This window comes from Dromiciops gliroides, chromosome 6 (genome assembly GCF_019393635.1).
Source record: "Dromiciops gliroides isolate mDroGli1 chromosome 6, mDroGli1.pri, whole genome shotgun sequence".
In the NCBI taxonomy this organism is placed as follows: Eukaryota; Metazoa; Chordata; class Mammalia; order Microbiotheria; family Microbiotheriidae; genus Dromiciops; species Dromiciops gliroides.
The window spans coordinates 244,029,566-244,101,654 of record NC_057866.1 but is presented as its reverse complement, the minus strand read 5'-3'; the positions used below and the strand labels follow the sequence as shown (position 1 = coordinate 244,101,654).

At 38.6% G+C, this 72,089-nt stretch overlaps 1 protein-coding gene and 1 pseudogene across 1 annotated transcript; both read left to right on the top strand.

Annotated features, from left to right (window-relative positions):
- The first annotated feature begins 21,104 nt into the window (after positions 1–21,104).
- Positions 21,105–21,429, top strand: LOC122730384 (annotated as a pseudogene).
- Positions 21,430–32,795: 11,366 nt separating this feature from the next.
- LOC122731184 (all-trans-retinol dehydrogenase [NAD(+)] ADH7) lies at positions 32,796–57,409 on the top strand. Its single transcript, XM_043971117.1, has 9 exons — positions 32,796–32,905; positions 37,125–37,226; positions 43,388–43,526; positions 46,706–46,793; positions 46,890–47,106; positions 50,526–50,786; positions 53,006–53,141; positions 54,987–55,125; positions 56,853–57,409. Exons 1-9 carry the CDS (start codon positions 32,888–32,890, stop codon positions 56,875–56,877), a joined length of 1,125 nt encoding a protein of 374 aa, XP_043827052.1. The 5' UTR covers positions 32,796–32,887; the 3' UTR covers positions 56,878–57,409.
- Positions 57,410–72,089: the final 14,680 nt, after the last annotated feature.

Below are 72,089 nucleotides of genomic sequence, written 5' to 3'. Positions count from 1 at the left end.
TTGACTGAAAATTGAAGTGTAAAAACATCAATGGGGGTTCATAAGGTTGTATAATTTTAAGAGTGTGGGCCCATAGAGTACCTTCAACCAGGTTGATATAACCATGTTCCAAGGGACCTGCCCTGCAGGAATAAGGGGGGTGGGGTATTTCTCCTGGAGTGCTACTCATCTAAAAAAAGAACTAAACAGACGAAAAATGGAAAAGAGCTATAGATTTTTATAACAAACTTTTCACTACTAACGTCAGTGGAACTGCCACTTTTGACCTGACATCACAGTCCCTTCCATGTTATAGGAGGAAGCAGAAATAGGAGGAAAAAAAAAAAACAAGGATGTGATGAACAGCAGAGGAAGTCTGTGCTGGAGGCAACTCAATTTCAAGAGCACTGAGGGAGCAATTCTGTAGTATCTAACGGGGAAGAATTTAGTAAAAGCTAGGGGAAAAATCTCAGGATTTATTTCCTTTTTTCTTTTCCTTTTGAAGACATTTTACTGTTACTTTTTGTTTTTATAGCATAGTAATTAACACTTAGCAACTTCCCTTTCTTGAATCATCTTCGTAACAATAGCAGAAACCATTTAAGCAAAGTTCACAACATAGTGACCACATATAATAGCACTTAGAACATACATACTCTTTTTCTACTGTGCGCTCTCTCCTTGTAAACATATGCACACTTCTCTGGATTAAGTTGCATTATTTATGATTCTTCCTTCTCTAGTCCATTCCATTGATTTACTTCTCTATTTTTTAGCCAACAGCAAATGGTTTATATTACTGTGGTTTTATAATATAGTTTGAAATCTGGAAGTGTTAGTCTCCTTTCAGTCCTACCTTTTTCATTATTTCTCTTAATATTCTAGATCTTTTATTCCTCCAAATGAATTTTTTACTGAGTTCTGCAAAGCATCCCTTTGAAAAGTTGATCTATATAGCATTAAAACTGTAAATTAACTTTAGTAGCATTGTAATATTTATATTGACACAGCCCAGTCATGAACAATTATTTTTCTAACTCTTTACATTGTTCATTATTTTTAAAAGAAACACTTGTAATTCAATCTATGCAACTAATTTGATAGATTGACATCTAAATATTTTATAAGTTTTGTAGTTACTTGTAATAGTATTTCCTTTTCTCTTATTGCCTCTAGGGTTCTGTGGTTATTATATATCAATGCTGTTGAATTTTATAGGATAATTTTGTAGCCTGCAACATTGCTGAAGCTATTGTTTTAATTAGTATCTTTGCTGATTCCTTATCATTTTAAAGTATATCATCATGTCATCAGCAAATATTGATTGTTTTAACTTCTTTTTAATTTAATTTAATTCCTTTCTTGTCTTATTGCTATTTCTTATTTCTAGATCTATAACAAATGGCAGGGAAAGTGGAAATCCTGTATTTTGGGGGAAAGTTTCTAGTGTATCTCCATTACATTTGAGGCTCATTTTTGTTTTAGATGCATAATCTTTCTAAGACTATTGTAGAACTTTTTACCATAAATATTACACTTTGTCAGTGTATTTTTGTTTTGTATCTCTTAAGGTAATCATGTAGGTTTTTATATTTTTGTTTTTTGATACGATTGATTATGTTGCCAGGTTCCATAATGCTGAACCTTCCTTGGATCCCTGGTATAAATACAACTTGGTCATAATGGATGACTTTATAGATGAATTTCTATGGCCTGCTGGATAAGTTTTATTTGAAAATGTTTCATCTCTATCATTAATAACATTGGCCTACATTTTTCTTTCTTTGTTTTTAGTATTGATAATTATTCTCTAAAAATTTGACTGAATTTTCCTATAAATTGATTAGTACTGAGGTTTTACCCCCTTCAGTAGTTTTTTGGTGACCAGTTTTATTTCCTTTTTATTTTATTTTATTAAAAAAAATTTTTTTTGAGGCAATTGGGGTTAAGTGACTTGCCCAGGGTCACACAGCTAGTTAAGTGTTAAGTGTCTGAGGCCAGATTTGAACTCAGGTCCTCCTGAATCCAGGGCCGGTGCTCTTTCCACTGTGCCACCTAGCTGCCCCCAGTTTTATTTCCTTTTTTGAGATTAGATTATGAAAATCTCTACTTGGTGTTCTCTTAATTTGACATTTTAAAATTTTGAATGTATTCTTTTTTTTTTTTGCGTTCTCAATTTAGTAGGTTCTGATCATTCTTTTTATTTCTTCTAGCTTTGTTGTTATTTCACCTTATTCATATCTATTTCATTCATTCATTCATCATAGTTTGATTTTTCTGTCATCTTCTTTTTAGTCAGATTGGCTTAAACTTTAGAAAACTAGACTTATTTGTTCTTTTAGGGGAAAACCCCCTATCCTAACCAATGTGGCAGAGGGAAGCCTGGTAAATAGTGATCCAATCACAGATGCCACTTTCTACATCATCTCAATTGTAAAGGCCTTATCCCTCTTTACATTTTCATTTAAAAAAAATTATGATAAGCATTGTAATATACATTCTAATATACACAGAACAGAGGATTGCATCTAAAATAACAAACTTCTGTTATGTAATTTAGTTTAACATGGTAGTAACTAAGTGACAACATGATTACCTATTAAGTCATTCTGACCTCAAAAGAAAATCTCTGTAACAAACAAGTTAAGCAAAACAAATAAAAATATCTGAAAATGTACAACTTATTCAGTGCCTCAAGTCTATCACCTCTCTGCATGCTTCTGCATCAATTTTCTGGAGTCATGGTTAGTCATGATTAGTCATTACATTTATCAGTATTATAAAATACTTCAGTTTTTTTCCTTCACATTACTATGGTCATTGTGTAAATTATTTTTCCGGTCATTCCTATTTTGTTCTGCATCCATTCTTTTTTCTCCCATCACTTTTCTTTTTTAGAAAATATTTTGTTTTAATCAGCTAAGATCTACTTCTTCACCTTCTTATCCCACCCACCCCTACAAGAAAAATGAAATCCATTACAGTCGATCAAAACAAATTTCCACATTGGAAACATCCAAAAAAAAATTGTCTCATTTTGCATTCTGAGTCTCTTCATCTCTCTATCATATGGCACATTTCTCATCATTAGTTAATATGCTGATAAGAGCTCAGCATGATAGTATTCTATCACATTGATATACTATATATAACCTGTTCATCCATTCCCCAATTTATGGGCACCCCTTCAGATTCCCATTCTTTGTGTAATGATCGAAATGATGCCACCTGCTGGATACTTACTGTAGAAAAGCTCCACCATGAGGTGAAGGTCTCTGAAGGCAAGACCATGCGTCTTTTCTTTGGCACCAGGAAGTGACGTTTGCTTGTGGGAGGAAGAAGGAAGATCCTGGCGCTCTGATTGGGGCTTTTTTCCTGAGGACGCTGGTGGAGAAGGGAGCTAGAAATGTGCTCCCCCTTTAATAGATAGGAATCTAGGCCTTTCTCTCTCTCTTTACCAAATTCTTATTCTCCTTAATAAATGCTTAAAAGTCTAACTCTTGCTAAAGCTTATAATTTATTGGCGATCACTCAGATATTTTAGACAGTTTAAATAGAATTTTAGCTTTATCATTTGCCACCTCAAAAAGAGTTAGAAATATTTTTATACATCCTTAGAGTTTCTTTTGCTCAGTATCAATCTCTCCCTTAATCTATCCTTTCTCCAATTCCCTCATCCTTCTTCTCTCTTTCCCCTTCTATTTCCCTGTTGAGTCAAATGAATTTCTGTACCCAACTCTGGGTGTGTGTTCTTCTTTCTTTTGACCAGTTTACATCAGAGAGAGGTTCAGCTGTCAACTACTTCCCTGACCCACTCCTCTTAGTCTAGCTGCCTACTTATACTCTGATTATGTGAGATAATTTTCCCTAATTTTCTTTCCAATTCCCTTCAGTATATTCCCCTTTTTCTTTCTTTCCATTCTTTTCTTAAGATCATCAAGAGAATAGAACCACTCCCAGGCTTTGTTTAATTGGACTCCCTTTATGAATCCTGATAATGATAGCATTCAGAGGGTTCATGTTTCATCCCCATATTTGATGTAAGCATTTTATCCTTTATCATTGTTCATTCATGTTTACATTTTTATCTTTTTCTTCGCTCCTGTGTTTGAACTTAAATTTTCTCAGCAACTCCAGTCTTTTCATCAAGAATACTTGTAAGTCCTCTCTTTCATTAAAAGTCTTTTTTCCTTCCTGTAGCATTATTTATACTCAGTTTTGCTGAGTAAGTTACGATTAGCTATAAGCCATACATATCCTTTGCCTACTAGAATCATATTGTGTGTAATCCTGATGGTGGCTCCTTGGTACTTGGATTCTTTTTTATCTGGTTTCTTGCAACATTTTTTTCTTTAACCTGAAAGCTCTGGATTTTGACTAGGATATTCCTGGGATTTTAATTGTGAGTTTCAGGAAGTGACTGGTAGATTTTTTCCCTCTATTTCTTCTTTACCCTTTGGTTCTAAGATCTAAGAGATCTGGAAAGTTTCCTTTGAAGATTTATTGAAATATGATATCTAGGTTCCTTTTTTCATCATGACTTCCAGATTATCAAATGATTCTTATTTTTTTTCTTCAGGATCTGTTTTCCAGGCCAATTGTTTTTTCTATGAGATAAAATTGTTGCTTTTTTTTTAGCCTTTTGACTTAAAAAATATACTTTTTGTTGCCTCACTGAGTCATTGGCTTCTCTTTGGTCCATTCTAATTTTCAGGGAGCTTATGGATGGGCAAAGATTTGTATCTTTTATGTCAAACTGTTAATTCCCTTTTGGATTCTTTTATCCATAGCTCTGATTTATTTTCGTTTTTTCCCTCAAGAGTTGCATTCTAGGGGGAAGTTAGGTGGTGCATTGGATAAAGCACTGGCGCTGGATTCAGGAGGACCTGAGTTCAAATTTGGCCTCAGATACTTGACACTTACTTGCTGTGTGACCCTGGGCAAGTCACTTAATCTTCATTGCCCTGCCCTCCCCCCCAAAAAAGAGTTGCATTATATATATATACACACACACACACATATATATACATATATGTGTGTGTGTGTGTATATGTATATATATGTATATATATATAGTGTGTGTATATATGTATATATAGTGTGTATGTATATATATGTGTATATATATGTGTGTATATATATATATATAGTGTGTATGCGTGTGTGTATACACACACACACATACCTTTTGTTTTTTGTTTTTTGTTTTTTTGCAGGGCAATGAGGGTTAAGTGACTTGCCCAGGGTCACACAGCTAGTAAGTGTCAAGTGTCTGAGGCCAGATTTGAACTCAGGTACTCCTGAATCCAGGGCCGGTGCTTTACCACTGCACCATCTAGCTGCCCCTACACACACCTTTTAAACTCTTGCTTTATCTATTTATTATAGTTGAGATTGTGCCCAAGCTGTATTTTTCTCTGAGGCAATGCTTATAGGGGCTTGGGAATCATCCTCTTCTGCATTTGTGTTGTCAGTGTCCCTGACAGCATAATAGTTCATTATGTTGAGATTCCTTTTGTTTGCTCATTCTTCCAGCCTACTTCCTGAATTCTGACCTGATGTTAGGTCTGGACTCTACCACACTTCTGGAGGGAATCATCTGGGCTGGTGTTATTACTTCTTTCTTGGAGTTGTGTTATTCTAAGATCTCAGGGACAGGCTGGAGACCTGAAAGCTTTCAGTGCTCTCAAAGTGGTTTGATCATGGGAAAAGTCTGATTGCTTCTCCCCCAGGTCTGAGCTCTGCAAATTACTGACCTAAGTTGGGTCTGTGCAAGAGTAGATTGCTGCTGGTCTCTACTTCACAGCTGGAAAGCTCTGTTGATTCAAAGTGGAAGAACTGTAGGCTCCCATTTGGTCTTGGATTCCTGCCTTGGTTATCCCTCTGCAGGCTGCAGTTGAAGCTGGAAGTGAGGCCTTGTGCAGACTGGGACTGTCAGTACCCATTGCAGAGCCCTGGTATTGGTCTGGGAGTACCCCAGTGTGGGTTTGTGACCTCTTCTCACTCTGGTGTACAACCTCTCCCTATGTCCTGAAGTGTCTCCTTAGGCTGAACTGGGCTGGACAAATGACTGGCTATAACTTTTTCTCGATTTCCCCATAAGGATTCAGGCTGGTTCATTTTATAGATCTCTTGGCTTCACTTCCTCCATTATTCCTCTGCATCTATTCCTGTAAGTCTTCTAAAGTTCCTCTGAAGTCTTCATATTCATAATGTCTTACAGTGCAATAACATTCCATTTTATTCCTAATTATTCCCCAATTGATGAGCACCTATTTTGTTTCCTGTACTTTGTTACCATAAAAAATGCTTCCATATATGTTTTTATGCACATGGATCTTTTCCCTTTGCCTTTCACCTTTTTTGGATTATAGAGCTAGTAGATGTATCACTGGGTCAACAGATATGTAGAGTTGAGTGGCTTTTGGGCTATGTTTCCAATTTTTTTTCCATACTGCTGGACCAGTTCTCAGCTCTACCAACAGTGACTTACATAGCCCCTCCAATATTCATTTGTCATTTTCATTTTATGTCCTCTTTGTGCATCTCATCATTGAGATAATAAAAAAGTTGTCTTCACATTTTACTAGAGTACTTTGGTCTCTTCTTTTTTCTTCTTTATTTCCTACTTTGCATTGTATTTAGTTCATTAGAGGAGGGACTCTTTCATTTGTAATTTAATTTGAACATTTAATCGAAGGGCAAAACACAAAGAACTATATAAATGATGAGTTGGACATTAAAAAATGGAAAAATCAGTCCTCAAATATACTTCTAAAAGATATACAATTTCTTTAATATGACTGCACCTCAAGTGAAGGTGAATCTTACTAGGTACCAATTGCCTTGGGCCCCATGACTCAGGTTATTTGGTGAGATGGAATGTAGCCAGGAAGACTTGACTGGGAGCTGGGAGATTTGAGTCCAAGCTTTGCCACTACTAGTTTCAGTTTGGACAAGTTGATTTATCTCTTTGTCATACAATTTCTATACCTGTAAAACAGGAGTTATATTCATCCCTATCTACCTTAAATGGATGTTAAAGATAATTGGAACTGGCATGTTTGAAAATGCTCAACTGTGTTTTTATAATTGGGGTAATTAGGTACATCCTTGATCTGCTTTTACTAGAGTACATATTTCAATCCAAATGAGTTTTGTTATTATTTATGAAATTCCATAAATTATCCCTTTGATTGAGGCAGCATTAAAGCTGTAAATTAAGTTTCGTAGTATTATTATTTTTATTGTATTCAAGTGTTCCATGTGTTAATATGTTAGTCATCAACCTCCCAGGAGAGTATAATAAGAATTATGAATTATTTTATCATGTCTTTGTCAATATTCACTTTGAATTTTTTTTGTATTTTAAACATTACAATTTGTGTGTGTGTGTGTATATGTATGTGTATGTGTGTGTAGGAAGTAAATAGTTGTCCCATACTTAATCTGTACTATACCTTGAGTATTTTTCTAATTCTTTTTTTAAAAAAATGAAAACTCATCAGCTAAACCTAAACTTTTAAGTGTTATTTTGGAGGCTCTAAGTAGGAGGGAAGGGGGTTTTAAGAGCCAAATAGTATAAAAAAAGAACCTGATCCTTCTTTTTAGAGAATAGGTTCTCCTAAGACTGACCCCAGCTCCACACTTGTGTCCAGTGTTAGGGTCCTTAGTGAGAGACTGTGTTGCCAGCCTCTTGGCTTAGCTGTGATCTATTGCCATTATTTATTTCCTTAGTATTGCTTTTGCTATCTGTGCTAAGTGCATAAACAGATAAATCTGCCACTGATTTCTGACATTTATGGGTTAAAATGCATATTTAGACTATTTATAGATAAGTGTTTAATAATAAGGGGCATAGTGATGGCAAGGAAAACACTGTTTGGTTTTTCCTCTCTTTGCTCCAGGATTTAGCCTTCAAAAAGCCACCCAAAGATCCCAAAGCCTGATGTGTCTATGCATCTGGAATCATTATTTTGAAGTTATTTGTAGGTTTATCATTATAGGTATTTTCTCCTTTATGCCTGATCATAGCTCATCATTTTGCCATTATAGGCATTATCTCCTCCTCTTCTAAGTGATGCTTAGATTCAGAGAATCTTAGATTGGCAAAGAACATCAGATATTATTTAGTCCAACCCCTAGTTCACAATGCCATTCCCACCTTTCTCTCCCACCTGTGTAATCAATTGGTTTGCTGTCATTTCTTTTTCTTTTTTGGGGGTGGTGGTGGTGGTGGTGGTGGTGGTAGAAGCAATCAGGGTTAAGTGACTTGCCCAGAATTACAGAGCTAGTAAGTGTCTGAGGACAGATTTGAACTCATGTCCTCTTGATTCCAGGACCAATGTTCTATCCACTGAACCACCAGCTGCCCCTCCTATCATTTTCAATAGCTATGATTGTTAAGAGAAAGACACTGTGGTATGGTGGAAAGAACCAGCCTCAGCTTCAGGAAGACCTTAGGTCACAGGTCACGGGTCTTTTAACCCAGGCAAATCTCCAAGACCATAATCTCATATTTCTTTGATTTCTTCATATTATCATATTCATAGTGATGCACAACTATACTCATGTATCTCCATCTTTTTCAGTTGTTCTTAAATTGTTGGGCTTATTTGACCCTTTCTGGATCCTTGTCCTTTTCAATATCTCTAAAGAAAATATTGGCCAAGTTACCCTTCCCATGTCCTTTCTATCCTTCTAATTATGTTAGATCATGTTGTGTCATATTACATTATAATACTATATTATGTTATTTTTATTACATGTATATTTTATTCAAGTATATGAATACCAAGATTATGTCAAAATGACTTATGGTTTATGATTGGCCCCAATCTTATATTCTCTGGGCTTGCTCTCCCAACTCCCACAGAGAAAGTTTAGGTTTAGGAGGGGAAAGAAAATGAGTCTCATTTTGCATTGTGAAGGGGATGACTAGCCAAAGACGGCCCATTTCTTAAAGCATTCTAAGATATGCCCTTTCTGATGGTTTATACACAGGAGAGTGCTGAAGTTGTTCACACTGACTCTGAAGAGCCCAGTGTTAAATTTCCATTGTGAGCATTTACACTTTGGAAATTGGCAAATAATGCAGATTAAACTTAGAAGTATGTCATGTACACATTTTGGGGTGTGGAGTGTGGAGATATGGTTGTTAAATATTTACCAACATGTCCCTAGTTTTATGGAATATACTCAGTATTTCCCCTTTGGTTCCTATTCCAAATATAGAGGTTAGGTGAGGCTACTTCTGGCTATGAGTGACTGACTGGGGAAGTGGGGAGGGGCTGGTGCTTTGTACTGACAAGGAATCTTCTGGTTGGCTACTGAGCCAGAACTGAGTTTTAAATTTTTTAAATTTAATTTAATTTAATTTTTATCTATGTGAGTTTTTCACATAAAAAAGGATCAGAATAGCCTCAAGACATCACCCTCCTGGTGTCATTGGTCCTCTTCCAGAATGAAGGACAAACAGCAACAATAGCAACCTTTCCTGGTAGTAAGTGAGGGAAGAATTGCTTTGAACTACCCAGTAAGGGGGGATGGTGGTGGTAGCTTCCCTCTCCCCCAGCCTTGATGTATCCATAAATGGATAGTTTTTCTTTTTCTTTTGTGTTAATTTTTTGCTTGATCATGGTCAAATTGGTATTCCAAGAGGGGAGTGCCTAGGCATCATGGTTTCTTCTGCCAATGAAATCACAGGGCCAAGCTATATCCCCTGTCCTCTAGGTAATATGCTACAATATTAAAGCCTTCCCATGATGCTTCAACCTGAAACAGAAGTAGCCCTGGGTTCACAAAGAGCAAGTCCCATCAAGTTTGAGCAAACAAGAAAGGCTTCACATTTGGGCCTGTGGAGGGATCATATATCTATTGTCCAAGGTGGCCCAGCCTAACTAAGTCTGGAGAGTCTCATAATCACATGAATGAAGGGAGTACCTATGATGATGAAATCACCGATCTCTAAAGCTTTTATGTAATTAGGGTGGCCTGTTCCTTGAAAGCTTGGAAAAATTATCCTGTGACTACACTGGGGACAAATACCTTTAAAGGAGGTCATGTTAAAATGTGCCTTTCAATCCTTTCTGTGGCTATTAGTTTGTTCATACTCTGTTTCCTGTTGTATTAATTTGGGCATTCTGTATTTTTTAAAAAAAAATAAGTGGTTATCCCTTTCTATTTGGTTATCTTTTATTACTGCTTAGTTTCCCCAGTAGAAAAAGGTATTTCTTAGTTGCCACATTTCCTATTGCCACATTTCTCATTTATAATTTCATTAATTTAAAGTTTTGTTTTTTTCTGATTAATTGGGCTTTGTGAATTTTGTTTTAAAAGCTATTAGATTTTCTTTTTTCTTTTTCTGTTTTTTTTTCTTTTACTTTTAGATTTATTCATAGGACTATAGATGCAGACCTGAAAGGGACATCAGGGGAGGTCAGCTAGTCCAACTGCCTCATTTTATAGTCGAGGAAACTGAGGCTCAGGGAGATTCCGTAATTCCCTCAAGGTCAAACAGGTAATAAGTGTCAGCTGAACACAGAGCCAATGCTTTTTCCAGTGGACCATCAATCTTTTCTATTTTTACTTTTCCCTTTGTTCTTTTTTGAAGTTCATTAAGAATAGGCACATTTCGAGGGCGGCTAGGTGGTGCAGTGGATAAAGCACTGGCCCTGGATTCAGGAGGACCTGAGTTCAAATCTGGCCTCAGACACTTGACACTTACCAGCTGTGTGACCCTGGGCAAGTCACTTAACCTCAATTGCCTCACAAAAAAAAAATTACCATAAAAAAAAAAGAATTGGCACATTTCATTATGTTGCTCTTTTCTTCTTACATTTTTTTGGGGGTTAAATAGCATTTTCTCCCCATCCCATATTCCCCAATTAAAGAAAAAAGAAAAGAAAGAAAAACCAAACCCTTGTAAAAATGCAGGATTGTCCATATAATATTGTCCACAAATATATGAGTATCAATTTGGGTTGATAGAATGTGATTTATAAGAGATATTGTTAACTTTCTCTGCAATCTTCTTCATCCTTCTTCAAGGGAGACTGTGATTCCTGCATTGAAGAGGAGCAGAAGGACCATTAAGTTAGACATTCTTTCCTCCATTCTCTGAGAAGGCTATTCCTAAATATTACTTAGCTAGGAATAAGATTTTAAGGTCAATACAAAAACTACATCCCTGGTTACTAGCCCTTAAGAAGGGAAGTTTGCCCCAATCTACCAACTTAAACCCATTTATCTAAGAAGACCACAAAAAGAAATCAGAGAAGTTACAAAGATTAGAATGTAGCAGACAATACTCGAGAGTGAATGAACTCTCTGGATGGGGAATCCCTCAAGTTCTCTAGGGAGGCAAGCTGGAAATCATGGGCATGTTGAAGAGCTATGTGTCTGAAATTCTCAAATACTTTCTCCACAAGTTTGGAGTTGGCTGGAAAAACATCTATGCTCACATACCATGTGTGTCCTGTTTCAGAGGAAGAATGTATTTCTTCCCTAAAGATTTCTCACTGACTCTGCCCCTTATATATCATGTGGTCAGAATTCTCTCCACTAATTCATGTAAATATATAGCACACACGCAAATTTATATTGCATATACACTACAGAAAACTGACCTAGTCTTAGTTGGAAACTTGGGTCACATAAATGTGCACAGTGAAACAAAAAATATTCCCTCACTGACTATGCTTCGTTCTTTATCTTGAGCTCAGCATCTCTCTGTCAGGAGGTGGGTATCAAGTTTCCATACTGGTCCACTAAAATCACAATTGGTCACTGCACTGATCATAGCTCTTACATATTTCAAAGTCATTTATTTGTCTTTACAGCGGTATTGGTTTTCCTAGTTATGTTCACTTCACTGCATATTAGTTAATCCAAATCCTCCCAGGTTTCTCAGAAACTATCTTTTTCATATTTTTTTTTTACAGTACAATGGTATTCCATGATATTTATATGGCATAATTTGTCCATTCCTTCATCAGTTGATGGGTGCTCCCTTTATTACCATTTCTCACATCTAGACTTTCAGCAGTCTTCTTCCTCTTCCTCCTCTTCCTCCTCCTCCTCCTCCTCCTTTTCCTCCTCAACTATCACATTACCACCTTGAGAAATCCCCATCCTAGGGCCCTCCTCTCTTTATTGGTAATTCTGTCTCCCCCTCTCTTGCGCCACCATTTTAAGAAGGACTCCAATGATGCTTCACTTCACTCTAAACTCTCTTGGGAAACTTCTACTTCCTATTTATCTGCCCCAATGCCCCTGTCTGGATATCCTTCATCTCTGCCCTCACTAACCTCACTCCCTCTCCCACTTTTTAACCTTTTTGTATTATCTTTCTTTATTAAAATGTAAGTTCCTTGCGGGTAAGTGCTGTCTTGTTTGCTTGCATTTGTAGGTCCAGAATTAGCAGTGTCTGGCAGAGGAAGTGCTTAATAAATGCTTTATGTTTGTCTATCATCTATGTATCTGTCTGTATGTCTCTTATCTATCTATCATCTATCTGTCTACCATCTACCTACCTACCTACCTATCTATCTATCTATCTATCTATCTATCTATCTATCTATCTATCTATCTATCTATCTATCTATCTATCTATCTCTCAATCTATCATTTTTGCCACTACAAAAAGAGCTGCTATTCAATTTTTTATAAATATGAGTCCTTTTCCTTTTTCTCTAATCTCTTTGGAGTATAGGTCTAGTAGTGTTATATCTGAGTCACAGTATATAGTTAGTTAGTCTCTTTTTACTAAAAGTCATTTGGAGAAATTAGCTGTCCTCTAAGTATTGTCTTAACAATATCCCATTGGTTTTGATAAAGACATATATTTTTAAATTCTTAGGTTCTGATGAAAGCTTATTATTATGTTTTAGAATCTTTAAAAAACATTCATAGAAAGTTTCATTTCTACATGGTTGGATATCTTTTAATTCTACTTTTAAAAATTATTTCTAATTTTACTGCATTATGGTATGAAAGTATAATCTGTAGAATTTCTGCCATTTTTTTTTATTTACTGAGGATGTTTTCATGACTATGTTGATGGATCAGGGAGCAGACAGTGTGTGTGTCTAGTCATCTGAGGGCCACTTTTCCTAAATTTGGAGAAGCTTTGAAGAGATTGACAGCAAGTGGAATAATCTTTCATCTACAATCATTTACAAAGTAATCTACTAAGTCATTAAGGATTCTCAGTTTGCATTGCTGAAGGAAGTAGCCACATTGATGAAATTATGGATCCTTGTTATATTAAAGTACTTGTGACCTGGGATGGGATGAAACACCCAAATACTTGGAAAGGAAACATTTTCTCTTAAGCTATTTCAAATCCATTAATTCTATTTTAAAATATTGTATTATTCAATTATATAATCACACAATTCCAGGCCTGCTTGAACTCTAATATTCTGACGGTCTACTTTTAAGTCTCTAATTACAATATTATTTCTATTTATGCACTATTTTCAGTATTTCTTTTTAAAATTTAGGTACCAGGTTCAACCAATGAAGCAACAAGCATCATTTGTAATGTGTTAGATGCTGGGAACAACAAAACAAAAATTAAAAAATTAAAAATTAATGATTCCTTCCTCTAAAAAGCTTCCATTCTACCAGGGAGCATGAATATGAGATAATTTTGGAAGCAAAGCACCAGTATCCAGAAGGGGAGTGGAATTAAAAAAGCCTCATGCAAAAGGTGATATTTGAGCTGAAGTGTGAAGGAAACTAGGCATTAAAGAAGGACAGATAAGGAATGAGTAAATTCCAGGCATTGGGGGACACGCTGTGCATAGGCACAGAGATGGGGCATAGAATGTCTTGTGGGAAGAACAGCAAGAAGGACAGTTTGGGAATACAAAAGGAGGCAAAAATACCCTCAAAACAAACCCAGACCCTGCCATCAAGGAGCTTACAGTCTAATGGCAGAGACAACAACAAAACAAATACACACAAAACAAGACAAACAGGGAATTCCTAACAGATGGAAGGCACTAGAATCAATAAAGGTTGGGATAGTCTTCTTGTAAAAGATGGAATTTTAATTGGGACTTGAAGGAAGCCAGGGAAATCAGTAGGTAGTTATGAGGAAGGAGAATAGTATTCTAGGAATACACAGCAGCCAGACAAAATGCCTGGAGCCAAGAGATGGAGTGTCTTGTCTGTGGAACAACTAGGAGGCTAGTGTCACTAAATGGAAAAGTATGTGGGGAGGAGCAAGGTGTAAAAGACTGGAAAGGTTGGAGTGGGCTAGGTTCTGAAAGGCTTTGAATGCCAAACAGAACATTTTGTATTTGATCATGGAAGCAATAGGGAACCACTGGAGTTCATTGGGTTAGAGGAAATGGAGTGACATGTTTAGATTTATGCTTTGAGAAAATCACTTGGAGTGGGGGTGGGGCAGCTAGGTGGCACAGTGGATAAAGCACTGGCCTTGGATTCAGGAGGACCTGAGTTCAAATCTGGCCTCAGACAGTTGACACTAGCTGTGTGACCCTGGGCAAGTCACTTAGCCCTCATTGCCCCCCCCCCAAAAAAAAATCACTTGGGAAGATACTTGAGGCAGGCAGACCCACCAACAGGATATTGCAATAATACATATGTGAGGTGATAAGGGTCTGCAGTAAAGTGGTGACAGTGACTGTGGAGAAAGGAAAGAATGCAGAAACCCCAAATATAAGGGACAAGTAGCAGCAAGGGAAGAAGAAATTGCTGATTCATTGTGAGGTAGAAAGCCTTCCTGTGAACCATTAAAAAAAAGTGTGCACAATGGAAGAATCTTTGTTTCTGCTTGCTAAACTTCAGAAACAATGAATAGCCAGGGGGTGGGGAAATTTTCTGAAAGACAAACAACATTCACTAATGAGAGACAAATGAGGTCAAGTCAGGTTAGATGGAGATTCTTGATGTGTCACAATTTAGCCTGGGGTTAACCCAGGCACACCTTTATAGGACAAGCCAGCAGCTTGGAATAGGTAATAGGATGGAAGCACCTTTCAATGCAGGCTTATTCATTTCAGCAATTTCAATTCTGGAATGGAGAAAATTTTGTGGTGTGATTTTTTTAAACCAGACTTTTGATTTATTTCATTAGGGACCTGTCAGTGAGACACCTCCTCTACCAATACAGATTAGTGCCAATACAAATACAGCAATTTACAGTCTCAGAGTTGCTGGGTCACTGAGAGATTAAGTTGCAGGACCAGTGTGAGGGAGAGGCAGGTCTTCCTGGTTACAAGGTCACCTCTCTATCCACTACAATTTACCAGCTAATGGGAACCTGTTATTAAGGTGCTTCTTGCAGGCCCTTAGGATCTAGATTAAAAAATTGATAAGACAAGGCTACATACATTCACCTGACCTTATGATCATATTTAGAAGCATGAACAAATGATGTGGGGCTGAAGTATCTTGGGAGCCTAAAAATGAACTGGAGCTAGTGAAGAAATGTTGAGTCTGTCCATCAAGAAGCATTTATTAAGTGGTTTCTTACGTGTCAGGCAATATGCCAAGTTCCGGGGTTACAAACAAGGGGCAAAAACAAACAAAAAAACAACCCCAGTCCCTGTTCTCAAGTTGTGTACATTCTAATGGGGAGAGGTAATCTAGGTACATGAGATATATGTAGAACACATGAAGATAATTTGAAAGGGGAAGCACTTGCAGCTGGTGGGTTAAGGAAGGAATTTCTGCAGATAGTGAGATTTGAACAGGCTTGAGAAGAGCCAGGGAAAATGAAGAGGTGGAGAGGAGGAAGCAGAGCATTCCAAGGACTGGAGGACAGTCAGTGCAAAGGCACAGGACACAGACACTAGCAAAAATAACATGTCTGACAGGATGGAAAACCTTGGAGTTAGGGACTATGTCTCAGTTTTATCTCATTGTTGCTCTTCTCTAGAGGCAGATAGGTTGCGTGGGAGTTAACTCTTCAAAGTTCTCCTTGAATCAGGAAGATCTGAGTTCAAATGTGACTGCAGACAGTAGCCCTGTTATGCTAGGCAAGTCTTATACCTTAATTTCCTCAACTGTAAATGAGGTCCATAATAACACCTGCCTCACAGGGTTGTTGTGAGGAGCAAATGAGATCTATAATAGAATAGTTAGTGGCAAATAGTAGGTGCTTAATAAATGCCTGTCCCCTTCATTTCCTCTCAACACCTGACTGGGGCTGATATAGTGAAACATTAAATATTTGTTGATTTCCTTAATTGTGAGTGAATTAAACCATCAGTCCTGAAAATAAGCTTGATGCCTGGGGTATAAGACTCTAGCCTTTCTTCAGTGTAACAAATTTTTTAGTATATTTATTTTTTAATAAACAGTTTTATTTAAAGTTTTTAATTCCAAATTCTGTCCTTTCCTTCCCTACCTCCCCTCCCCACTCTCTGAAGTAGTAAGCAATCAGATATATGTTATACATGTGTGATTATGTAAAACATTTCTATATTAGTTATTTTGTAAAAGATTTGAATAAAAGGGAAAAAAATGAAAAAAAAGTGAAAAATAGTGTGCTTCAGTCTGTATTCAATCAATACCGGGGCATTTCTAATTTGGTGATGTATCCTGAAATTCTGCTAGATAGTTCATCCACCCCTCCCAGGTTATGTAACTGTTTCATAACATCTCACCTGCTTTGGCCATTTTCCAGTAGCACCTCCTTCAGTTATTTTGCATGATCTGACATGGAGATTGCCAAATATTCCCCTTTCCAAGATATTTTTCTGCCTTCCTTTTAGGTCAACCTTAGTCTCCCCCCCCCCCCAGTATCCTATATTGGCTCCAGCTGCTCCAGTACCTTGGCTCTAGTCACTCTGGTATCCCTATCCCAGCCCCAAACTGTGCTCCTTGCTTCTCATCCCCAAGTCCTGCTCCTCTCCAGCAACAGCAGCTAGAATAATCAGTCAGTCAGTCATTGAACATTTATTTAGCATGTGTTGGGCAACCTGAATCATGTGGTTTAGTCCAGTTTGATTAGGATTGCTGTTGTAGCTTTATTTCAAAGATAATGAAAGATCTTGCCTTATTATTAGACTGCTGCCAATATGGAAGATTCTTGAAAACTCAGCCAATGGAGCACAGTGACATCTTTAGGGACAGAGATTAAGAGCTACTTATCTATCCCTAACTAATCTCCTAAGCTTCAGTCTCAAAACTCACACCATCTTGTCAGTCTCCTCTAGATATCTTAAATGTAACATAACCAAAATCGAACTCATTATCTCCACCCTCCCCCAAGTTTTTCCTCTTCCTAACTTCCCTTTTGTCAAGGGCACCACCATCCTCCCAGTCATGGAAGCTCACAACCTAAGCGACATCCTCAGCTCTGCAATCTCATTCTTCTCCTCCATATCCCGTTGTTGCCAGGTGGTGAATTTCCCTTCATAACATCTCTTTCATATGCATCCTTCTTCCCTCTGACACCTCCACCAGCCTGGTACAATCCTTCATCTCCTCATGCTTAAATTATCACAGTAACCTGCCGGTTAGTCTCCCCACAACAAATCTCTCTCCAAACGTTCCTCCACAGAGCTACCAAAGCAATCTTCCTAAAGCTTAATTCTGACCATGTAACTCCTTATCCCCTTCACAATAAACCCCAGTGGCTCTCTTTCCCCTCTAGGATCAAATATTAAATCCTCTATTTGATGTTCAAAGCCTTACACCTAACGCACAGTCCTCCATACTATGTTATCCTGAGACATTGTATATTGTTGCTTCTTGAATAAAATACTCTTTCCCTTAACTCTTGGAATTTTTACTGACTTTCCTCCATGAATGGAATTCTCTCCCTTCTAAGCTTTGCCTCCAGGTTTCCCTCAATTCCTTCAAGTCCCAGGCTCTGGAAGAAAAAGTGAGGTTGGTGACCTTGCACAGCTCTCCCTCACTTAAATCCAATTCACTGCAAGTCATGAGATCACCTGGGTGTCATGGTCCTCTTCAAAAACAAAGGACAGGGACAGCTAGGTGGTGCAGTGGATAGAGCACCAGCCTTGGAGTCAGGAGTACCTGAGTTCAAATCCAGCCTCAGACACTTAACACTAGCTGTGTGACCCTGGGCAAATCACTTAACCCCAATTGCCTCACTAAAAACAAAACAAAACAAAAACAAACAAACAAAAAACCCATGAAGGACAAACAACAACAATACTCTGATAAATTATTTGGAGCTAAGATATTAACAACTGATAATATCATACTGTATTATCCTTCCTAAATTACATTTACATGTTGCAACAGCTTTCAGTGAATTACCCTAAAGGAATAAGTAATGAAAGGAGTTTTAGATCCACGAAGAACATGTGGATTCACATAGAACACAATATTTTAAATTAAGAACAAACAACTGCACAGGTACAGGATAGAAGAGACAAGTTTAGGAAACAGTTTCAAAGATTTGGGGGCTTTTGATGACTTCAAGTTTAATATGAATCAACAATGTGACATGAAAGCACAAAAATCAATGCAATCTTGTACTGAATGAAGAAAAATTTGTTTTGGTTTTGTATCAGCAGCACCCAGCATGATGTCTTTTTTTTTTTTTTTGGTGAGGTAATGGGGGTTAAGTGACTTGCCCAAGGTCACACAGCTAGTAAATGTCAAGTGTATGAGACTGGATTTGAACTCAGGTTGTCCCGAATCCAGGGCCGGTGCTTTATCCACTGTGCCACCTAGCTGTCCCATGATGTCTTACATATACTAGGTGCTTAATAAATCAGACTAGGAGGTGATATATCATTGTACAGTTATCCCTTCCACAATATGGGTGGGTCAGGATGGTAGGGGGGTACATTAGAGGTTCAGTGTCCCCACAATCTGGAAAATCCATATACATTTTTTGGCCCTCCTTTTGTAGCAGAGTAGCCTGAATTTTTCCTTTTTCTTTAATGGGGTGTTGATATTATATAATATGATATTATATATATTATGCATTTTTGAGTTTCTAAATTTTTTTTCTGTATCACCTTCTGTCCTTCATGTGTCATTTGCAGCTTCTGCAAAACTCCCCCAAAATTCCCACCTGCAATATATCAAAACCATTATGGGGAAAGCACTGGACAGCCTGCACCTGGAATTTCTATTCAGTTCTGGGCACCACATTTTAGGAGGGCTATGTAACAGTTGGAGCACATTAGAGAAGGACAATGTTGACCATGATGGCACTTGAAGGTGTTATATGAATCTTTGTTGAAAAAAAAATGAGAATATTTAGCCTGGAGAAAAGAATATGGAGGGAACTAAATCATAACTATCTTCATCAGGCACATGAAAGAGGGATTAGGTCATTCTGCTTGAAACCTGAAGAGAAAATTAGGAAGTCATATGGAGACATTTTGGATCAATAAAAGGAATTTCCAGATGATAAATGGAATGAATGATTTTTTTTTTTTTTGTGGAGCAATGAGGGTTAAGTGACTTGCCTGGGGTCAAACAGCTAGTAAATATCAAGTGTCTGAGGTGAATCCAAGACTGGTGCTTTATCAACTGTGCCACCTAGCTGCCCCATGAATGATCTTTTGCGATAGAGTTCCTCATTAGGGCAAGTGTTAAGAAAGAAGCTGGGGATGGGGGGCAGCTAGGTGGCATAGTGGATAAAGCACCAGCCCTGGATTCAGGAGGAGCTGAGTTCAAATATGGCCTCAGACACTTGATACTTACTAGCTGTGTGACCCTGGGCAAGTCACTTAACCCTCATTGCCCTGCAAAAAAAGAGGCTGGACAAAAGATAGAGAAGTTCCATTTAAAATAACTGTAGATACTTGGGTGTCTACCTGCCAAGACAAATTATATGAGCACAACTAAAGAACACTTCTCACATGAATAAAATCAGGTCTAAACAATTGGAAAAATATTAATTGCTCGTGGTTAGGCTGAGCCAATATAATAAAAATGACAAACCTATCTAAATTAATCTATTTGTTCAGTGCCATACCAATAAAACTATCAAACAATTATTTTATAGATCTAGAAAAATAATAGCAAAATACATCTGGAAGAACAAAAGTTCAAGGATATCAAGAGAATCAATGAAAAACATTATTTGACAAAACCTGCTGGGAAAACTAGAAAGCAATATGGGAGAAACTAGGTATAGAGCAACATCTCATACCATATCTTAAGTAAGGTCAAAATTGGTATGTGATTTATACATAAAGGGTGATACCATAAGCTAATTAAGAGACCATGGAATAGTTTACCTCTCAGATTTATGGACAGGGGAAGAACTTAAAAGCAAAGAAGATATAGAGAGCATTACAGAATGTAAAATAGATAATTTTTATTATATAAATTTTTTGGGGGGAGGGGTGAGGCAATTGGGGTTAAGTAACTTGCCCAGGGTCACACAGCTAGTAAGTGTTAAGTGTCTGAGGCCGGATTTGAACTCAGGTCCTCCTGAATCCAGAGCCGGTATTCTATCCACTGTGCCACCTAGCTGCCCCTATTATATAAAATTAAAAAGCTTTTGTACAAACAAAACCAATGCAACCAAACATAAGGAAAGCAGAAAACCAGGAAAGAATTTTTGCAACAAGTGTCTCTGATAAAGGTCTCATTTCTCAAATATATAGAGAACTGAATCAAATTTATAAAAATACAAATCATTCCCCAACCGATAAATGGTCAAAGAATATGAACAGGTAGTTTTCACACAAAAATCAAAGCTATCCATATGAAAAAATGCCCTAAATCACTATTGATCAGAATGCAAATTGAAACAACTCTGAGGTATCACCTCACACCTATCAGAGTGGCAAATATGACAAAAAAGGAAAATATTGGATGTTGGAGGGGATGTGGGAAAACTGGGATACTAATTCACTGTTGTTGGAGTTGTGAACTGATTCAACCATTCTGGAAAGCAATTTGGAATTATGCCCAAAGGGCTATAAAACTGTGCATACCCTTTGATCCGGCAATACCACTGCTAGATTTATATCTCAAAGACATCCAAAAAAAGAGGAAAGGACCTATTTGTATAAAAATATATATAGCATCCTTTCCCGGCCTTGATGCCACTGTGGTTGGACTCGCCACGGGCCGCCGCTCCTGCAGCTCCCGCAGCGCCAGGCCGTGACCTCCAGACCGGACCGAGTAGAGCCTAGACTGCAGACATGCGCTATGTGGCCGCCTACCTCCTGGCCGTCCTCGGAGGCAACGACTCTCCCAACTCCAAGGACTTGAAGAAGGTCCTGGACAGCGTGGGCATCAAAACAGACGAAGAGCGCATGAAGAAGGTCATCCACGAGCTGAGCGGCCAGAACATCGAAGATGTGATCGCAGGGGAGCAGTAAACTGGCCTCCATGTCCTCCGGTGGTGCCGTCACTGTTGCTGCCAGTGCTGGTTCTGCTGCCCCAGCTGCTGCAGAGGAGAAGAAGGAAGAAAAGAAGGAGTTGGAAGAGTCTGATGATGACATGGGCTTTGGTCTCTTTGACTGAGCAACCACCCTGATCCTGGAGTGAATAAACCTTTGATGTAAGAAAAAAGAAATATATGTGTGTGTGTGTGTGTGTGTGTGTGTGTATATATATATATATAGAGAGAGAGAGAGAGAGAGAGAGAGAGAGAGAGAGAGAGAGCAGCTCTTTTTGTGGTAGTAAAAAATTGGAAATCTAAGGAATGCCCATCAACTGAGGAATGGCTAAATTAGCTGTGGTATATGATTGTAATGGAATATTATTGTGGTACAAGAAACAACAAACAGGATGATTTCAGAAAGGTCTGGGAAAGACTTGTATGAACTTATGTACAATCAAGTGAACAGAACCAGGAGAACATTGTACACAAAAGCAGCAATATTGTTTGAAGAAGAACTGTGAATGACAACTATTCTCAGCAATACAATGATCCAAGGCAATCGTAAAGTTCTAATGATGCAACATACTATCCACCTCCAGAGAAAAAACTGATATTGATTGAACACAGACTGAAGCATGCTAAAAAAAAAAAGAGAGGCTGGAATACTGTCATAGATGAAATTAGGAACTGACGACTTTATCACCTCCAAGCTTACTTCCGATTCAAGGATTCCATGACCTCATTATTCTAGGGTGGACTTTCCCTAGTTAGTCAATTAACCAAGCTTTTATTATTCGCCTACTATATACCTACCATATGTGGTATATGCTGGTAATCAGGATAGAAATGTGACATGGTCTCCATTCTTCAGGAAAGGGCTTTCCATCAGAGGAGGGATCTCTCACATGTCCCTGCATCCTATCTCCAGCTCTGTCACAAATTCACTGGGTGACACTGGGCAGAACACAAAATCCTTCAGTGAACCTCAGATTCCTACTGTGAAATAAGGAGACTGAGCAATATGCCTTCTAAGGATTTATAAGGGACCTTAGACACCATCATTTTATACATGAGGAAGGTGGGTCAAAGGATAGTTAAGTGACTTGCCCAGGGTCACTGATATCGCAGGTGTCTGAGGTAGGATTTGAATCCAGATTTTCCTGACACCAAGTGTAAAACTTTATCCAGGGCTGTGCTAAGGCCAGCTCATAAGGAGCCTAATGTTAAATTTCTAGTGTGGGCACAGCTAGGTGGCACAGTGGATTAAACACTGGCCCTGGATTCAGGAGGACCTGAGTTCAAATCTGGCCTCAGATACTTGACACTTGCTAGCTTTGTGACTCTGAGTGGGATGGGAAGTACAACCACTGACCCCTGTAATAGAGACTCGAGGAGAAAGGAGTCCAAAGCACTGATTTTATTTCTTTCAAAAGAAAGGTGTACCACACTCACTGGGACAACCAGGAGGTGTGACACACCGAGATTAGGAAACCAAGCAGTTTTTATACTCTTTACAGATATCTAATTTGAACAAAATGCGGTAATTGGGTTAATACTATATGTTCAGCAATAAATCTTTCTCCTGGGATATTCAGCGATAAGTCTCTCTTCCTTGGGTTGTTCAGCGATAAGTCTCTCTCCTGGGTCAGAGTGCCCCAAACTCAGGGGTTCAGCTGTAGGTTATTTTGCAAAATTTCCTGTTTCAGCAACAATCTATCATATCTACATAATATCTTGGTGCAAACCCTATGAAGCAATTTTTAAGTTGATATGCCTATATTTAGAAAGGGGGATAGTAGCTTCCCGTTATTGCCTCTCTCTAGAGAAAAAAAAAACACACACACACAGAGAAATAGGGGGCTCTAAGGGGCTTTAAGACTTTGAGATCAGATCACTAGGCCGAAGGGGGGTCACTTTCCATCTCAGTGGAGGGTCATATCCCTATGTCCCTCTCATCACTTAAGCCTCATTGCCTCGCAAAAAAAATTAATTAATTAAATAAATTATAGTTTGAACATTAACCCTTAGAAATAAGCAATATCTACAAACCAAGGTTTGATGTATTGTTTTTATTATTATGTAGCTTTTAAAAGTAATGGAGAAAATATTAATAAATAATTAAACTTAAAATTCACCCTGTGTATATTTTGCTATGTTTTTAATGTTTTTTTCAGAGCCGGTTGTTAAACTAGCACAATACTGAAGCTTCATACTTCTCCTACCTATAAATTTGATAATTCTCTTATTCCATTCTACTTATGCCTAAAGAAAGCCCTTAATTGATAAACATAAACTATGCATGAAATGATATTCCACAATCATGTTTACCCTTCTTTACACTGTAGGTAAATCCTTGCTCTGGAGACCACCACCAGTCATCCTGACTTATGTCTTGGCACTGTCCTCTGATGACTATGGAGGAGAGAGTGAGGCTGATGACTCTGCACAGCACTGCGTCACTTCAATTCAATTCAGTTTCAAGGCAAGACATCACCCTTCCAATGCCATTGGTCCTCTTTGAGAGTGAAGGACAATCAACAACAACAAATCCTCTCTCTGGTTACAACAGTATTTATCTCTTGTGTTCCTCTGAATGAACATGCAGATAATTGTCATCACATGTTAATCTTCTGCAATTTCACAAGCATGGAAACTGTCACATGGAAGGAACAGGTCATGATTAGCTGGGAGAGGGAAAACTAATGGGTGTGGCATGAGAACTATATTCAAGGATTTGTTGAAAAGGGAATAGTTTTGTTTTGTTTGACCACATAGTAAAGAACCTGGAGTAATAAAAAAAAAAATCCGGGTTTAATGGCAGGAAAAATTGCCTAAAAATTAGAACTATTGAAAAGGAGAAGGGGCAGCTAGGTGGCACAGTGGATAAAGCACCAGCCCAGGATTCAGCAGGACCTGGGTTCAAATCTGGCCTCAGATACTTGACACTTACTCGCTGTGTGACCCTGGGCAAGTCACTTAACCCTCATTACCCCACAAAAAGAAAGAAAGAAAGAAAGAAAGAAAGAAAGAAAGAAAGAAAGAAAAAAAGAAAGAAAGAAAGAAAGAAAGAAAGAAAGAAAGAAAGGAAGGAAGAAAGGAAGGAAGGAAGGAAGAAAGGAAGAAAGAAAGAAAAAGTTGCAGAAGGTAACAGGCTCCCTACTCTTAGAGATCTTCAAGTAGGGATTAGACATCCATTTCCAGGATATCTCAGTTTCCTTATCTATCAAAAAGGGCCAATAATAGGATCTACCTCACAGAGTTGTTGGAAGGTTAAAATAAAATGATATCTGTAAAATGGTTTGCCAACCTTAAAACACTACATAAATAGTGGTTAAAGCACCGGCCCTGGATTCAGGAGTACCTGAGTTCAAATCCAGCCTCAGACACTTGACACTTACTAGCTGTGTGACCCTGGGCAAGTCACTTAACCCCCATTGCCTGCAAAAAAAAAAAACCACTACATAAATGCTAGCTATTATTTTAATTGTATTATTTCTTTCTTGTATGAGTTGGACTGGTCAATTCCGAGGTCTTTTCCAATTCCAAATCCTGGGATTCTGCAAGTACCCCCTCTAAGCTATATACAGTCACATGTCTTTGTTGCACTTTCTTTTAAAATAGAACCAACTCAGGGCAGCTAAATGGATAGAGCACCAACCCTGTCGTCAGGGGAACCTGAGTTAAAATCTGACCTCAGACACTTATTAGCTGTGTGACCCTGAGGAAGTCACTTAATCACAATAGCCTTCCCCCCACAAATAGAATCAATTTTATCGCTTTATCTCCTTGACTCTTCTTTGGAGGATTAATGGATAGAGTACAGGCCTTGCAATCCTGAAGACCTGAGTTCAAATCCTGCCTCAGACACTGACTAGCTTTGTGACCCTGGGCAAGTCACATAAACTCTCTGAACCTCAGTTTTTCCATCTATAAAATGAGGATGGTGATAGCACCCACCTTGTCGAATTGGTCGAAGGATCAAATGAAATAATATATGTAAAGGCTTGGCAAATCTTAAAGCACTATCTAAATGGCAGCTATGCCTGTTATTATTTGGAGGAGGGTCGCCATCTTTGCACTACTCACCTCTCAAGGATGCTGTAAGGAATGGAGTGAAGACACACCTCAAAGTGCTATATTAGAGAAACATTGGGCTTATTAGCAATGATTAGAGGCCAACTCTTTTCTGTAGGGTCCATGAACAGCCTCCTTTGGCCTCATGCCCAGTTGGTGCCATGAATCATGGGAAGGCTTGGGAGGAACAGTTGGGAAGCCTTCAGCTTGTTTTGGAACATCTGCTTTGAGTTTTCGGCATGGACCGGGTTTGCGTGTCAAAGGGAGATTTTGGAGGCATGCCTGAGTGTAAGCACAACCGTATGATTTGGATCTCAGCCTTGGCAGTCCCTCCTTAAAACTGGATTAACAGAAATTTGACTCTGTCGGAGCAGAGCTTCACATAGTCCTCTTTGAATTTTGCCTTTCTAGTGAAAAAAGCCTTGTTCTGGAGTCATGGGGGAGAATAGCAGAGATCCTGGGGCTAGAAGGAGGAGGAACATAAGAGACCTTTTAGTCCAACCCCCTCACTTTGTAGAGGAAGAAATTGAGGACCAAGGAGTTTAAATAACTTATCCATTGTCATTGCCATAGGTGAGATTTGAACCCAGATCCTTTGACTCTTTCCATGATACCATGACATCAGTCACAAGTTACCAGATTACCCCTTGGGAAATGAGAGAATAAGGCTAGCCCTGGGAAAAGCTGGTTATTTTGGGTTCTCAATCTCCTATTTTGTCTCCCATCCAATATTCTCTACTCCTATAGGTATCAGATTTCCTTATGGGGAAGTAGGGAGGGGAAAAAAGCATGTGGAGTCAGAGACAAAATATCAGCCCCACCTTCTCTGTGGGCCATTCATTGTTGCTGCCACAGTGAGGGCAATTCTACTCATCTCAGTGATTTTGACAACATTATTATTCAGGATGACTTAGCAAAATTGTACCAGACAACACCACTTTCATTGGGACCCCAAAAGAGAGTCCTTTCTCACCATTTTACCTTTAAGGATAATGCTTGTTGTGTGGAAATGGAGGATATAAACCAACATCAGACCAGAGGGTGGAGGAGAAATAGGGGGAAATGATGGGTTGGTTTTAATTTGATATAAACTAATGGCAGTTTTGGGCATGTCTAGATTACCTAAAATGAAGGCATTCTGCTTGAGATGAAAACATCTGGAATGCCCCTACCACATGGGTAGTAACAATTTCTTTCCATTGGCTTGGTAGCCAGAACAGATGAAGTCTGTAAAAATATGAGACTGAGACAGTTACAGTCTTCCCCCTTCCCCATGATATCCCAAAAGGTTGAAGATTCAAGTTCACTCACAGCATGGGTATCATGACCTGAGCTGGTAAAGTGAGATGGTATACCTTTCCTTTAGCCCCCTTTTACCCTATGGCCCCAAGAAATGGACTCAGGGCTGGGATTTTGTTTTGATCTGTTTAATTTGTCCTTTTTGTGTTGGGCACAAAAGGTTGAATCCTCACTGGACCCAGGAGCCAGAGCTATGGTTGGAGCTATGTGAAGGCAGGATTCCAGGTTGTACCCAGAACTTGAGCCCAGGGAAGACTTTGGACCAGGAACATGGTAGAATTGTACTGTATAGAAAATGAACTCAGCCCTGAATCTAAATATGAGGTGGGGAAGAGGGAGATGAGTATGAGGAGAGAGCAGGGTCTTAGAAGCTGAAGGAAGGAGAGACTCTGGGAAGACAGGGTGTTTTTCAGTATGAGAAGCTGAAAAAGGGTCAAGAGAAATAGATGAACTGACTCGGGAGGCAGTGGGAGGCAGAAGACCTCATTTAAGGTCTGCCAACAAAAGCTTATCTTGTAAGATATGGGGTGGAGTGGGTAGAATTGTCTTTTGGACATGGCCTCCTTTCCAACTCTGAGATTCTGTCATTCACTGAAAAGGTAGACAGGTGAGCAGGATAATTTCTTGAGGGAAGGCAAGGTCAAGAGAAATGTTTCCAGAGGAGACAGGAAAGGAGAAGACAAGGACCTAAGTAGAGGAGCTGCCTTTTGCAAGGAGAAGGGCCACCTCACTCTCAAGGATTAGAAATATGGAGAAGTGGGCAGCTAGGTGGCGCAGTGCATAGAGCACCGGCCCTGGAGTCAGGAGTACCTGAGTTCAAATCCGGCCTCAGACACTTAACACTTACTAGCTGTGTGAGCCTGGGCAAGTCACTTAACCCCAATTGCCTCACCAAAAAAAGAAAAAAGAAAGAAAAAAAAAAGAAATATGGAGAAGTGTGAGGATAGGGCAGGTCATGCAAAATGATTTTGAGGTGTGGTGTAGGGATGAAGACATCCATAACAGAAACCCTTCACTTTCCTTAGTAAAGTAAGAAGCAAGATCTTCATCTGAGAGGTAGAGAAAGGGAGTAAGTGGTACGGCACTGGGTCTGTGTAGGGAAAAAGTTTGGAACAGCTGCACAGGTACTGTGATTGAGGTAGAGAAGAATAAAAGGACCATCACATAGCAAAAAGGGCTTTGGTGGGATTGGATTATGTAAATTTCTAGTGGACCCAGTTGGGCAAGTTCCCTTGATTTCCTCCAGTCACATCCTGTAGCTTGGGAATAGGAACAGAGAACATTTGTGATACAATTAGCACAGTCTTGAGATTTGGCAGAGTTTGAGTTAGATTGGGCAATGGAGCAAATGACTGGAGGGCTGAGTAGAATACATAATGGGACCAGACTTCTCTAAGGTCACAACAAGGAAGGGAAGCCAAGACAGGGATGGCTGGACAAGGAGAAGGGTCCTTTCAGGTCTTTCAACTTTGCTTTTAGATGTTTTTCTTATTTTTTTAAATCTTTCTTTCTTTCTTTCTTTCTTTCTTTCTTTCTTTCTTTCTTTCTTTCTTTCTTTCTTTCTTTCTCTCTTTCTCTCTCTCTCTCTCTCTCTCTTTCTTTCTTTCTTTCTTTCTTTCTTTCTTTCTTTCTTTCTTTCTTTCTTTCTTTCTTTCTTTCTTTCTTTCTTTCTTCCTTCCTTCCTTCCTTCCTTCCTTCCTTCCTTCCTTCCTTCCTTTCTTTCTTTCTTTCTGTTTGTTTTTTTGCAGGGCAATGAGGGTTAAGTGACTTGCCCAGGGTCACACAGCTAATAAGTGTCAAGTGTCAAGTATCTGAGGCCAGATTTGATTCCTCCTGAATCCAGGGCTAGTGCTTTATCCACTGTACCACCTAGCTGCCCCCAGTTAATTTTCTTTTTTCAAGAGTTCTGTGCTTGTTTGGACAAGAGTTCTTAAATTCTTTGGGTCATAGAGCCCTCAGGTAGTTGGGGGAAGCCTATGGACCCCGTGTTTTCAAATGCATAAAATAAAATGCAAAGGAAACCAATTATATTGAAATACGGTTATCAAAAAATATATTTTTTAAAAGTTCAGGGTCCCCAGGAAGCATCTTGTGCCAGGAAAATCAAGCCTGCCCCCCTCCTTGAGCACTGTCTCTCCTCATGCTCTCATGGAGACAGTCCAGTACTCTGAACCCAAGAGCCTCAGGAATAATAATATTTCCAGACCAGTGCCCTTCACTATCATTCTTGGAAGGAACTCCTGTGGAGACTCAGCTGGTGACTGCCCCTGAAGATGCTACAACCAAAATGACTAAGGGCCCAGAAAAGAAAATTCATGCTACCTAAGTCCTCGGCACTGTCAAATGGTACAGCAATAGAAGCTGATATGAACATGAAAGAAGAGACATCACCATATGCTTTGCTCCTGCACCCTAAGAACCATGGGACTTTTCCATCTGACTTGTAGCTGAAACCTCACATATGGTTGTCTCCTCCATCAGAAGGTGACCTCCCTGAAAGCAGACTTTTCTATTTGCATTTTCTATTTTCCTATTTGTATCCCCACAGTTCTTCCTACATACTAAGTGCTTGGTTATTGTTTTAATTATTAACTCATTCCCTAGGTTATGAACCCTTGTTTAGAGGATAAATTATTACAATATAGAAAAATTATTCTTCAGAAAGGCTAAATATTGTATCTGCACCATTCACCCCTCCCTGTTTTTGTATGTGACCAAAAGTCTCCAATGTGATAGTTTTGCCAATTTGTCAACAGAAAATGTCTTAATTAAATCTTTGTTTGTGTTGACACCACCCATCCTGGCACCAGAGCACCTTTGCCCATAAACAAACAGCTTTGAGTTGATAAGATTAATTCATATTTTCAAGTTAGTAAAGTGACTTCCCTTCTTGTATATGGCTCTCTTGCTCTCTCTCTCTCTCTCTCTTTCTGTGTCTCTCTCTTTGTGTGTCTGTCTCTCTCCCTGTCTCTCTGTCTCTCTCTGTGTCTGTCTGTCTCACTCTCTCTGTCTCTCTCTCTCTCTCTCACACAGTCTGCAAGAAACTCTGGCCTTCAGCTGCCTTTATTTTTAAAATATTGTAGTTCACACATAAAAGCAGCTAGTCTGTTTCTACCAAATGCCTGTAGCTTGGCTTATGCATTAGTATGATCACAGTGTGTCACAAATATATGTGACATAGAGTATGTAACAGAAGAGTACAAACTTCCCAAAGCTCAGGTTTCATCATTTCACTCCCCTAACTAAATAAACTCCAGGGCATGGGGGAACAGATCATAAGAGCTAAGTAATTTGAGGAACTGGGAAGCCATGGTAATTGAGAGAACACCAAGAGGTACTTTAAGGTCAAGAGCTGGGGTGGAAAGGAAGACAAGGAAATAGGCACTGAACACTTTGAGGAAGGAGAAAGACTGACATGGGGGCCGCTAGATTTCAGCCTCCACAGTGGTATCTAGATTCAACCTTGGTTTGCTGGCAGAGTTTGTACTGAATAAGATGCTGCTGTGTTGGCAGGTCCAGTCTCATAATGTAACCCAGCCTGAAGATCTACCAATGGAGTCTAATCACAAAGTACATCAGTGGAGCTGGTGGTCTGAGCTCTTGTTGTTCAGTCGTGTCTGACTCTTCATGAGCCTATTAGGAATTTTCTTGGCAAAGATACTGGAGTGGTTTGCCATTTCCTTGACTGGTTCATTTTACAGATAAGGAAGCTGAGGCAAACAGGGTTAAGTGACTTGCCCAGGGTCACACAGCTAGGAAGTATCTCAGGCCAGATTCGAACTCAGGAAAATTAGTCTTCCTGACTTCAGGCCTGGCACTTAATCCACTGTGCCATCTAATTACCTGAACATGACACCTACAAACTGATTTAAATTCCAGATGAGCCCACATAATATATCACAGAGGGTCCCACTGACTTTTCCCCCCAACCCCAAAGGAATTGGAGCTAGCTAGGAGGTATGGTGAAGAGAGAGCCAGCCTGGAGTCAGGAAGACCAGAGCCAAATCTAGCCTTAGACACTTACTAGCTGTGTGACCCTGAGCAAGTCACTTAACTTTTGCTTGCCTCCTTTTCCTCACATTTAAAATGGGGATAATAAAAGTACCTCCCTCCCAGAATTGTTGTGAGGATCAAATCACTGTAAAGCACTTAGCACAGTGCCTGACACACAGTAATTACTCTACTGTGTGTAAGTAGAGTAATTACTCTAGGTAATTGTTATTATTGTTACAAATTAGGTCTAAATGTGAAGCCTTTTAAATAGTATCATATCTTTGGGACTGACTTAACTTCCACACTGTTTTAAAAACTCGGAAGTTCTGAAGTTACCTCATGTCTCAGTGAGACTTGTCAAGTTTAAAACTCATGGGCACAGAGGAGTACTGAAATGGCTTACTATATGATCAGAGCAGGAATGGTTTAGAAAGTTGCAGGAGGAAGCACATCAGCCACTCCACGTTCCTGAGTAGGTACAGTTACAGTTACAACTCCATCCCTGCCTATGCAGAGACCAGTCTGGGAAGGAAGCAAACTCATCCAAGGTCAGAATGGAGGAGTTGGTTTGGGCAATCCTGAAGGCATGGTCAAAAGAACTTGTTCACCCATCACCAGACACAGCAGATCCATCTTGAAGATGGCCACCCTTATCTTTTCCTCAGTTTGATCATTCTTCTCTATTGAGCTGGATTTTCCTACATGATCACCTTTTTTTATTTGGGAAAATATTTTATAATCATATGATCATATAGTCCATATGTTTATTATATTGTTTGTGCAGGCTTGAAGTGGATAGTAAGAACAGAAAAAGAAGAAATTACTCTAAACATCTGATGCCTTTAATTTTAAAAAATTAATTAATTAATTTAAAGTTTTGAGTTCCAAATTCTATCCGTCTCTCATTCCCTCCCTCCCTAACCCTCCCCCCTCCCCAAGGTGGCAAGCAATCAGTATAAGTTATACGTGTGCAATTATGTAAAACATTACCATATTAGTCATTTAACATAAAAAGACTCAAATAAAAAAAAAGAGAAAGCTCAAAGTAGCCTGCTTCAGTCTGTGTTCAATCAATATCAGTTCTTTCTCTGGAGGTGGATAGTATGCTTCATCATTAGTTCTTTGGGACCATGTTTGATCATTGCATTGCTGAGAGTAGTTAAGTCATTCACAATTGCTCATATAGTGATAATGCTATCACTGTGCACAATGTTCTCCTGGTTCTGCTCACTTCACTATACCTTAGTTTATATGGGTCTTTGCAGGTTTTTCTGAAATCATCCTGCTTGTCATTTCTTATAACACAATAAAATTCCATTACAATCATATACCACAGCTTCTTCAGTCATTCCCCAGTTGATGGACATTCCTTTGATTTCCAATTCTTAGCCACCACGAAGAGTTGCTATAAATATTTTTTGTACAATTTTTTTCCTTTTCTCTTTTTTCACCGTTACTATTGTTGTTTCCCTCCATCCTATTCCCTTCCCCATGATATTTACTCTATTTTCACCCTATCCCTCCTCAAAAGGCATTTGCTTCTGACTGCCCCCTCCCCCAATCTGCCTTCCCTTCTTTTACCCCTCCCTCCTTTTCCCTTTCCCCTCCTACTTTTCCTGCAGGGTTAGATTAATCCACCCAATTGGGTGTGTATGTTATTCCCTCCCTGAGCCAACACTGATGAGATTAAGGTCTTTGAATCTATTCTGATGAGAGCAAGGTTACCTTTACTGCTCCTCCCCCATCTCTCCCCCCACTCCATAAGCCCTTTTCTGTTTCTTTCATGTGGGATTTCACCCCATTGTACCTCTCCCCTTCCCCCCCCCCCCCACTGCATTTCTCTCACCCCTCAATTCATCTGATGCCTTTAAAAAAATGTTGAAGAAAATCTGAGGTTGAAATGCTCAGGGTGTGGTCTGAACTGTTTTGACTTCTTGTAGCTACAAAGGTCAAAAAAGATTTTTTTCCCACCATTCTTCACTATTATGAGTAAAGGCTCAGTTCCCTTCGATGCATCACAGCTTTGTTGGTTTTCTTTTTTCTCCTTTTAAAACTTCAGCATTTCAAGGGGTGGGACCACATTGGAAGAGGAATGGCTTGAAGGTTCTGAGTCATGTTTTAGAAGGCGTTGCTTTGAAATAGAATATTTATCCGAAGGCATGTTAGTCTGCACACAAGACAGTTGACACATTGGTCAGAGGACTACTGAAGGCCAGAATTAAGAGAGGCAGGATGAGCACTGCAGGAAAAGTAAGCAAATATTTCTGTATTTTCATCACAAACTAGCAAGATGGGTAACTGCAAATTTCCAGAATCTAAATTATTTATTTAGGGAAGTAGATTTTCAGGAAAGAAGTTTGCCTAGGCAGGCAAGCATTTATCATGTAAGTATGTAATATGTGTGTCTGTGTATGTATGTATAGAGGAACTTTCAATTGCTACAGGATGAAAATGGGGACTATAACTGGAATGACCATGTGGAAGGGGGGGGTCCTTTCTCTAGTACTTTGGTAGAGACTGAAGGAATATGTTTTTAGTTGTTTTCACTAGAATGTTAATACCTTCTGCTCTGACTGTTATATTTTGATATGGTTAAGTGATACAATGCAAAAGGTAGAAATCAAATCTATGACAGCACCAAAGAGCTGGGCATGCCCATGAGGTTCCCTAAGGATGTGATTTTTATCAATTACTTATGATAAGTAATTATAAGAAGCAAGGATGGCTCTCTTTAAAGACTTATTTGTGTGAGCAAAAATAATAACTGAACATGTGGATAGAGAAGAGGTTCTTTTTTTAAAAAAAAAGTATTTTATTATTTTTCAGAGATAGTTTTCAACATTTGTTTATATAGGATTTCCAATTTCAAATTTTTCTCCCTCCCTCCCCTCCTTCCCCCCTCCCCTAGACAGCAGGTAATCTGATATAGGTTACATATATATATATATATATATATAATAACATTAAACATATTTCTGCATTAGTCATAAGAGAAGAACCAAAGCAATAAGGAAAAACCTTAAAATAGAAAAACAACAGCACCAAAACCAAAAGAAATAGCATGGTTCAATCAGCATCCATATTCCACAGTTCTTTTTTTTTTTTTCTGGATTTGGAGAGCCTTTTCCTTCATGAGTCCTTTGGAACTTTCTTGTACTATTGTATTGGTGATAAGAATCTAGTTTATCACAGTTGATCAACACATAATATTGATGATACTGTGTATAATGTTCTTCTGGTTCTGTTCATCTCACTCATCATCAGTTCATGCAAGTCCTTCCAGGTTTCTCTGAACTCCTCTGGCTCATCATTTCTTACAGCACAATAGAATTCCACTACATTCATATACCACAACTTGTTCAGCCATTCCCCAATTGATGGGCAGCCCCTCAATTTCCAATTCCTTGCCACCACAAAAAGAGCAGCTAGAAATATTTTTGTACATGTGGGTCCTTTCCCCTTTTTTATGATCTCTTTTGGAAAAAGACCCAAAAGTGGTATTGCTGGGTCAAAAGGTATGCACAGCTTTATTGCCCTTTGGGCATAATTCCAAATTGCTTTTCAGAATGGTTGGATCAGTTCACAGCTTCTCCAACATTATTTTCCTTTTTTGTCATACTAGCCAATTTGATAGGTGTCAGGTGGTACCTCAGAGTTGTTTTAATTTGCAAGAGAAGAGGTTCTTAACCCTTTTTGCACATTGTGGACACTTTACCTGTCTGTGAAACCCATGGACTCCCCAAAATGATGTTTTTAAATGTATAACATAAAATAACAAAGGAAACCAATTATATTGAAATACAGCTATCAAAATGTAAAAAACAAACAAAACCCCCCACCCATGATCATAGACCCCCAAGCTGAGAACCATTGGTAAAGATTTAGAGTTTACAAAGCTTTCTAAGACATTAAGTAAAGTTCTAAAAATAACCATGTGAAGCCAATGGAGGAAGTTTGATTTATTTTACTTCACAGGTGAAGAAAGAATTTAAGTGGTTTAAACTCAGAGAATTTAAATGATTTGCCTAAGGGCAAAACAATGCTTTTCTAAACCAAAGTTGTATGTTTTTTCTACCATGCTATGCTGCTACTTGCAAGTTCATATAATTGAAAAGAAAAATAAGGGTGCTTAAAATCTTTTAAATATCAGAGATTGCGTTCAGTTTAAAAAATATTTGGGTACTTACTTCATTTGGCAAAGTGGCCCAAAAAGGTCTAGAAGAAACAGAAAGTAAGAATATCTCAAGGAAACAAATGATTTTTTTTTTTGCATTAGTAGAAACACCCATTTTTATGAACAAAGCACAATCAGTTTAACTAGTCAATTATTTTCTCATTTTGACATGGATCTATTATTTGCAAAAGTAACTTTTGTATTTCTGCTTCATGATTGGCTTTTTATGCCATAGATGATGTTTGAAATTTAGATATATTGGCAAATATAATTCTAAATTATGAAATGAGTATGAAATGTTGAGAATGGCTTTGAATGGAAGACATGCTGGGAACACCTGAAATCTGGTTAATTTTGAGACTGGTTGGTTCATGTAAAGACTAGATGAATCCTTGTCTTCCAGGAATGCATCATCTTGTGGTCACTCAGCACAACTTGTCTCTTTAGGCACTGTATACCCTTCATGGACATAAATATCAGTTATGACAGGAAAAGACCAGGGGACAAATGGGAGGAGGTTTTGTTTTGTTTTGTTTTTTTAGTGAGGCAATTGGGGTTAAGTGACTTGCCCAGGGTCACACAGCTAGTAAGTGTTAAGTGTCTGAGGCCAGATTTGAACTCAAGTACTCCTGACTTCAGGGCTGGTGCTCTATCCACTGTGCCACCTAGCTGCCCCAGGAGTTTTTATTTAAATGTATCAGGAGACAGAAGAACTAGAAAAATGGATGAAGATGAGAACTTCCCCCCATTCCCCCAGTGGTCCAGGAAGCTCATTTTCAGGAAAACCTCATTATCATGCAAGATCCCATCAGCCTTGGGATTCCAGTTCACCATCTTCCTCTCTCCCTCTTATTGGAAGGTGGAGCTATGAACTCCTAGCCTTCCATTTAAAGAGGCAGTTCAGTTTATAACACTTTCTCATTTCTCATTTGACTACAGTATCTTTGAACTTCTCCAAATTTTCTACCATCCCAAGGTTGGGTATTTTCTTGGCTTCCCCCTACCCCCATGCTTTTCATCTCCTGTGTTCTCTTCCCCCATTAAATTGTAAGTTCCTCGAAGGCAGATACTTCCATTTTTCTTATTTCTATCCCCAACACTTACCCACAGCACCTGGCATATAGTAGGCAATTAATAAATGTTTATTGACTGACAGTTGACTCTAATATGTTAGTGACAGATGGTCAGTATTTGCATTTTAAAAAGAAGGTTCCCCTTAACCAAACTCAATCTCTAATTGTTGAAATACTATATCAGGCAATGGATCACAAAGAAGGGGGTAAGGAATGCTGGCTCTGTGGGAGTTGGGGCAGGGAGGGATATGTGTGAATCCTTTGGACATAGAGGCTACCAGATGGTAGATCAGTCCTCCCTAGGACTCAGTTCCCAGGTTCAGCTCCTCTAGAATGTTCTGGATTTATTTGCAGTCTCTTCCTTTCCTCCACTTCTGGGTTCACTGAAAGCTATGAGCTCATTTTTCCTTTCTCCCAGTACTTTTCATGCCTGTGTCTCCAGCCTTCAGAGGGACCATACAGATGTAGTAGTTTTGCAACTCAAGCTTGCCAAATGCATGAAAAATGTTCTGGTCTTGAGGGAGGTTGACTGAACATTCCCCCTTCCCCCACCCCACCCCTAACAGAATGTTTCACTTAAAATTAAAAAAAAAATAATTTATGGAATAAAGCAAGCATTTCCATAACAGTAGAATTTTAAAAAGATGATTACAAATACAACTGCAAATCTATTATGTACAATTTGCTATTCCTTTATAATATATATCATGTAAATTTCTTTTTTCCCTTTTTTCTTCCCTCCCCACTCTAGAGATGCACACTGGACACTATATATATATATATATATATATATATATATATATATATATATATATACACACACACACACACACACACACACATATATATATATACGTACATACACACATATACATATGTATATTTATATAAATAAAATCATTCTACACATACTTCTATTCACCAATTATTTCTCTGGATGCAGGTAGCATCTTCCTTGATATGTCCTTAGTAGTTAATTTGGGTATTTATAATTATCAAAATGACTTAGTTGCTCAAATTTGTTCTTAAAATAACATTGCTATTACTATATACCATGTGCTTTCAGTTCTGCTCTTTTCACTTTTCATTATTTTGTGTGTCTATGTTTTTCTAAGATCATTGAGTTCACCATTTCTTGGAGCACATGCAATCATATACCACAACTTGTTCAGCCATGAGTACATGAATATGTCACATGAATATGTTCTTGCTATTTTTCTAGGTGATTAAATGCAAAGCTGCTGTGTTGTGGGGCCTGAAGCAACCCTTTTCCATTGAGGAAGTGGAAGTTGCCCCACCCAAAGCCAATGAAGTTCGAATTAAGGTACTTCCTAACTTGGATTTTTGTTTTTTCCTTAAGAGAAGGCCTAAGATTTCTTTCTTATAGGGGACTGTCAAAGAGGAAACACTTTTCTACAATACAGATCAGCACCTGTTCTGCAATTTAGAGACTTAATGTTGCTTAAGGGCATCCAATATGTGTCAAAGGTGGGACTTTAATCCAAGTCTTAAGTGATGTTGTATCAGTCAACACCCAAATTTAACACCATTCTAAACATTTGCTGGGCCTATAATCCCATGATGATAAGGGGTCTCTGATGTAAAGAAACAGTATCCTTGGATCTATACCACTGGCATAACTAATCAGTTAAACAGTTTTGAGTCATGCTCTTTTCTTTATGACATTAGGTATGCCCTCGACTGTAGCTGACGATAGTTATTGTTAAACTCTTCAAGGTACTGATATTCATAACTTGAACTTTTTTTTTTCCTTAAGAGAAGACATAGGGGACTGTCAAAGAAGAATATTAAGGATAACCAAATGGATAAGGAATGCCTATTGCGTAGATTAGAACATGCATCCATGTCATAATCTTGCACACAATTGTTCTTCATTTAGTTAGATGGAAAACCTAACCTTGGATACACACAGGAAATAGATGAGTTGATTTTGGAATTAAGTAAGAGGAACAAAGCAGATTGGATTGTTTCTAGGAAATTGCAATGCTATTTACTAATCCCAAACTTTTATGAGAAAAAAAAAAGCCAATCTCTTTTAAAGGTTATAGAAGCTAGGGGCAGCTAGGTGGCGCAGTGGATAAAGCACCGGCCCTGGATTCAGGTGTACCTGAGTTCAAATCCGGCCTCAGACACTTGACACTTACTAGCTGTGTGACCCTGGGCAAGTCACTTAACCCCCATTGCCCCGTAAAAACAAAAAACAAACAAACAAACAAAGGTTATAGAAGCATCTAGTTGGAAAGTACCAGAGCTAGAGTCAGGAAGACTTGAGTTCAAATCTCCCCTTAAGATACTATCTGCGTGGCTCTGGGCAAGTCACTTAACCTTTGGGTGCTCCTCCCTCCAACCCTCAAGGCCTAGGGTTCCCTCTTTTCTTTCTAGATTCTCTCACTTGGAAATCTCAACTCCCAAATTATAATCATCATCCTTTTGCAGATGATTCCCAGATTGATTTATCTATCCCCCTCTAATTGTCTGCCATCAACTGTCTATTCCACATTTTAAACTGGATTTCTGGAGGCATCTCAAATTCAACTCAACCCCACCCCCCTTCTGGAATTTCCCTATTTTTATTAAAGTCATCGTTATCCTCCCATTAATCCAGCTTTGGAAATTTGGAGTCATACTCAATTCATCTCTCTTGATCATAGTGTGCAGGACTTGGAGACAGGAATACCTAATTTGAATCCAGCCTCAGATACTTACAATTATATGACCCTGGGTAAGCTCTCTGTGCCTTAGTTACCTCATCTGGAAAATGGGGATAATTTCTCATAAGGGTGTTGTATTGATCAAATGAGTTAACATATATATGCATAAATATATATGTATATGTATATATACATATGTAAATATAGAACCCTAGAGTGTTTGCTATTAAAACCAGTTTTATATCAGAATTATTGTCCAGCTGTGAGTCACAAAAGAATTCAAAGTGAATATCAATCAGAGGGCAATGGAAAGATGCACGATGGCTAAAAAAGCAGAGGATCTCTCAAATAAAGGAGGTCATTATGGAAATGTGTGATACAAAAAGAAAATAGGCAGCTCACATAATGAAAGCAAGGTGCACCGTTCCTGTGGGTTCCAATAGGACTACAATGTATGGAGTGGGAAATGTAGGAGGACACAGATGTAAGTCATGTAATAATGAGGGCAGACTTGAACAGTATGTAATTTATGTTGTTGGAGGCAGTGTTTGAATCAATGAAACACATTATTTTTCAGTATTGTTAGGGCACTCATTCAATGAGTAATTAACAAACGAAAGAAAGATGCCACAGTCTAGAACACAGACTCACTTGCATATTTGTTCTGGACTGTGGCATCTTTCTTTCCTTTGCTAATTACTCATTGAATGAGTGTCCAAATAATACTGAAAAATGATGATTGTTTTTGGGGGGGGTTTGGTCATGTTTTTTCCCTCCAGGGCAATGAGGGTTAAGTGACTTGCCCAGGGTCACACAGCTAGTAAGTGTCAATTACCTGAGTTTGGATTTGAACTCAGGTCCTCCTGACTCCAGAGCTGGTGCTTTATCTACTGTACCACCTAGATGTCTCCAAAATAATGTGTTTTGGTTTTTTTTAAACAAAATCTCCTCAGACTCAGCTAGCCATGAAATATTTTCTATTGATTGACATTAGAAATGTATTTCTACAATGTAAATACTTTGTCCTCTATACTGGAATTTCTTGCTCCATCATCCTATTATTATTCATCTTTTTCTGGATAATGAACCTTGGGCTAATACCAGCGTTGGCCCCCTTTCCTTCTGCTCTCATGCTCTTGAATTCTGGCCCAAGGAATCATGACTCTGCTGACCGAGCCCACTCCAAATTGGTATTCTCAAATCTTGACTGTCTCCTTACCCTTCTGTACGACAGTTGTCTTATTCTTCCTTGATTGACTCTGTGCTTTTCCCATAATACATCTTCCAAATGATGTCTTTTGTCCAAGAGCTCTGTGCCAGACAGCATCCTACTCTCTCTCAGCAGAGGATACTTTTATACTTTATTGAAAATATTGAGTCTATCTTTAGTATATACTCCCTCTTCTCCTTGAATCTATTTTTCAAATATTCTCCACACACTTCCCCATTCTAGCCTCCTTTGCTGTGGTCGTGGAAAAGATTGCCTTTCTCCTTGCCAAGGCCAACCTCTCCATTTGTACCCTTGATCTCAGTCCAACCTGTCCTCCTTGGAGAACTTGTTGTTCCCCACCTCCATTCTTACTAATATTTTGTTATTCAGTAGCTCCTTAGCTGTTGAATGCAAACATGCCCAGACTTCTTAGTCCTTTCAAAACAGAAACTTGATTCTGCTATTCCTCAAACTGTTTAAAAAACAGTTTCTCCTCCCTCTCATAGCCAAATTCCTAGAAAAAATGTTAATACTTGTTTTTCCATTTCCTTATCTCCTGCCTATTCCTCAGCTCCTCACACTCTGACTCCAGCATAATACCAATTAAAAAAGAAAAAAGAGTGGGGAAGCTAGGTGGCACAGTGAGTGGATAAAGCACCAGCCCTAGATTCAGGAGGACCTGAATTCAAATCTGGCCTCAGACACTTGACACTTACTAGCTGTGTGACCCTGGGGAAGTCACCTAACCCTCATTGCCCCACAACCCCCCCCCCCAAAACAAAAAACAAACAAAAAATCAGAACAAAATAAAACACTGTTTTTCATTATTGATGTTCTATTTTCAGTTTTCACTAATCCCTTTTGTTTCTACAACACCTTCGTTTCCCCTTATCCCTTTCCTGACCCTTGAAGAGAGCTTTCTTGTTACAAAGAATTTTAAAAAGAAAAATAGCAAGAGAAAATATTTAGCAAAACAGATCAATCTTTGACAAAAAATTCAATCTTAGGTGCAATGTTCCACATCCATGGAGCCCTCAACTCTGCAAAGGATTTGGAGGTAGGAGGGAGCTGTCCTTACATACTTCTTGTTCCCAAGCTTGTTCTTTATGATTTTTAATTGTTAATTTTCTATTGTTCAGAGGTGGTTATTTTCTTTATTGATCAATATGATTGCATTTCTGGTCCCTAGCTTTCAAGACTTGAATTTGACACCGTGGACCACCTTCTCTCCCTGGGTTTTCCAGATGATTGCTTCCCATGGTTCTCCTTTTACCTGGGTGCTCTGGCTCAGTCTCCTGTGGAAGTTCATTACCCATTCCTCACTCTGTATCTGAGAACATATAACAGGGCTCTACTCTGCTCCTTCTTTCCTCCTGTCTCTACACAGTCTTACTCTGTGACCTCATCACTTCCCATGTGTTCAGTTATCATCTGTATGCAAATCTGTGTACAAATCATGTGAAAATTCATTTACCGTGTTCACTCTCATTTCACTCCTTATCTCCATTCCTGTCTGATCAACGGCCTGTGGAGCTCTTTCCATTTGGAGACCATATTAAACTCTCAAATTCAAGAATATCCAGACTTGAACTTATCTCCCTCCACCCTAGCCCCATCCTTCCTGCTAATGTTTCTACAGCATGGGCCAAAAGTCATAATGTTTTAATAACTTTAAAAAAATATTTTTTCTTTACTTTTTGCCATTTATGAGATTTGGTTTGTTTCACACTTGGTGTAAATTAATTCCCTATATATGCCATATATGATGCTATAGTATTTAAATTGAAAAAATAAAGGAGTTATTAAATATTGAAACCCTTCATGACTTTTGGCCCACCTTGTATTTCTATCAAGGTATCACCCTCCTTTCAGTCACTCAGATGTGCAGATTCAAAGACATAAGTGATTCCTGACTCTCCATTATCCCTTGTGAACAAATCTTGATTCTCCCTCAACAACATCTCTTGAGATTGTGTCCTTTTCTCCATTTTCATGCATCACGTAATTGTTCAGGCTTTCTCTACCTACTGTTTGGACTATTGCTATAGTCCCATTATAGATATACTCTCTCCTTTATCTAGTTTATCCTCCAAACAGTTGCTGGATTTACATTTCTAATGCCTTGGTCTGACCATGTCACTGTCCTGAAGAAGTTTCGGGCTTCTTCTGCTGAACATATCAATCCTTTCATATTCAGGCTCCAAATAATCAATCCAGATTGACTTTCACATTGTATCTTCTGATGTATGCTATGTTCCAGTCAAACTGGCCTATTTACTGTTCTCTTTATACAATGTTACATCTCCCACCTCCATGCATTTGCACAGGACCTACACCTGGAATGCCCTTCTTCCTTACCTCCTTCTCTTGAAATCTTGAGCCCTTGTTCAAGGCTCAGCTCAAGAGCAACCTTTTCTGTTCACCCCTCCCCAGTTACTGTTGGCCTCTCCATCATGTCAGATCAATTTATATTCACTTATTATTTGTATATGTGTTTTTCCTCTCAGTGGAGTGTAAGCTCCTAGAAGATAGGGGCAGTTTGGTTTTATTTTTATATTCCTAGCTCTTAGAATTTTGTCTTGTGCAACAGTCAATTCTTGTTGAATTGAACTGGAATTTGTAAAATATGCTTTTACAATTAAAGATATGTATATTTTTATAGTAAAAATAAATTGAAATATAATCATAGGAATTCACACTATTTTTTCATTAATAAAATATTTAGGAATCCTTGAGTAATATCTAATTTCCTAAAGCCTTTTTTATTTCTTTTCCTGGCCTCTTCCCATGGTTCGGTCTTCCCTGATCTAAGCCATAGCCCTTTGCATTTTCTCTAGTGTTGAAAATCACTGTAAATTTCAATTTAACTTTTCTATTCCCTTAAAACAATGTTTGAGGTCAAAGAATCTTTTGCAGCTTGCCAACCTTGGGGCATACATTTCCTTACACTTCACACTGGGATAATGAATACCAGTAGGATCTTGCTGAAAAAAGCTCACTTTCCTCTTACCTATCCCTTGACATCACCCCAGAGACAAATGTTTGTGAGATCTCAAAAAGCTAAAAGGAAATCCCAGATCATGTAGACCTGCAGTGAGGTGATCATATCTTGTTTGGTTCCCCTAACTGAACACTGTGTGCCACTTCGTATGAAGTGCCCTACTGGGTCATACTCCCTCATGATGAAAGTTCCCTCAGGACAAAAACTTGCCCCCTTATAGTAGGCAAAGCACCCAGCCCAATGGAAAGCAAGGATATATTATATATAATAAGAGATTCATCTTTAAATATAAACTTCAGGAGGCAGCTAGTTGGTGCAGTGAATAAAGTACCAGCCCTGCATTCAGGAGTTCACATCTGTTCTCAGACACTTGACACTTACTAGCTGTGTGACCCTGGGCAAGTCACTTAACCCTTATTGCCCTACCAAAAAAAAAAAAAAAGAGGGCATGGGAATAAGGGATCTTTAATAAGCCTTCCAACCCTGACTCCTGTAAATATAAACTACATTTCACTTAAGAGTGATCTAAATGATTCCTTCCTGCTGTGCCCAAGATGTCCTGTTACCCCCAGGCTTCAGTCATCTTTCTTTTTCCATTATAGATCTTGGCCACAGGGATCTGCCGTACAGATGATCATGCAATCAGTGGAGCAATGACTACTAAGTTTCCAGTAATTGTGGGACATGAAGCAACTGGGATTGTAGAGAGTATTGGAGAAGGGGTAACTACAGTGAAACCAGGTGAGGCAAGGGTTTTTAACCCAGCATCTGTGAATTTGTTTTTCAAAAACATTTTTTTTCCTTTTTTTTTGGTGGGGCAATGGGGGTTAAGTGACTTGCCCAGGGTCACACAGCTAGTGAGTGTCAAGTGTCTAAGGCTGGATTTGAACTCAGGTACTCCTGAAACCAGGGCCAGTGCTTTATCCACTGCGCCCCCTAGCTGCCCCCTCAAAAACATTTTTGAAACGATATTTCTTTTATTAATAAGTATACTTCCTTTGATTTTATTTAAAATTTATGGAATAAAACAAGCATTTCCATAATATAATTTTTTAAAGATTGCACATAAAACTGCATTTCAATATAATTGGTTTCCTTTGTTATCCTATATGTATTTTATGCATTAAAACCTCATTCAGAGAAGGGGTCCATGGGCTTTCCCAGATTGCCCAGGGGGCCCAAGACGGAAATAAGATGAAGAATTGACTCAGGTGGAGGAATATTGAGTAAGGCAATTACTCAAATGTCAGAGCAATTAAAGAAGGTGGGCTACATCCTTCCTCTGCCCCATAAGCCTGGGGCACACTCTCTCACAAATAGACACAATGTCATCCATGGTAAAAGCAGGTTCACATTTAGGATTGATTGGTAATGAGGCACACACACGTAGCATGCACACATGGCAAAGGCAATTCTTCAGCCCTGATGAGAAGACAAGCAACTGGAAGGCCCATCTTCATAGAGGCCTCGAGTGCTTCCTCTTGGGTTTTGTTCCTTTGTTGTACACATTATACAGATGGGTTCTCAGGGACTCAGCTCCTTCTTGCTCCTACTTTCTTTTCTGTGGATAGGAGGTCACACTTCGTGAAACTAACTCCCTCCCTACCCTGCCTTAGGTAACTATCTCCCTATATCTATATAGGTCTGGAGTCTATGTCTCTTCAGAGACATGGACTTTGGCAATGTCTCTTTCCTTCCCCTCGCCACCTCCTACCAGTATGTTTCTGGCTAAGGGGAAGGAAGGAAGGAAGGGAGAAAAGGAAGGGAGGGAGGGAGGAAGAAAGGAAGGAAGGGAAGGAGGAAGGAAGAGAGGGGGAAAAGGAAGGAAGGGAAGAAAGAAGGAAGGAAGGAGGAAAGGAAGGGAGAAAAGGAAGGGAGGGAGGAGTAGAGAAACTAAAGGATGGAAGAGAGGGAGAGAATGAGGGAATAAGGGATGGAAGGAGGGAGGAAAGAAGGAAGGAGGAAAGGAAGGGAGGGAGGAGGAGAGAAACTAAAGGATAGAAGAGAGGGAGGGAATGAGGGAGTAAGGGATGGAAGGAGGGAGGAAAGAAGGCAGGAAGGAAGGGAGGGAAGGAGGAAAGGAGGGAGGGAGGAAAAAGGAAGGGAGAAAGGAAAAGAAAGGGAAGGATGGAGCAAGAAAGGAAGAGAGGGAGGGAGGGAGAGAAGGAAAATAGAGAGAAGAAAAGAGGAAGGAAGGAACTAAGCATTTATTAAGCACTTACTATGTATCAGGCACTTTGATTAGTGTTTTACGAATATCATTTCATTTAATCCTTGAGGGGTAGGGGCTGTTATTATCCATTTTACAAATGAGGAAATTGAGGCAAATAAAAGTTAAGTGATACATTTCAACACCTAGCTGCCTCAGTGTGCCTAATTTGTTTGCTCATTTAATCACTGTACTCCCTTCTAGAGTCAGTAAGACAGGTATTCACATCTCATAATAGGGTCAGGGTGTACACTCATCTCTATAGTCTAGGTAGCATATCATTAACACTTTGTGATTACATTCTGAACCATCAACTGAGGTTTTATTTCGAGGGGTTTTTTTGCGGGGGCGGGGGGGACTTTCTTTCCTCACATAGGTATTTCCATATTTTTCTAAATCCCTCATATTCCTCATTTCTTGTTGCATTACTAAATTCTATTATATTCATTTACAAAAGTTTATTTAACAACCCCAATCAAAGGGCACCCATTTTGTGGCCAGTTTCTTGCTACCTCAGAAAGTGCTGTCATACCTATGAGAAACGGTAGAGGTGTAGTAGATAGCTAGCCTCTGCATCAGGCTGTTCTGAATTCAAATCCTGTCTCTGGCATATATTTTCTGTGTGGCTCTTTGCAGAGAACTTAACCTCTCAAATTCTCTAAAAATATGTTGTAGAATAGTTTTCTCTAATGGTGTAGCATCCCTCCAGGCTACTCTCCCAACTCACATTCAATTGTGGTTTCTATCTATCTATCTATCTATCTATCTATCTATCTATCTATCTATCTATCTATCTATCTATCTATCTATCTATCTATCTATCATCTATATCTATCTATCTATCATCTATATCTATCTATCTATATCTATATCTATCTATCTATCATCTATATCTATCTATCTATCATCTATATCTATCTATCTATCATCTATCATCTATCTATCTATCTATCTATCTATCTATCTATCTATCTATCTATCTATCTATCTATCTATCTATCATCCACCCACCTATCTACTACATTTTATTACTTAGCTGATCAAGCCACACATGAATTATTAGAGCATTGTTCGGAAATTATTGTTGAGGACAGCTAGGTGGCACAGCAGATAAAGCACAGGTCCTGGATTCAGAAGGACCTGAGTTCAAATCCGGCCTCAGACACTTGACACTTATTAGCTGTGTGACCCTGGGCAAGTCACTTGACCCTCATTGCCTTGCCCCCCCCCAAATTATTGCCGTTTTTGTTAATTCGATATATACATGCAAATACACGTACGCCCCATATATATAATTTCATGTAATTTGTATTTATGCATTTATTTATTTTGTTCTATGGAATGACCAGGACCGTGTGGTTCACAGCATCAAATGTGGAGTCAGAGGACCTGAGTGTTAAATACTAGTTCTGCTGTTTACCTAAGTTTTATTTATTTTGTTCTAACTTAAGAAATTAAAAAGCAAGCATTTCCATAACATAGTAGAATTGTCCCAAGCCCAGAGGATGGTTTCTTGTAGACAGAACCCACGTTTTGTATTTCTTTATATCACCTCACACATATACACATACAATCTCTAAGCACTTAAGATGGGTACTTGGAATATTTTAAGTGCTTAAAAAAATCAATTAATTGATTGTTAATTAAATTCATGATATTATCAATGGTGGTTTCCAAGCAATGTTTCACATCATAATATTTTCTCTTCCAGGAGACAAGGTCATCCCACTTTTCTTGCCACAGTGCGGAAAATGTTCCTCCTGCATAAATCCGAATGGAAATTTGTGTGTGAAAGCTGAGTAAGTGTCATTTCTCCCAGTATTTCATTTTAACCATCTCATTACTAATTAATATTTAAGCTGCATTCATTTACTGGTGCCCTTGGTGTTGAATAGTGTTACCGGCAAGGGGGTATTATCTGACGGTACCACCAGATTTACCTGCAAAGGGAAGCCCGTCTACCACTTCATGAACACCAGCACCTTTACTGAGTACACAGTGGTGGAGGAAACTTCAGTGGCTAAAATTGACGCTGCCGCTCCCCCAGAGAAGGTCTGTTTGATTGGTTGTGGATTCTCCACTGGCTATGGGGCTGCAATGAAGACTGCCAAGGTGAGGATGTGAATGGCCTAGTTCTTATGAAAGATGCTTTTCTTAGCATAATAAAAATTTGTGCAGATGTTAAAAGTTTCAGACCACAAGCTACATTCATGTACTGTCTGCACCATTCTTGTTGTTTGTTGTTTGTTCTCGAAGAGAGCCATGACCTCAGGAGATGATGTCATCACTTGCAGTGAATTGGATTTAAGTGAGGGAGGGCTGTTCAAAGTCACCAACCTTACCCTCTCCCCCAAGGCCATGTGGGTCCATTGGCAAGATATACATCAGGATGACTGAAGATGGCCCCAGATGTTTAAGGCAATTGGGGTTAAGTGACTTACCCAGGGTCACACAGCTAGTAAATGTTTGAGGTGAGATTTGAACTCGGGTCCTCCCAATTTCAGGGCCAGCACTCTATCCACTATGCCACCTAGCTGCCCTGTTTGTACCATACCAAATACGTGAATGAACAACGAAATATTCAGTTACTCATCCAGAGGCCTTTGTCTCCATAAATATAAAGATATGTAGAAAAAATATTTAGACTATCTGAAATTTTTATTTTTCATTTGGATGATTTTAGCATTAAGAATAGTCTCTAATATGTTATTTCAGTGATTTGGATAAATTCCCATTTGTCGCAAAAGAAATGCATGCATGCATGTGTGAATGAGTGAGTGAATAAATGAATGAATGAATGAAAAACCACTTATTAAGGAGTCACTATTTTAATGGGTGAAACAAAGCTAATCTCTGCCCTGAAGGAACTCACATTTTAATGGGGGAGTAGAGACCTATAATAGGTTTCTGCTACAAGCTGGTAATATGACTTAGAAAAGGAAAGAATGCACAATAAAATTTCCTCTATTTGGGTATCACAGAGTTGTATTTTGTGTAGATTAGGCACGATAGGCATAATTTTTTTGGAGTAAAATATTCCTCCCCCAAGTCTATTTCAAGCTCCACAGACCACAAACACTAGAAGTTTCAGGCCCAAATCATATCTTCTATGACAGTGCATGCTCATGACTGTAATGAAATAAGACCTGAAGAGTAACAATTAACAAAAAGAGGTTTATTTAAACCATAGCAGGGAAAAACTATTTATCAAGGATATAGCATTGGTTTGGTTGGGTATAGTTTCCCTGTTCCTGTGTTCATCTTCCAATCAAAACCATTAAGGAGGAGCTGGTGACTCCTCATGCCTTCCTTATTTTGTGTCTTTCTGTAGGACACCAAGAATCTATGTCAACTGTCTCAGGCTTAATCTTCTGAGTTAATTAACTAAAGGCACTTTCAATGTCTTAAGGAATAGCTAGCCTAGTCTGCATAGGGTAGGGCTTTCAGAGATTTCATCTACCACACAGATCCTAGCAATGAAACTACATTTTATTTTATTTTATTTTATTTATTTTATTTATTTATTTATTTATTTATTTATTTTTAGTGAGGCAATTGGGGTTAAGTGACTTGCCCAGGGTCACACAGCTAGTAAGTGTTAAGTGTCTGAGGCTGGATTTGAACTCAGGTCCTCCTGACTCCAGGGCCAGTGCTCTATCCACTGCGCCACCTAGCTGCCCCTGAAACTACATTTAAAAAAAATATTCTGTAATTCTTATTTTCTATTAATTCAGACAAGACTTCTTCTCTCCTTCCCTGTACCTTTAAAATAATAATGCTATACTTTACCTTTGAAGAATGTTAAAGAAATAGAACATTGAGGTGAATAATAGTAGATAGTACAACTGGGGTTTTGACCTGGTTGGTGTTTGGGCAGGAGGTACAAAAGAACTGTTTTTTGTGGGTATCTCAGGTGGCACATCTCCTATGGCCAGTGATCCAGTTAGGCTGAGACAATGCCAGCAGAAAGTGACTTCTGAGGTATAAGGCACATTCTATTTTTTTTTCTCATTTTTTGGGGGGGAGGGGGGCGGTGAGGCAATTGGGGTTAAGTGACTTGCCCAGGGTCACACAGCTAGTAAGTGTCAAATATCTGAGGCCAGATTTGAATTCATGTCCTCCTGATTCCAGGGCCAGTGCTCTATCCACGCCACCTAGCTACCCCTAAGGCACACTCTAAACAATATAATAGGGTTAAAGACTTTAAAAAATCCCATTATGGAGGCACTTTCAAAAATCTTGATCCTACATGTATAATAATCATTTGTTTCAGAACCATCTTTTATGGATGGTTCCGTGTTAATGTTAATTAAAGTTAAAGTTAAAGCTAATGTTAATTAACTTCTTAATTTTACAGTGAACAACTTTAAAATCATCTTAGAATAACTCAATAATAATTTATTCAGTTATCAAAATGAACGAAACTCTTTTGCTTTCACATTTCCCAAACCGTCTCTTTGTTGACTTCCATGTAGTTGTTGCTCAATAAATGTTTGTTGGATTTTATTTAGTTGTGTCCAATACTAGTGTAAAAAGATATCATTGAGAAAACATGATTGGCAAGGAAGGTAGGCCAATTATATGGTGAGAAGGTTGATTACAGATACCTGAAGGGAGTACTAGTATCCAGTGAATGTTAACAGAACTGGGAAAAGTCCTCTGGGGCATTGGGTTGATTTTTCCATACTCTATAAAAAAAATACGGGCAAGAATCCAACAGAATGATAGATTATAGTTGTGCTATGATTTACACCATAGGAGTACCATGATTATAGAGCTCATAGATCCATTGAAATATTATGAGAAGGGGCACAGTGAATAAGGGGCACAGTGAATAAAGCACCGGCCCTGGAGTCAGGAGGACCTGAGTTCAAATCTGGCCTCAGACACTTGACACTTACTAGCTGTGTGACCCTGGGCAAGTCACTTAACCCCAGTTGCCTCACTAAAAAAAAAAAAGAAGAAGAAAGAAAGAAAGAAAGAAAAATTGTGAGAAGCAGGAATCAATCGAACGATCAATCAACAAGCATCTATTAAAGGCCTACTGTGTGTCAGACACCAAGCCAGAACCTGGGGATGTAAAGGGAAATGAAACTCCCTCAGGAGCATTAGGGGAATATTAGGGAAATTCCCCTATTAGGGGAAATAATATGTTAAATATAAAGACTTGGGGGTTGGGGTGGGAAGGGAGACACTGGGATAGAGGAATCAAGGAATGTCTCATAAAGCTATAGGTAAAGTTACCTCCAATAACAATGTGGTTATGAATTCTTCCTCCATAAGTACCTCCATGTGTTTCCTCTCATGAAAGTTTCTGAGGTGGTAGATGGAAGAGTGCAGAGAGCTTTGTCTCTGATATCTGAACTGCCTATGTTTTCAATCTTTTCAAAATACCACTATTGAATCACTTTACTTACAATAAGTTACTTAGGCTCTAGATTTCATGTTTTCCAAGATTCCAAACATTACAATCTTACTTTTATTGATACAATCATTAATAACTAAGGTCCTATATTTTTTCATCACTGTAGGTCACCTCTGGATCTACTTGTGTTGTCTTTGGGCTGGGAGGAGTTGGTCTTTCAGTTATTATGGGCTGTAAATCAGCCGGTGCTTCCCGGATCATTGGAATTGACCTTAATAAAGACAAATTTGACAAAGCCAAGTCTGTAGGAGCCACTGAATGTATCAGCCCTAAGGACTACACAAAGCCCATCAATGAAGTGTTGAGTGAAATGACCGACAATTCTGTTGGGTATACCTTCGAGGTTGTTGGGCGTCTTGAAACCATGGTAAGTAATCAGTAGGCAGAGAGAATTTGGGGGTAACTACAACCAAATGGTCAACCTCAGGTCAGAGCTGAGCAATGGTAGTGTTCACCTCTCAATAGTTTGATTTATTTAAAAGAGTCCCTAGGACACAGATATTACCCAAACAAGCTGAGTTTGTAGAAACCAGTTTAAATTGGCCAATAAGTATTGAACAAGCACGTGCAAGTATTGGGCTAGTTTCTGGAGTTCCAAATCCAAAAGTGAGTGCCTGTCCTAAATAAGCTTCCATTCTATGAGAAGGAGCTAACATACATGAGAGTGAGGGAAGGGAGGCTTGGTTGGCTGAATCATAGGGATTAAAATGGAGCCATAGATTGTCACACCATTTCCAGTGGCAATGGTAGTATTGATATGAATATTATTTTTAGAAGAAGAGCAAAAGGCACAAATCTAGAGATATGGGTGGGGTTAGATTCTTGGTGGCAGGGCAAACACCAGGACGCCCAAGCCAAGTGGGTCTTAGCATTCTGGTGGAGAGCTAGATAGAATGCAAAGCATGGGCTTGGGCTAGCTAGATATAGTTGTTCAGGGTTGACTAGTATATTTAGAAATAGACCAAGAGTATTTGAAGGGTAAGATGAGGTTTACATGATTGAAGTCAAAAAGAGGACTGTGACATCACCTTTTGTAAAATTAAATTTTATTTTATTTTTTATGTAAGTAGTATTTTTTTCCAGTTACTAGTAAAGGCATTCATTTTTAGAAGCTTTTGAATTCCGAATTTTTCTCTCCTCCCCTCCTCTCCCCTCCTCCAAGATGGCAAGCAATCTGATGTAAGTTATACAAATGCAATCATGTTAAACATATTGCCACATTAGTCATGGAACATTATGTTCTATAAGTTAGAAAAGACATTAGTGATCAGTAGGGAGCAGCAGCTGGAGGAGGAGAAGAAGAAGAAAAAGAGACAGAAAGAGAGGGAGGAGGGGAGGGGGAGAGAGGAGAGGAGAATGAGAGACAGAGAGAGGGAGGGAGAGAGGGAGGGAGAGAGGGAGGGAGGAAGGAAGGAAGGAAGGAAGGAAGGAAGGAAGGAAGGAAGGAAGGAAGGAAGGAAGGAAGGAAGGAAGGAAGGAAGGAAGGTAGGAAGAAAGGAAGGAAGGAAGGAAGGAAGGAAGGAAGGAAGGAAGGAAGGAAGGAAGGAAGGAAGGAACAAAAGGAAAAGGAAAATACTAGAAAATATTTACGTTAATCTCAATTTCTTTATAGGAAGCAAGAAATTTCTTCTCTAGTGCACATGTGGTTTCCTATTTCTTTTAAAATCTTGCATGAAAAACAACAGAGAGAACTGCTTAAAGAGTTTCAGTACTGTTTTACTATTGGTTCATCTTAGGCAGTGTGGTCAGCGGCACTGGTTTGAGAACATTTCAGTGTTGGAAATATTCTGAAAATGAAACTAAAAAATCCCAGCAGGGTGCTGTAGAAAAGGGTGGAACTTTGGCTAACCACACCTGAGGTCAAGTCCTGGCTCTGCCACATGTGATTGTGGCACCTTCGGAAAGCTGCTTACCTCTCTAGGGCCTGAGTTATGTATAAAATGAGGAGCCGAGTCTAGAAAGATCCAAAGGTCTTTTCGAGCTCTAAATCTCTGATCCTATAACACTACTTTCTGTTTCCTGCCTTCAGAGGGGAAATGTCTATAGCAGGAAGACCAAGAACTGCAGGGTCCTTACAATATTCACAATGGGCTTCATTAAGTAAGAAATCAAAGTTAGGAAAGGCATGTGAAAGCATGTTTCATGTTTTAATAGATGGGTCCTCATGCCTGAAATGGGCTCCCCCTTTGTCTCTGCCTCATAGAAATACAAGTTTCCCTTAAATCTCAGCTCAAACTCTGCATCTTTCATGTAACTTTTCCTGATCCCCCAGCTGCTACTGCCTTTCCCCGACCCCACACCCAAATTACCTCAAATTATTGACTTTCTAGATTTTTCACATATAAATGAACGTGTCATACACCCCCCTTCTCCCCCACCCCACCCTCAGCACACACACACACACACACACACACACACACACACACACCCCTTGAATGTCAGATCCTGAAAGGCAGGAACCATTTCATGTTTGGTGTACCCATTGCTAGGGACTGTGCTGATAGGTGACAATGGAGCAAGGCACAATCCCTTTCCATTCTGATAGATACTTTAAGAAGCATATTTTCTCTTTCATTTACACATCAGATTGATGCCCTGGCTTCCTGTCATCTGAGTTATGGGACAAGTGTGGTTGTAGGAGCTCCCCCATCATCTAAAATGCTCACCTATGATCCCATGCTCCTCTTCACTGGACGCACCTGGAAAGGATGTGTTTTTGGAGGTATGTGGTCAAGAAATGTAGAGTGTTCATTCAGACATGTGTCAGGAACTGTGCTGAGCACTGGGAACACAAACACAAGAAGAGAAGGGAAGGGAAGGGAAGGGAAGGGAAGGGAAGGGAAGGGAAGGGAAGGAAAAGATAGTCTCTTCCCTCAAGGAGCATATAGTTTAATGGGGGATGAGAACACATAAAAGAGAACTGGAGAAGGGGAAGGTGAAGGGGTAAGGGGGAATTCAGAAAGTCAGGAGCAAAGCCAGGAGAGAAATGAGCACCAATGGCCTCAGCTCCTTATAAGTAGTGGTATAGAAGAGAAATTAGAAGAGAAGTCAGAGACATGGAACAATCTTCAGAATGAGAAAAGTGTTGGCACACAGGTGGAAGAGGCTTGACATTCCGACATGTCCTTTGCGAAATGAGAGGAAATCTATGATCTCATAATATTTTATGAAGTGTGTCACTGACCAAAAAAAGGGAAATGCTTTGAGTGAAGTTTAGAGTACTAAATGAAGCTTATAAGGAGGAAATCAGAAAGGAAAAAATAATTAGCTAGATCTTACACTGACTTCTGTCTCAGTACCATCACTTCTAACTCAAGTTTTCAAAAGGCTTAGATCATTCTGGGTTAGTCCATAGAAATATTTTCCCCAGAAAGCAATTTTGTGGCTATGAGTAATGTTTATTTTAATTTTTTATTGATTTCTTTATAACCTCAATTTCACATCCAAGTACATGTCTTTACCAGCTCATACACAAAGGTCTATCCCCTATATAACAATAAAGAAAGAAGTGTGGGAAGTTCACCACATTATCATACTAACCAAGTCTGACACTGTAGAAAATGTTCTACACTCATGTTGTTCCGTCCTGTCCAACTCTTTGTGACCCTGTGGTCCATGGGTTTTTGTTGGCAAAGATACTGGAGTGGTTTTCCAGTTCCAGTAGATTAAAGCAAACAGAAATTAAGTAATTTGCTCAGGGTCACACAGTTAGTAAGTGTCTGAGGCTGGATTTGAACTTTCATCTTCCTAACTCCAGGCCTAGGACTCTATCCACTGGGCCATTTAGCTGCCTCAAGACTCTTTGTAAATTACAAAGATCTACGTAAATATGAGAGATTATTTCTATTACCTAAATTCCAAAAGGACTTGATCAATACAAGGTGAGGTTCCTTGGATGGAATACAATTTTTGTTAGTTGGTAAAGGACATTATGGTCATGAAAGAGCTTGTCCTCCCCCCACCCCTTGCTTTACCATTTTTTTCCAAAAAGATCTTTTATATACTTCAAGAATGTCATAGATTTTTTGATCCAAAAGATATCGCACAAAATAAAGATTATTTTTAAATCTAAAGGGAAATATACCGAATGTCCTAAAGTTAACTTCAGGAGGCAGCTAGGTGGATAAAGTGGATAAAGCACCAGCCCTGGATTCAGGAGGACCTGAGTTCAAATGTGACCTCAGATACTTGACACTTACTAGTTGTGTGATCTTGGGAAAGTCACTTAACCCTCATTGCTCTGCCCCCCTGCCAAAGGCATGTTAATTTCATTCATTTGGATATGAAAACAGTTCAGATGGCAACTCCTTCCCCCCATCACCCCCAGACACATACATTCTCATCCTCTGTAGCTCTTATCCACTTAATTCTGTAAATCCTCTCTAACCAATCCAATCTACCTAATGCTACAAAGGATCATGAAAATGTGAAGTCTTTGTGCAAAACCTCATTGCTTTCCTTTGTGCCCACCATGCTGGGCACATAGAAAGCACTTAATAAATGTTTATTTATTGAATAATTTTTAAAATTGCATAAATAGTAAAATACTGGTACTTCATTTTTTAAGGTTGGAAAAGCAGAGATGATGTCCCAAAACTAGTGTCAGATTTTATGGCAAAGAAATTTGACTTGGACCCATTAATAACCCATTCTTTACCTTTTAATAAAATAAATGAAGGATTTGATCTACTCTACAAAGGAGAGAGGTATGTTTTTTATATGTTGGTCATACAAAAAGAAATTTGTATATTTATGAATTTCATCATGAGTAAATATTATGTTTTCCTTGTAGGATTAATATGACATTCTCCCAAATGAACATATTTTTTCCTTGGTATTTTGCACTATCTTTCATCCATTGGGTCTGTTAAGTTCTGTTTCTTTCGCAAAATTGGAGTTCACTTTGATGATGTCACCTGGGTTTAATGTAGTAGAAAGGATGCTAGTCAAATGACCTGGGTTCAAATGCCAGTCCTGCCTCTTACCAGTCATGTAACTTTATCATTGGTGGGTCACTTCATGTCTCTGGGCATCACTTTCTCTGTAGAGTAACCAGGTTGGCCTTGATGATATCTAAAGTCTCTGAGTTATGATCTTATGAGATAAATTCCAATGTGTGTATGAACTCTGAGAATTCTTGACATTGTACCCTTATACTCTCAGGAAGATGAACATGAGCATGGATGCAAATGGTAAATTACTTGGATTTTATTTAAATTTTTAAAAGTTAACTGAAATCTGCTTTTCCTCCCTTTTGCCCACCTGCAATTGGAAAATAAAAGTAAAGCAAAATCCTTATAACAAATATGGAGATTCAATCAAAACCAATTCCTCTTGATGACTTCCAAAAACTTTGTGTCAATCATTTGCTCTGTGAGTTTATCACCTCTCTGTCAGGAATTGGGTGGCTTGTTCCATCCTGAGTTCTTAAGAATTGTATTGATGGGGCAGCTAGGTGGCGCAGTGGATAGAGCACCAGCCCTGGAGTCAGGAGTACCTGAGTTCAAATCCGACCTCAGACACTTAACACTTACTAGCTGTGTGACCCTGGCAAGTCACTTAACCCCAATTGCCTCACTAAAAAAAAAAAAAAAAAAAAAAAGAATTGTATTGATCATGGTTTATAAATCACTCAAAGTTTTTTTTTTTACAATATTGTTATTACATGAATTTTTTTGTTCTGCTCAATTCATAAAAGTGTCCCAAAGTTTCTCTGAAACCACTCCCTTAGGGTGTAGACTTAGTACTGACATCATTGGCTCAAATGGTATGTAGAATTTAGTCACTTTCCCCAGTCCCTTCATTTTACAGAAGAGGAAATTGAGCCTGTAGGAGAGCAGGGTAGTGGCTAAGCCTGGTCTTTCTATGTAACTACAGGCCACCAATTCTGGAGACAGAGGTTCCCATTTTGAATGTCAACATTCCACCTGCATTTAATGGAATCTCCTGTAGTAATATATAATCTCCTCTTTGAAAGAGAGAAGAGGAAATCAATTTTCATAAGAAAAACCCTCTAATCTGTTCCAGTTCCTCTTCTCTGCCAAGAGCATCAACAGCTGTATGTTGTATTTTCATGGAGAGCAAAGGCTCACTGGGTGGTAGATTTAGAGATGGAGCAGCAGACTCTATAGGTTATCTATTCCATCTCCTTTACTCTACATATATGAAAACTGAGGGGTGAATTGGATGTAAAACATATCACTTGTTATAGACCTTGAGGCCAGTAGAAATGGCATCAGCCTCACTGACCCCTATTTCTCTCAGGCTTCTGTTCTTCTCCGGCCCATCATTTACTATCTACGTGCACACTACTTAGAAAGGGACATCATACTTTTAATCAAGACCTGGTACTAAATTATTAGAATAATTTAGAACTCTTTATTAGAATATTTAGAAACAAGATATTCACAGGATTTTGCACTTTCTATTTCAGCATTCGATCAGTCCTTCTGATGTGAGCTCCCAAGAGACATGAAGTCCATGGGGATCCCTCAGCAGCTGTGTCTTTTTCTGTTATTTCACTTTCATATGATTATGATGGAACATGTGTGGCTATCTCCTGTGGGTTGAATGCAAAACAGAAATTAAGTACCTTGGAATAAACAAGCTTTTCCAAAACAAGGGATTAACATTGTCTACTACCTGGGGTAGTGGCAGGATGTTAATGTTGTCATTTTTTTAATTTGTAAAAAGTAGGTTATCTTGGATTAGAAAATCAGTAAAAGGCATAAGTGTGCTTTTTACCAAAGTAGGAATTTTAAGTGGGATCCCAATATTCTTGGGTAAAAAGTAATAAGGGCTTAAAGAACTACTCCTTCAAGGATTCCTATCATCTACTTTGAGGAAGCTAAGCCAGCCATTGGACAGTATTGGACGGTGCTACACTGAATTCCTGGAAAGACTTTTCAAGTTATATTTACTCCACAGAAAGCCTATGCCTGCCTTCTCCTTTCTTTTTCCCCTTTATGTATCAAAGGAGGATACTTTTTCAAAGACACTTTTTAAAAATAAATTTAATCTGTTAAGTAACACTGTCTATCTTATTATATGATAGTTTACTTGCTTCCTTTTGGAATCCATGTTTGTGTATATGTATCTATATATGTCCATATACACATATAATGCGTACACAGATATATGTATTAATTTAATTAAAATTAATTAAAATTTAAGCATGTCACACATTTCTATTCAATTCAAATCAACATGCCTTTATTAAGTCCATTATCTGGGTCAGGTGCTATACTGTGTATTCGGCATACGAAAGCAAAAATGAAACAATTTCTGCTGTCAAGGAGCTGACATTTATATATGCACTGAATATTTTCCCAATTCACTTCAAAAGGCAATTGTGAAATAATGTGACGGAAATGAAAAAAGGAGAGTGTAGAATTCGAGAAAAGAAAGTATTTCTACATGACTCTCAGAAAAAAAAAAAGTCTTTTTACCATTTTGAATTGCATTTTTAAAAGAGTCAGAATTTCCTTCTGACAACTTCCAAACTAATATGCATGCAAATTCTTCCAGATGGGAAATTAATCATAATATTTTCACAAGCCCCTGCTCATATAGAAATTGATCCACCCTTAACACATATTGGGTACAACATTAACATGTCATAGTTGACTTTGAGTGCCTATTTGCTTTCATATTTTGAGAGATATAGAGTTTTAATCATGTGCACATTTCCTTCACTGAAGTGGAGCACACTCACCCTACATTGTATTGGTTTCCATAAACTAACAATCCCCTGATGATTAATTCCTTCATACTTAATTAGAATGGTCCTCACTTGATAACCACAAAGTCAGCCCCCAAGGCAGATTTTTCCAGCTTGGTGAGAACTACTAGGGTAAAATGGGATTAAAGAGTCATGTGTCATTTTCTTACACAGTTATTCCTTCCACCTCAGGGGGATTAGGGGTGTGGTGCTACCCCTCTTCCACCTGCAATATGGACAATCTTAATAAATTTCTTGGCCCACTCTGCCAAAGAAGAAATCCGAATTTTTTTTCTTTTTCTCCTATGGGGTACCTTATTGTAAAATTCAGGTGAAGTATTTGGTCACAGGCTACATGTTGGTCAATATTAAATAAAAATACTTTTTTCTGTGTCATCTGTTGGCCTTCACATGTCATTTGTGGCTTCTGAAAAACTTCCCCAAAATTCCCATTTAATTTCTTATGCCAACTGGTAATATATCCAAATTATGATGGGGAAAGTTGCAATGTAGAAGGTATAACAGTAATGGAGAGAGTGGACAAGATTTTTTTCTAGATCTAAGATTTCATCATAATAGGGGATTCATGGTGTGGACACTCCCCACAGTGATCTAGTTGAGCCACTATTCTGCATTTTATAATTTTAGAGATTTGCCTGGTGCATTGGGGTTAAGTATTCTCAATGAAAGGACCCATTTTCCAAAATGTTTTATTGGTAATTGGCTGGGCAATTGGGGTTAAGTGACTTGCCCAGTGTCACATAGCTAGTAAGTGTTAAGTGTCTGAGATCAGATTTGAACTCAGGTTCTCCTGACTCCAGGACCAGTGCTCTATCCACTGTGCCACCTAGCTGTCCCTGGTTTTTTATCTTAGATCTCCAATGGGAACCAAAGGAGACCTATTATAACACAGGGCTGGGAGTTCTACCCACTCCATCCCCAGCCCATCATTAGAGAGTTTTTCTCCCCAGCTGCTGGGCATTAGCATAATTTCATAACTACCCTTCTAAGTGCAGAATCACTATGAATGCAGGTTCTTTGTTATAAATCTACCTTGTAGACATGAGTCAAGGTTAAACTGTGATTATATGATCTTCAAGATTCTGTATCTTTAAAAAAGTTTCTTGCGTATCTGGGATTCTGTATTCTAGACTAACTCATTCTCTTTACACATGAGAAAAATAAGGCCCCTTAAAATTAATGACAATTTCTATATGAAAGAAACTTAGTTAAAATAGTTGTTGGTGACCATTGTTTTAATTAGACAAGTGAAAAATGTATTTCCTTTGGACTTATCTTAAGAAAGATCTCTATCTCAGTTACTTGCTTTAGTTTCATCATGACTTTTTTTATTTTTGAGACAATTGTGGTTGAGCGACTTGCCCAGGGTCACACATTAGTAAGTGTCTGAGGGCAGATTTAAATTCAGGTCTTCCTAACTTCAGGACCATTGCTCTATCCACTGTGCCACTGTGCACTTTAAAAAATGCTTTATAATTATACATTTTGTTTATTATTTTTGCAGGGCAATGAAGGTTAAATGACTTTCCCAGGGTCACACAGCTAGTTAAGTGTTGAGTGTCTGAGGATGGCTTTGAACTCAGGTCCTCCTGAATCTAAGGCCAATGCTTTATCCACTGCGCCACCTAGCTGCCCCCATAATTATACATTTTGATTTTTCTTTTGCTCAAAATTCTTAAAACAATATTGATATTACTGTATAGAATGTTTTCTTGGTTCTATTCATTTCACTCTTTATTATTCCGTAAAGATCTCTCCATGGTTTTTTTTAAATCATTGAGCTCATCATTTCTTATAACAGAGTAGTATTCCATCATGAACATGTACCACACTTTATTAAGTTATTTCCCAACTGATGGGCATCTCTATGATTTTCAATTCTTTCCCACCATGAAGAGAGCAGCTATAAATATTTTAGAATATGTAGGGTTTTTTTTTCCTTTTTCTCTAATCATCTTGGAAAACAACCCTAGGAGTGGTATTGCTGGGTCAAAGTGTATAGGCAATTTGATAACTCTTTGGGCATAATTCCAGATTTCTCTTCAAAATGGTTAGATCAGCTCACAGATTCACCAACACTGAAGGTTCCAATTTTTCCACATCCCCTCCAACATTTGTCACTTCCCTCTTCGATTATTTTAGCCACTCTGATAGGTGTTAAATGGTATCTCAAGGTTATTTTAATTTACATTTCCTTAATCAGTATATTTAAAGCATTTTTTTCATATTGCTATAAATTGTCTTGATTTCTTGTTAAACTACCTGTTCATATGCTCTGATCATTTATCTTTTTTTTTTTTTTTGGTGAGGCAACTGGGGTTAAGTGACTTGCCCAGCATCACACAGCCAGTAAGTGTTAAGTGTCTGAGGCCGGATTTGAACTCAGGTCCTCCTGAATCCAGGGCCAGTGCTCTATCCACTGAGCCACCTAGCTGCCCCTCTGATCATTTATCAATTGGGAGAATGACTCACATCTTGTAGATTTGACATAGTTCTTTATACATTGAGATATAAAACCTTTATCTGAGGAGCTGTCTATAAATTTCCCCGAAATTTTCTGCTTTCCTTCTTATCTTGGCTACATTTGTTTTATTTGTACAAAACCTTTTAAATTTAATGTAATCAAAATCATACACTTTATGCCTCACAATGCCATCTCTTATTTGCTCATAAATTGTTCCCCTATCTATAAGTCTTGTGTCATTTGAAATTAGATGTGGGTGCCTGTCTCTGTTCTAGGTTTTAGGGAAACTTAACTGGGGTTCCTAATATATTGCCCCTTATAAATTAGAGGCTATAGCACCAGTTTTGGGCATTAAGCATTTATTAAACAATATTAAATGTTAGTAAAGAGAGAGCACATGGCTCCTAAAGTTCAGAAGCCTTACATACCTAAGATAGATAGCAAGTGCCAGAGGGCAGTGTGGGAGAGAGAAGAGAGCACCAAGAGTACATGAAACCCCCAAGAGCACACAAGACCCTCCTCTCCAAAGGTTTTTATCCTCTTGCAGGTAGAAGTGGGTCACTGCACATTGACCCAAGCTAATTGGCCAGTAACATTGAAGTCCATTGATTGGCATGACTTGAAGGTGGTCTAGGTGAGTTGACTTACGTTAGGTAGTCAGGAAGGTCAGTCTACATTTCCTTTGCAATTCTCCTGACTCTAGGCTTGCCTTAAAAGAGATCAGGAGGGGCAGCTAGATGGCGCAGTGGATAGAGCACCGGCCCTGGATTCAGGAGTACCTGAGTTCAAATCCAGCCTCAGACACTTAACACTTACTAGCTGTGTGACCCTGGGTAAGTCATTTAACCCCAATTGCCTCACTAAAAACAAAAGAGAGAGAGAGAGAGAGATCAGGCAAGGCTCCCTGGTTAGGCCCTTGAGGGGGTGGGGTGGGGCTCTGGGACCTAGACCCATTATTTTCTCACAATCTGATGGGTAATATGTGACCCCATTTTCTTAAAATCTTCTTATAATATCTCCATTTTTATTTAAGTCATGTATTCATTTTAAACTTATCTTGTTGTATAGTGTAAGATATCGATTTATACCTAACTTCTGCCAGACAGCTTTCCAGCTTTACCAACAATTTTTACCAAATAATGAATTCTTATCCTGAAAACTTAAGTCTTTACACTTGTCAAACAATAGGTTACTATATTCATTTGCTGCTGTTGATTGTATTTGTCAACTCTGTTCCACTGATCTACCTTTCTATTTCTTAGGCAGTGGCCGGTACCAGATGGTTTGATAATTACTGCTTTATGGCAGCCTTTAAGATCTGGTACTGCTAAACCTCCTCCCTTTACATTTTTTCCCACTAATTTCCTTTGATATTCTTAACATTTTGTTCTTCCAAATGAATTTTGTTATTTTTCCTAGCTCAGTAATTTTTTGGGGGTGGGGCAATGAGGGTTAAGTGACTTGCCCAGGGTCACACAGCTAGTAAGTGTCAAGTGTCTGAGGTTGGATTTGAACTCAGGTCCTCCTGAATCCAAGGCCGATGCTTTATCCACTGCGCCACCTAGTTGCTACCACAGTAAAATATTTTTGGTATTTTAATTGAGATGGTATTGAGTATGTAGATTAATTTTGGTTAAATTGTAATTTTTAGTACATTGGCCTTGCCTACACATGAACAATTTCTATTTCTCCATTTATTGAAATCTGATTTTAGTTGTGAACAAAGTTTTTTATGGATATGTTCACATAGATCCTGGGTTTGTTGAGGTAGGTATATTCCTAGGTATTTTATATTGTCTAGTTATTTTAAATGGGGCATCTCTAGGTATCTGTTCTTGCATAATCCTTTTGGTGATATACAGGAATACTGTTGATTTATGTAGGTTTACTTTCTATCCTGCTAGTTTGCTGAAATTATTATTTCAATTAACATTTTAGTTGAATCTTTAGAATTTCTAAGTATATCACATCATCTCCAAAAAGAGTTTTTTTACCTCATTCCCCATTCTGATTCCTTTTATTTCTTTTTCTTCTCTTATTGCTATTTCTAAGATTTTCAATACAATATTGAATAATATTGGTGACAGTGGGCATCCTTGTTTCACACCTGACCTTACTAGGAAAGCTTCTAGTTTATCCACATTACAAATATTGTTTCCTGATGGTTTTAGGTGAATGCTTCTTATAAATTTAAGGAAAAATCCATTTATGCCTATGCTTTCAAATGATTTAAAAAGAAATGAGTATTGCAAATTATCAAATGCTTTTTCTGTACCTCTTGATATTTTCAGGTGATTTTTGTTACTTTTATTATTGATATAATCAATTATGTTTATAGTTTTCCTTATGTTGAACCAACCCTGTATTCCTAGTATGAATCCCTCTTGGTCATCATGTCTAATCTTTGTAATATATGGTAATATATTGTTTGTCATCCTTTTGGTAGTATTTTATTTAGAATTTTTCCATCCATATTCATTAATGAAATTGGTCTATAATTTTCTTTCTCTATTTTTACTTTCCCTGGTTTGGGGATCAGTATCACATTTGTTTCATAAAAGGAGTTTGGTAGTGATGTTGGATGGAATTAAGGTAATCAAACTGATCGTGATGCATCCCAAAGGAATTACAAGACTCAGTTACTCAGTTTCCCAAGTTTTATCACAATACTGTGAGTGACCACAGGGAGAAGCATCCAAGGAGAGAGGTGTCTCGAATAGGGGGATGAAAACGGTTATATTTATAATCAGAAAATAATTGAGCATTTCTTCATTATCCTAATCTCTACTTTAGGGAGATACAGGGGAGGGCCTATTCTAATTTGGAGGTCCTGGGAGCTTAAGCCAACCCCCAAAGCGGGTACTTTTTTCCCTGGAGGTGGGTTCTTGGGGTTTACATGTCATAAGGTGAACCTAGGGACACATTTTGTACTTTCTGAGCATGTTCCTAAAAATATACCTCAACTTGCTAAGGTCAGAGTATCTCTGTGTTTTTTAATCTCTCTTTACTTAGGCCTGGTTTCTAGGTGTCCTGTCATCTAATTTAAACATTTCAATTGTTGATTATCAATTAGGGTCCCTGTGACCTGTCTCCTTATGTTTATGTTGTGGGTAGTAATTAAAGGTAGCAATTAACAAGAACCTAGGCCCTGGTTTATATTAATGAGGGCCCAAATCTTAAATTATCTATTAATCCCTTTCAGAACTGGGGTCTGCAAGTTATCTATTAGCCCCTCTTGGAACTCAGATCTAAATTAGAACTGAGGTCTGTTAACCCCTTCTTTACCTCCTCCATCATTTACCCCTTTGCATATACCCCAGGGAAAAGGACGTCAATCATTTCTTCTTCCCCCTATTTGAGACACCTCTTTCCTTGGGTGCTTCTCCCTGTGGTCACTCACAGTATTATAATAAAACTTGGGAAACTGAGTCACTGAGACTTGTAATTCCTTTGGGATGCCTCATGAACAATTTGATCACCTTAATTCTACCCCATATCAGTAGGACCTCTTCTTAACCTATTATTCCAAATAATTTAATATTGGAATTAGTTGGTCCTTAAATTTTTGAAAGAATTCACTTGTAAATCTATCTGGTCCTGGTGTTTTTTTTCTTAGCAAATTCCATTATGAGTTATTCATTTTTTTTCTAAAATAGGTCTATTTAGATATTCTATTTTTTCTTCTGCTAATCTAGTTTATATTTTTGTAAATATTATTCCATTTCATTTAAGTTGCTAAATTTATTGGCATATAATTGGGTAAAATAACTCCATATAATTGCTTTGATTTCATATTCTTTAGTAGGGTCTTCACTTTTTTTATTTTTGATACTAGTAATTTGGTTTTCTTCTCTCTTTTAAAAAAAGTCATATTAACCAATGGTTTATCTATTTTATTGTTTTTTTCATAATACCAACTCCTAGTTTTATTTATTAATTCAATGGTTTTCTTATACTCAATTTCATTAATTTTGCCTTTAATTTTTAGGATTTCCAAATTAGTGTTTAATTGGGGATTTTTAATTTGTTCTTTTTCTAGTTTTTAAAAATTATATTCCCAATTCATTGTTCTGCTCTTCCTCTTTTTTAATGATATAAGCACTTAGAAATATAAATTTTTCTCTAATTACTGCTTTTGCTGTGTTCCATAGATTTTGATAAGTTGTTTTATTTTTGTCATTTTCTTTTTCCTTTTTTTTGCAAGGCAATGAGGGTTAAGTGACTTGCCCAGGGTCACACAGCTAGTAAGTGTCAAGTGTCTGAGGCCAGATTTGAACTCAGGTCCTCCTGAATCCGGGGCCAGTGCTTTATCCACTGTGCCACCTAGCTGCCCCTGTCATTTTCTTTAATAAAATTAATGATTATTTCTTTATTTGTTCTTCAACTCATACATTCTTTAATATTAGGTTGTTTAGTCTCTAATTGATTTTTCCTATATTTCCATGATCCCTTATTAAATATTGTTTTTATTGCATTGTGATCTGTAAATGAAGCATTTAATATTTTTACTTTTCTGCTTTTAGTTTTAATTTTTTTGTGTGCCTACTATATGGTTAATCTTTGTCAAGGTACTATGCACTGCTGAAAAAAAGGTATATTCCTTTCTATTTCCATTTAGTTCTCTCCAAATAGCTATCATATCTAGCTTGTTTAAGAGTCTATTCACTTCTTTAACTTCTTTCTTATTTATTTTTGGTTAGATTTATCTAGTTCTGAGAGGGGAAAATTAAAGTCCCCCACTATTATAGTATTACAATTTATTTCTACTTGTAATTCATTTGAATTTTCTTTAAAAAATTTACATGCTATGGTATTTGGTACATATCAGTTTAATGTTGATATTGCTTGATTAACTATGGTTGCTTTTATTGTAATGTAGTTCCTTTTTATCTGTTTCAATTAAATTCATTTTAACTTTGACTTTGTCAGATAACATGTTTGCTACTGCTGCTTTTTTTTGTATCAGCTGAGGCATAATACACTCTACTCTCACCCTTTATTTTAAGTCTAAGTGTATCTCTCATTTTTAAATGTGTTTCTTATAAGCAGCATATTGTCAAATTTTTATTTTTAATCCATTCTGTTATCAATTTCTGTTTTATCAGTGAACGCACCCCATTCATGTTCAAAGTTATAATTACTATTTATGTATTTCCATCCATCCTATTTTTCCTCACTATTGTCCTTCTCAGCCTCTTATTACCCTGTCACTCCTCTAGTCCCCTTCGAACCACTGCTTCCTTGTTCCACACCATGTTGACGAATGCTTCCCTTATACTTTACCCTAACCCTTCTATTCCTTGTTCAACCTACTCTTCTAAAGTTCCCTCCCTTTTTTACTCCCCCACACCCTCTTAAATCTTTCTCTCTCTTTTTTTTTTTGTTAGGCAATTGGGGTTAAGTGACTTGCCCAGGGTCACACAGCTAGTAAGTGTTAAGTGTCTGAGGCCAGATTTGAACTCAGGTCCTCCTGATTCCAGGGCCAGTGCTCTATCCACTGCGCCACCTAGCTGCCCCACCCTCTTAAATCTTAATCTCTACACCCTTCTAACCCTTACTCCCATCCTGTTCCCTGACCCTATTTCTTTATAAATTTAGAAGGTTTTTATATCCTTCTAGATGTATATGTTGTTCTCTATTTAACCATATCTGATTAAAGTAGGGTTCCAACACTACCAGCCCTCTACCTCCACCCGATTCCTCTGTATTAGTTCTTCTTCTCATGCCTCATTTTTTTTGAGGTAATTGGGGTTAAGTGACTTGCCCAGGGTCACACAGCCAGTAAGTGTCAAGTGTCTGAGGCTAGATTTGAACCCAGGTCCTCCTGACTCCAGGGCCAGTGCTCCATCCACTGCGCCACCTAGCCGCCCCCCTCATGCCTCATTTTTATGAGATAATTTCTCTTTTTTTACCTTTTTCCTATACAATTTTGCTTTTTAGAATCACTGCATTATACTCAGAGGCTTATCCCTAACCTTTCTTCCAAATGACCCAAGTTCTAACGACCATCCTAAAAATACTATTTACTTGATTTTAAACTCTCCACTGCCGGTGGGGAGGGGGGGGGGAGGTGGGGAGGCCCTGCTTCTCTGCTCCACTCCTATTCCCAGCTTCAGAGGATCCCAGGTGTTTTGGTTTGAGGGAAGACAGGTTTTATTCTCGCCTGGCCTGTTCTCTGGTCTGAAGATAACTTCAAGTCTACTTACTAAACAACCAGCCAGCAAAGCTTTCTGTGGTGTGGTTCTTAGCTTTGATGAGCCTACGCCCCTCCCCCACCTGGGCCTCCCGCCACTCAGGATTTCTTCCTGGTTCCCTGCTGGAGTGGGACAGCCGAATTCCTCCCCTGGTTCCCGCTGGTACCCCTACACTTTCCCCCCCAGGCCAGCCCAGCCAATCAGCCCTCTCACCCGACCTCCCACTCACTTCTAGAAGATGCTGGTGCTGTAGCTGATTCAGAGGCTCTGGGGTAAATTCCTCCAGCAGCATGTCTGGTGTGTCTGTCAGTGTGATTGCAGGGTTAGACTTTACTTGTGGTCCAGTACGGACCCCTGAAATCTGTCTATTCCTGGAGAATAATCTCAGCCTGTATTTTTGTATGTTCTTCTGCTCCAGGGGTTCTTTTATTGCTGTTTTTGGGGTGATTGTATCAGGAGCTCTGTGCATTTAATGTCTTTCCTCCCCCATCTTGGCTCTGCCCCCCAAAATATTATTTACATTTCCACATATAGAAAGCATATATTTTAACCTTATTAAATCCCTTGTTATTGATATGATGTTTACCATATATTCCTCCTGAATCTTATATGTCAAATTTTCCATTAATTTCTGGTCTTCTTGTGACAAAAACCTGAAAGTCTGTCAATTAAATTAATGTCCATTTCTTTTTCATTCAGGATGTTTATTTGGATTTGGATATGATGCTAATTTGGAGGGGGGAGTTTCTGACTAGGTAAACCTCTCCAGAATACCCTCATCTGGCTCTATTTGCTTCAGGATTTCCCTCAGTTTACTCTAGTCTTTTCTATTTGCCATTCCTCACAATTTCTAAGACGAATGTGGAGATCTTCATAGAGTCTTAATGATTTAGAAATGCCAGAGACACAGCCCATGGCTTGCTCAGGCCTATGATATTCCTTAGTGAAGCCTGAACCAGGTTAAAATGTAATTGGGAAATATTTAACAAAATAAATTTAACAAAGATAATGTTAATATAATCAATCCTCTATTTTTGCAGGGTAATATTCCAAGAAAAGCAGTGTAAAAGTAAAAAAAAAAGTGAATTTGATACATCAAACCTATGGAAAATAAGGGGTTATATTCCCACAACATTTTCTAGAGATTTCTGAAAAGACATTTTTTCTGCATAGAATTCTTTATAGCAAAACATTAATTTTTCTACTGTGCACTTTTTATAACAAAGTAGCCATGAAATAACCTATGAAATGTAGGGTAGAGGAGAGGCAAAGCAGGATAGGACTGCAGCGATGGGGCCGTGATGGCAGAAGAACCTTGAAGTCAAAAAGTGAAAGGGGCAACTAAGCATGTCCAGTCTCTCTTTTGGCTCTGTGGCTGACCCATTCCCAACTGAAAAGCACATGCCTTGGGGTGAGTCCCTAGCCCTGGTCTTAGTCGGGACTTGTGCTGGGCTGCCACCCACACAGGAAGCACTGGTCGGGACACTACATATGGCTCAAGTGGCAGGGCACACAACCTTCAGGCAAGAAGGCAAGGGGCGACCACCATCTCATTTATCCACAGACTTAGCCTATTCTCCCACTGCCCCCCATTCCCACATTGCACACTTGAGAGATTACTTTAGCACTTTCTGGATTGGATATGGGAACATTTTATGACACAGTTACACCTTCCACATTGTGGATTTCCCCATCCTGGTTTGATATATTGTGGTGGGCAAAAGAAATTAAATGGAAATTTTGGGGGGAGATTTGTGGAGTCCACAGATGTCATGTGAAGGCCAGAAGACAATATAGGAAAACTTTAGAAATAAAAATAAAATATCTTTGGCCCGGTTCAAGTGGTCCACCCCACTTAGTAAGGAACTATTTACCTGAATAAAGAATGAAATTGGAGGTCATCATCCTGGCAACAGAAATCATTGCAATGTAACCTTTTAATCAGTGATTGAAAGTCTTGCTTTAGTTGAGTTAATAAGTTAATGATTTGTAAGTTTATAAGTTAATATTTTTAGAGAATTAAAAAACCCAACTGTTTACTTGATTTAGCAAATGATGGCTTGAGTAAATGGGAACTTAGCTCTGTTGGCAACTGGTCAGTTTGAACTTGGCAGGAAACTATATTTACAAAAAAGTGGGACAGGTGCTACATGCATACTTATCCATGCTGTAGGACTTCACAATGGAAGGGGTGCACTTAGCTAGAGGGCTGGCCTCTCAGTCAAGAAGATTGAGTTCAAATCCTACCTCAGAAACGTGTTACCTGTGTGATCCCAGGCAAGTCACTTAACCCTCTTTGCCTCAGTTTCCTCATCTGTAAAAATAAACTGTAGAAGAAATAGCAAACTTCCCCAGTATCTTTGCTAAGAAAACCCCAAATGGGGTCACAAAGATTTGGACACAATTGAAACAACTAAACAACAGCAATAACAGGAGCTGACTCAAGCATACTGGATATACTCCCCACTTCTGATGAGCCCCACTCCCATTTCATTCAATTGGCTTCCAGTGTCAAGACTCCTAGTCTTTGCTCAGAAAACAATGCAGAGACATTCTGAATAAAAACAGGACGACTTGGTGATGAATTTGATAATCTCTGTCAGGTACATTTGAATCATTAATTCAAACAGATCTTAGACAGCATTTGATATGTGGAGATACTTCAGTCACCTTTCCACGAATTTGGACTATGGTAAAAATCTTTCATTTCTCTATGTGCTGAGGCATTCCTATATCTGTATCTCTATAATCCAGCCACCCAAGGGCATTCTGGACATTTCCACTTAGATATCCTGATGTCATCCAACCATAGGACAAAAACTAAGCAACAATAATAAAAGCACAACAACAACAAGGTATAAATAGAAAGAGCCCTAGAATAAATAGGACTTAGAAGACCTTGTTCCTGGTCTAAGTATATTGCTAATTCACTTGGGAAGACTTTGGTAAGGAGTGATCTCTTTACTGTCCCTCTCCTGTATATAACCCTTTGTGTGAGAAGCTTCCTCCTGACATAAAAGATTCAGGTATACTTTTGTGACCTGTCAATTTTCTTCTTCACTCAAATGATCAGGGAACTGACACTATACCACCACCACCCCCTGCCAGGGTCATCATAGCTCCCTTTGAAATTTGCCAGCTTTATAACCTGAATCATTCATTATATTTACAAACTCATGCAAATGCTATCATTTACCTCTGGGTCCATAAAAATGAGCATATGCAGGCAGCTCGGTGTTATGGTGGCTAGAGCACACAGCCAGGAAGATGTGAGTTTAAATCTGGTCTCAGGAACAGACTAGGATGGGCTGCTCACTAAACCTCTGCCTGCCTCAGTTTCATCAGCTGTGAAATAGGGATAAATAGCACCGTTGAGGATAAAATGAGAGAATATAAAGTTGGAATCCTGAGGGACCAGACTAGGTCATTGTTCCATGGAGGCTGAAGAGGAGAATGCATAACGGGCAGTCATATGAAGTAGGTTTGGAATAGCAGGGGCTGGAGTGGCTGGAGTTTGGGCATGTTATATGTGGAGATAATAGGAAGCTATGGAATATTTGTGAGCAGGGGAATTGATGGACTCAGACCTGGGTCTTAGGAAGATGACTTAAATGACTGTGTGGAAGATGGACTAGACAGAGGGCAGACTGGAAGCAGGGGCACTAATCAGGAAGCTATTAAAGTTTCTTAGGACAGAAGGGAAGAGAGCCTGAGTCAATGGGATGGCTCTAAGTGGATTCTAAGGGAATTCATTGAAAGTACTGCGTGGGTAAAATCAACAGGAGTGGGAGACAATTTGCTGGGGAATGAAAGGGATGAAAGAGTCATTGGATGAATCTGAGATTTGAAAACTGGAAGACAGGAATGGAAAGAGGAACTTTTAAGATTTCAGAAGCCCAGACAACATGGATTTTCGGTATCTTGGTAGAACTTTCAAACCCAAACTGCCCCTGGAATTCTCAGAAAACCAAAGCGCCATGGCACTCTTAAGAACCACTTTGTTGGGAATAATCAGAGGAAAAAGGAACTCAAGAAAGAGAAGGGGATGATAAAGGAAGAGTTGAGAAAAAGAGAAAACAAGGTGGAAAGGGACATCTACAAAAGAAAGGGGTTACTGTGTTTTACTGTAATGTATGTAAACATACCATACTCAAGTGGGTATAGTAATATATTTTGCCCTGAGGAAAAGTGGGACGGGAAAGGTATAAGGGGTATGACATTTAAAATCTAATGTGTGTGTCCTTTTCCTGCCCCCAGTGTGTGTGTGTGTGTGTGTGTGTGTGTGTGTGTGTGTGGTGTGTGTGTGTGAACCTAGCTAGGGTTTACTTATTGTTTTTTTATTTTTTTGCAGGGCATTGGGGTTAAGTGACTTGCCAGGGCCACACAGCTAGTAAGTGTCCAAATGTCTGAGGCAGATTTGAACTCAGGTACCTGAATCCAGGGCCAGTGCTTTATCCACTGCCCACCTAACTGCCCCTAGGGATTACTTATAAATTAGAAACTTCAGCAACAGTTTTAGGCATTTAAGCATTTATTAAAGTATATTAGGGGTTGGCAGAGAGAGAGAGAGAGAGAGAGAGAGAGAGAGCTCCTTCACCTAGCTGCTCACCAATTCCAAAGAGAGAGAGTCCCCCTCTGTTCCCTGAAGCCCTCTGTCAACATGAAGAGGGGCGGTCCCCACACACAGCTCCAAGCAATTGGCTGCTAACATTCAAGTCCATCGATTGACATGACCTTAAAGGCAGTCCATGAACTTCTGGGACACCAATTCAACCTTAGAAAGGTCGAATTCTTTCTTGGCGAGGGGTTGGGGGGGCCCTGGTTCTCATAGGAGGGAGAGATGAATGAAGGGCGGCAGATTGGAGAAGAGGGCAGTAAAAAAGACAAAACACTTTTGAGGAGGGATAGGGTGAAAGAAGATAGAAAATAGAGTAAATATCAAAGGGTGGGAATAGCATGGAGAGTAACACAGTTAGCAATAGTACTGTGACAGAAATTGATGAGCCAGGAATGCTATCAGAAGGACACGTGAAAAAATGCACAAGCCATCAACAGAGAAAGAACTGATGGTATCTGAATACAGATTGAAGTATAATTTTTATTTGTTAGTTCTTCTTTCTAAAGTTTGTTTTCTTTCACAATCTGAGTAATGTGAAGATACTTTGCACATGTATGACTACATTGAATTGCTTGATTTCTTAGAGAGGGGTTGAGGAGGGAGGGAGGAAGAAAATCTGGAATACAAAGTTTTTAAAAATCAATGTGAAAAAA

Excerpts from the sequence above, each read along its gene's own strand:
- LOC122731184 (XM_043971117.1), top strand. Across the intron at positions 43,527-46,705 it reads GGTAACTACAGTGAAACCAG|GAGACAAGGTCATCCCACTT; the intron begins GTGAGGCAAGGG and ends TTTCTCTTCCAG. Across the intron at positions 47,107-50,525 it reads CTGCAATGAAGACTGCCAAG|GTCACCTCTGGATCTACTTG; the intron begins GTGAGGATGTGA and ends TCATCACTGTAG.